The following is a 71,535-nucleotide window of genomic DNA, read 5'->3' on the forward strand; positions in this document are numbered from 1 at the left end:
ACATGTAAATCCCACAAGAAATAAGCCTTCACATGAATTCCATTTGCATTGTTGTCTTGTACTTGAACTAGATTGTTTATACAACAACACATCATTTTGGCTTTCATTAAGTACCTGTGAGATACCCTATTACCTATTCACACTTAGCAAACAGGTTAGTCATTTAATCATGTTGTCATTCAATCAACCAAAACCCACTAAAGGGCTAGATGCACTTTCAATCTCTCCCTTTTTTGGTGATTGATGACAACTTGATTAAAGCTTACAAAATGATATAAACATTTAAACTTTTGGGTTCAATGATTTATGAGAGGCTCCCCCTTAATATGTGCTTATGATTAGAATTCACAAAATGACCTCAAATGTCAATTGCACATACTAAAACAAATAGGAGACTCCCCCTAAATCATTGCATCTGTGAGGTGCATGTGTGTGACAAAGAGAAACCGTGATGCATATGACAAGATATATCATACAAGACTAAATATAAGGCATCACATCAAATATTTTCATTCTAGCATGCATAGTCCTTATAAAAATAAATATGGCACATGTAATTCACACATAGCACTCATTACAAATTTTTTTAAGTCCAGAAACTACTGATATATAGAGATAAAGATCATGTCTCAAGAGATACATAGATAAAGCATAAGTCTCATCTCTCACAAGATATAATCAATGAAGCTCAAAAACAAACTACAGTCTGCAGTACATATCTTCAGGTACAAAGATAGGCAAATGAAACTATCCTGAAGCTTTAATCAGTCTCTCTCCCCCTTTGTCATCTATCACCTCAAAGGTCCAACAATGACATACTAAGGACAAAGGGGCTACAAGCTGTCACTAATCTCTGGCATCACTCAACACCATCATCATCATCATCATCTCTCCCAGCATCCTCATCATCTGAGCGTGCAACACCGGCTGGACGAGAACCACCTGCACCAGACGGGTCATAGCCACCAGACCTGTAGAAGCCACCACCACCTATCAGGTCACTCCACCAATCTGTAGCATAGTCATCGGCAGTGCTGGGACGTGGCTGAGAGTGAGTAGGCACACGAGCCTAAAGTGGTAGAGTGTCAGGGTGCTCAGGTGCCTGCTGTTGCTGCTGTCGCTGTATGAACTCAACATACTCTGTATCATATCTGGCCTGCTGCTGCTCCTCAGTCTCCTACTCACTGGCTGCCTCATCTGATAGAGGAGACCTAGGAGGATCAAGCTCAAGATTAGAAGCAATTTGCTTCAAAGTCCGAGTGTCCTTCCTCCTAGCCTCCCTCTCCTTTTGCTGCCTAGTCTGGATGTCACGGCACATCCCAAATATGGAGCTGAAAAGCCTGCGGATAGGCGAAGGAGGACTGCCACGGCGTGAAGTAGAACGTGAAGGAGCACGTGGTGAAGGTGAAGCTCCTGTTGGTGCACTACTCCTAGGTGCATCTGCCTTTGGTGCTGTGGCTGCTCCTCCTGGTCCTGCTGGAGGTAACCCTATCTTAGGCAGATCTACAATAATCTTTAGGGCCTTGTGAATCTTATCATACTCGAAAGTGTGCCCTGTCACCTGCTCAATCATATGCATGATATAAGGAGCAAAACCACAGCCCTTGAGGGGCCTCTCTCCAACACTCCTGATCTCGGACCAAATAAAATCAAACACGCTGAAGGGCCGAGCATCAGGTGCCATCCTGTGGAGTAGGTTCCTGGAATAATCTGCAATGTTGCCCTTGTCTCCACCCTTGCAGTCAATAGTCTTCCTGAACATCCTGTCCAGGTACTTGTAGGTAGGGTGAAGACCTAGAACCTTCCCCACAGCACCTCTCTCACCACCAGGAGGATACATATATGCGAGCTGCTTAGGAGGTAACACCTGCTCGGTGTGGATCCTATACCTCTGGAGATCATTCTCTGAGAAGCCAAGGTGGGCGGCAAAACATCATAGTCAACACTATACCACTGGCCCTCAAGCATCCAGTGCATCCGCCGCTCATCCTCCTCAACAAACAGAGTAGCATAGAACTGAGCTACTACCTCTGTGTTCCAGTCATGCTGGAACTCCATGATCTCATAAACCCCAGTGCGCTGGCAAATGGCAATGGCATGATCAACTGAGGCCTTCTGCAACTCTGTAATGTACTGCTAGTCAATCCACTGAGACCTAGCAATCACAGGGTTCCTGGTGAGAATCACACTGGAGTAGAAGTCCAGGTGAAAAGCTGTCTGGAAGCGGTGATCGTACTGAACCTTAGGTAAGCCTCTCGGATCAACCCTTCGCTCATCTCTAGCTCTCCTGGTCATACCCTTTCCTCTGTAATCAACTCTGGGAACATAGGAGGGCACATTGGGCAGACATGTCTCAAGAAGACCATAATGCATTCCCTGACCAGGCTGGTGCTGAACTGGAGGAACTGACTCCTCCTCAATCTCCTGCTCCTCATCTGAGCTGTCACCATCTGATCCTCTATCAGGCTCTTCCTCTTTCTTTCATCTCTAGACTCCACTCTGAACTCATCAGTGTCTGTGTCCGAAGAAGAGCTCCCAGACCCCTCTGCATACTGAGCTACTGCACTAGAGGCAGCCCTGGTGGACCTCCTACTGGTCGGCTAAAATCCAGGATGCATATCCTGTCTCGCCTTCTTGTACTTCTCAAGTGCTAGATCATGCCTGTGCTTGGACCTCGGCTCCTGTCGTCCACTCATGGCTGCTGTCCTGTATCCAAAGATTTCCAAAGAATTTTAGATACATGCCCATAGCTTATTCTTGAATTGTAATTAGACATAGATTCTTTTATCCAAGGTTTTACAATCACCTCGACACACCATTGTCACAAGGTTTGCAAAACATAGATACAGAAGAACCTGTGCCTAATATACAATTCTATGATGGCATTGAATCAAAGGAAGCAGAGAGGCCGCTCTGCTGGGTCATACCGGACACGTCCGGTAGCATACCGGACACGTCCGGTACGGGCGACCAGCAACCCTAACTAGGGTTCCTTGATTCAAACCAACACAGATTAATACCAAACTTTGGGCATTGCTTCTCCATCACCAATGCAGCATATTGACCGAAGGAATTTTCAAATCATGTATTGTCCATGTAGATCAGACGAGGTCCGTGATTAGGGTACCTTGAGAGGAGAGAAGAGAGAGCGATGTGAAATCCAAATCCACAGGCCTTCAATCCTTGATCCAAGTCTTCTCCAATGCAATCTCCCTCTCTCTCTTTTCCTTGGTGAAATCCTTGGTCACCCTAGGTGAGAAGAAGGGCGTCGGCTGGTTGGTTTGGAGGAGGCAAGTCTGTTTGGGCCAAAGGGGTATGCTCTGTTTTTATAGTCTCGCTCATACCGGACACGTCCGGTAGCATACCAGACACGTCCGGTATTCGTGGGCTGGCCCAAATAATTCCAAAATGTGTTCTCACTCTTCCAAACCCTTTCTCTGTTGTTGCTCAGTCCAAAAAGGTGTATGATCTTGATCCAAACCGAGTACTATCACTTTTCTTATTGAATGCCATCAATTTATTTTCTCTTTTCCAAATATATGGCATAATCAATAATTTGCTTGCTTGAGAGAGATAAAGTGAGACAAAGTAGATTGTGGACTTAAGAAAACCATGTCATGTGTGATTAGCCGATCAAACAATCAAGGAGAGCTATAATCACCATATGACAGGGCTAGGTCGCAAAGACCAAGATTCAAATAGTTTTACAAATTCACACCACCTACACATGCTAGTTATGGGTTTTGAAGAACATCTCTCCTATGTCACACAAATGCACATTCTAACATGTAAAGGGCCTTAGATGCACTTACAATACATGTATGTAAAAACATACCTTTGCCTTGAGCCCACAAGAATACCACTAAGAAGATACATGGCATGATAATCTTTATGTTGACCTTGATTGCCAAGTAATCATGCTTGATACAAATTCAATTTTTCATCCAAAGGACTACAAAGAGTGCTAGATAAATTTGTTAGTCCACAATGGTGCAAAATAGAAATTTAGCTCCCCCTAAATAAGTGCTTCAAGTATTTTGAATGACTTTCAACAAGCACTTTTATTCTGATAAGAAATTGAGAGCCAATTTTCATTTTGACCATAAACCAAATAAGATTGCCATATTAAAAGTGAGTTTAAGAGATGCTCACAATCCACTTAGATTTGATAAAACACAAGCTTCTGAGTATGTTAGGGATATATGAAAAATGTATGGGTCGAATACTCAGTTGCAACACAATTAGTGTTCTGGTCCATGCAATACCGGACACGTCCGGTAGATATACCGGACACGTCCGGAATACACAGAACAGAAGCACTGACTTTCTGTCCCTGGCCATACCGGACATGTCCGATAGTAATACCGGACACGTCCGACAGGTTCAGGATAGAACCAATTAATTCACTGCTTGTAATTTTAGCTCTAATATTTATTGTAAACTTACATCTCAACAAATGAATTGCTTTACCAGAGAGCCGTTAAAAGCATCATATGGCAAAGTAGAATTCCTTTTAATTGAATCTTATTAGCCACTTTCATTATTTCACAAATGTACCTATTTGTGAACTATAGAACACGAAACAAACAAAGTGGCTATCCTACAAGGTTTAGGTACTTGTTACCAATGGTGAGGATGAAATATATGATATGTTCATTGAATTATCTTCGGGTCAACCATATAAGGGATTATGATAAGAATTGGTTGATAGATTGAGTGAATATAGTCAAATTGCTTGCTCAACCACCCCGAAGCTTTCATCTCACCACCAAGTACCTATATTATCAACCTAAGCACATTTTGGTACCCAACTCTTGTTGGGTCCTTTTGGATTAGTCAACAAGTGTTTAGGCACCCAAATGGCCTTAGTACTAATTTGTGGTGAACACATCACCTTGCTAGTGCTAATTCCATTTGTGGTCTTCCTAAGCATATTATCATAAATAAATGTGTTCGGCTTAGGGATGTTACCATTTGGGCAATCATAGCTTAGATGCCCCTTTCTTCCACAAGCATAGCATATGCGACCTTTGTTTGCCCTATGCTTGTTTTGCTTGTATGGACATCCATCAACCTTGTGGCCCATCTCATTGCACCCATAGCATCTTCTAGTTGCAACTTGGGCTTCCTTTCTTGCTTCTTTGTTCATTGGGTATTTCTTGGTAGGATGCCCCAATTTCTTGCTCATGAGACAAGCACTTTGTCCATGACTCTTCACTTGCTTGGCCTCCTTAGTAGAAGCCTTTTGATTGGCGACTTCAACCTTGTCGGCCCAACTCTTGTGTGGACACATAGCCCACTCATGTCCATACAATCCACAACTATAGCACATCCTTTTTCCATGTTTCTTGCTCTTGGTTGTGTTGGCCTTGCTTGAGATGTGATTCTTTTGTTGGGCTTTGGAGGAAGCAAGGTTTGAACCCTTCTCAAGCTTCTTCACCATGTTATCACGGTTATCTTGAGAAGGTTGTGCTTTCTCCTTACCCTTCAACCGAATCACATCTTTCTTTAATCTTTGCACTTCTTCTTTGAGCTCTATGTTTTCTATAAGATTTAGCTCAATCGAAGATTGGCTTGCTTGAGGAGCACATTCATTAGTACAAGAAATATTTAATTGAGATGGTGTACTAGTGAGTGGATGTGTGAGAGGTTGACAAAATTTTACCGATGTAATCACAACCTCATGAGCCACCTCAAGCATAATGCTTGATTCTACTACTTCCTCATGAGAGCATTTTAGATGAACATAATTTGCTTGTAGCTCATTATACTTGCTTGATAGTTCATCTAGCCTTGCCTTGAGCTCGAAGTTTTCCTTCTCTAGTTATGAAACACTAGAAGAGAAGTTAGTAACTAAAGCATGCTCAATTGACAATTTTTCATACCTCTCATTTATTGCCTTTAGCTCTTGCAATTTGGAGATGAGAAACTTTTCTTGATTTTGAAGCGATTGCTCTTGCTTCTCAATCTCTTCTTCAAGCTCATCATTCTTTTCAACTATCTTCATGATGATGAACTTGTCTTTATGGTTGAGATGATCAAGGTTGTAGTTGTCTTCAACTTCAACATCACTCTTATCTTGATCATCTACTTGTGCTTTCTCATTTTCTTGATCTTTCTTGGTATTCTTCTTCTTGCTTTTCTTGGCCATGAGACACAAGTGATGAGTATCATGAGATACTGAGGTTGACTAATCACTTGGTCGCCATCGGGCTTGAGCATCATTGCAAACAGCAGCTTGCTAGTCTGCTGCCTCGGCCATACCGGACACGTCCGGTAGGCATACCGGACACGTCCGGTATGTGTAGGCAGACAGCTGGTCATGCGCTGCTTGTACTTCTTGCTCTGGCTCGGCGCTCTTGAGGTCTTGTGAGGCTTCTTCACTATATGATGACACAATGGACATACTTTCCATTGACTTGATCTCAAGTGCATCATCACATTTGGATTTTCCATACAAATCAAAAAGTCTAGTCCAAATGAGATGAGCACTCTCCGGAGGTGGTTGTCCATTGAAGATTGCCTCATCTTGAACCTCTACACTCAATGTACTCAAAATAATATTAATAGCTTGAGCATTGAGTTGCACGCATATCTCTTCCTCTTTTGATAAATTTTTGTAGTTGCTCCAATCAACTATAGAAAGAGGTATGCTTGCATCCACAATATGCTCAACAAGAGGACTAATATCTCTAAAAGCATTGAGTACATGTATTGACCAAGGTAGAAAGTTTGAACCATCATTTTGGAGAAGCACCGCCTCCAACTTGATAGGCGTCGACATCCTTTTCTCACGGCGGTGAAGCTTTAAGTGAGAACCTTGCTCTGATACCAATTGAAAGGACCTAGGATGCCGCCTAGAGGGGGGTGAATAGGCGTTTCTGAAAAATAACACCTTTAAATGCGGAAACAATTAGAAAGGAGAGTTTCCAAAATGGAAACTCCAAATTAAGAGTACTACCACCCCTCACAAGTTAGCCACAAAGTAAACAAGGTATAAAGAATATATCTAGAAGCTACAACCCTACAACACCAAGTTAGAACAGAGAATAAATATTTTCAGTGCAGGCAGGAAATACCGGACGTGTCCGGTATGAATACCGGACGTGTCTGGTATACACGATTTCTGCAAATTGGCCCCAAACTTGCTCCTTTCGATTTCTATCTTCAAACCAAACTGCAGGCACCTAATGGAGATGACAATATATACAGAGAACCTGCAGAACAGCTAGAGCAACACAAATATCAAATGAAATGCGAATTTAGACATGATATTTGTTTTACCGAAGTTCGGACTCGTTCGAGTCCTACTCTCCGTTGAGGGGGCTGCGGGCGACCCAGCGAAGGTCAGCCCTAGAGGGTACCACGAAGGTCACTCTAGCTGGAGTCTTTTCCAACTCTTTTTCCTCCTTCCACTAATTTGATTCCGAGGCGGCGGAATCGACCGTTACAAACTTTCTAAGGCACACCACAATCTCTCGGGTGCTCTCCGGCGATGCCTAACCATCTAGGACCGAAGAGTCCAAGAGTAACAAATGCGGATCACGAGATTGACAATATGCACAAGTGCTCAAGTGGTGGCTTGCTCTCTTTTTCAAATTCTCTCTCAACCCACAAATTGATTTTGCAATTTGGATCACACACTCACTAAGAGAGGGTTTAGAAGAGTTAGCAAGGCTAAAAAACATGTGTCTATCTCAGCAGAATCAGCAGCCTCCAAAGGTAGAGGCTTGGGGGTATTTATAGCCCCCTTGAAAAACTAGCCGTTTTATAGCCGTTGCAATAACGGACACGTCCGGTATGCATACCGGACACGTCCGGTATGACTCACACTGCGCCAACGGTAACTAAGTTACAGTGATGTTGTGAGGCGTCGGAACTCCCGAAGAATGTTGAGACTTCCGACCGTCGGAACTCCCGACTCAAGTCGGAACCCCCGACCCTCAGCAATTTTGAAAGACATGTAACTGAGTTAAAGTTAGTGAGGTGTCGGAACTCCCGACGTATGTCGGAACTCCCGACCGTCGGAACTCCCGACCGTCGGAACTCCCGACCGTCGGAACTCCCGACCCTCAAGGCTTTTGAAAACTAGTCGTTGGCTTCTGGTCATCCATACCGGACACGTCCGGTATGACTAGGACAGTGAAACCTCCAAGTCTGTTGAAGTGCGAGACGTCGGAACTCCCGACCCATGCCGGGACTCCCGACCATCGGAACTCCCGACCTACGTCGGAACTCCCGACGAACCACCCCCGAGAACAACAATTTTACAGCTGCTGGACAAATACCGGACACGTCCGGTATTGCCAGACCAGCAACAAAACAGTTAGCACTTTTGTCGCTCAAATAATCAAACCTTACATGGGTTGGCTTGAGCACTTATGAAACATTATCTATCAACATGATGCATCCCTCTTAATAGTACGGCATACCTATTAAACTCAAGATCAAAGGAAAAATGAATTTATACCACTTGAGTTGATTTCTTTTGAATTGATGTCGTCCCTTCCAATCTTCATCAAGTAAGGGTGCTAACAAGTTGATGTTGATCTTTTCACTTGAGCATAGCCATCTTGAGCATGTGACTTGATTCCATTCATCAAATTTGAATAACCCCAAATGTATCAAGTCACTTCCATCAAATACTTCATTATAGATTTGATTCTTCACATCAATATGACCATCTTAGCTTGATTAGTACCTCAACTAAATGCAAGTACTTTCTTCTTCACCCTAGCTAGGTTCTTCGGCCGCTAAGCCGTCGCTTGCCCTTCACCCTTGCTTAGTACCTCGAAGCCTTTCCTTGCTATCTTCACCATCTCAAGCCATCAAGTCACATCTTGTGTTGAATCATCCATTCATATGTATTGTTATCTTTTTCATTTTAATTTAGCAAGCTTCAAATATGAGACCATTCCATATGCAATCCCTCATGTCTCATTAACTAATAATTATGAGCTTGCTTTCACATAGTACATGTAAATCCCACAAGAAATAAGCCTTCACATGAATTCCATTTGCATTGTTGTCTTGTGCTTGAACTAGATTGTTTATACAACAACACATCATTTTGGCTTTCATTAAGTACCTATGAGATACCCTATTACCTGTTCACACTTAGCAAACGGGTTAGTCCTTTAATCACGTTGTCATTCAATCAACCAAAACCCACTAAAGGGCTAGATGCACTTTCACTAAGCTCACAAGATTGTTATGTCAATGTAAATGGCTAAGAGAGTGAGCTTGAGCCGACCATGGGGCTTAAATAGAATCCCCCACAAAATAGAGCCGTTGTACCCCTTCACTGGGCACAACACGGGGTGACCGGATGCTCCGGTCATATCGACCGAACGCTAGACCTCAGCGTCCGATCACGCGATGCGTGCCATGTGTCCCCTCTCTTCAAAAGTTGATCACCCGATCTCAACGGTCAAGTGACGACCGGACGCTGCAGCTCAAAGTGACCAGACCCTGAACCCTAGCGTTCGGTCGTTTCCAGTAAGCATCCAGAGATGACTTTTCATGACCGGACGCGTCTGGTCATGCTTGACCAGACACACCTAGCGTCCGGTCACACGGCGACTCTTATGTGCACGACCATGTCAGTGTGACCGGACGTAGCCAACCAGCGTCCGGTTATTTCAGCGCCAGCGTTCGGTCGATGACCGATGCTGCGCTTCTTTAGCTACTACTGACCGGACGCGCCGGTCCTATAGAGACCAGCATCCGGTCACTTACAATGACCTCCGTCTTTTCTGTCTAGGGCACCGGTGGCATCGTCGGACTGTCCGCACTCTATGGGCGGACACTCTGTCGGTGAAGTTCCTAACCCTTGCTCAAATGTGCCAACCACCAAGTGTATCACCTTGTGCATATGTGTTAGCATATTTTCACAAATATTTTCAAGGGTGTTAGTACTCCACTAGACCCTAAATGCATATGCAATGAGTTAGAGCATCTAGTGACACTTTGATAACCGCATTTCGATATGAGTTTCACCCCTCTTAATAGTACGACTATCAAACCTAAATGTGATCACACTCTCTAAGTGTTTTGATCACCAAAACAAAATAGCTCCTACTATTTATACCTTTGCCTTGAGCCTTTTGTTTTTCTCCTTTTTTCTTTTCAAGTCCAAGCACTTGATCATCACCATGGCATCACCATCATCATGTCATGACCTTCATTTGCTTCACCACTTGGAATGTGCTACCTATGTCATAATCACTTGATAAACTAGGTTAGCACTTAGGGTTTTATCAATTCACCAAAACCAAACTAGAGCTTTCAGCAAGGAAGGAGGCAAGGGAGGAGGCAAGAGTACAGATGTAGGTCTTGAACGAGCATGTTATTGCATTATGTGACAGTGAGTGCTTGAAAGCCTTTTTTCGTTGCCTAATTTTAAATGTAATATAATCGCGCTGCTAACTGATTGTATTTTATATATAAAGGGATTGGATGCAGCGAGGAACATACCATAGAGGTAGCTCATGCAAGGTATAAGGAAAAGAAGTTAGATGAGCACAGATCACGAGCTGGTCACATCGTTTAATCACCGATTGTGTTGTCTGATAAGGGAGACGAGGATGAGAACGATACTGGCAGATTGAGTGAGCTCATCGCTCTAGCAGAGGCGGGCTTATAGGCGGAGGAGGTTGAGAACGACATTGGTAGACTGAGCGAGCTCATCGCTCTAGCAGAGGTGGGATTGCAGGCGGAGGAGGCTAAGGACGACACTGGCAGACTGAGCGAGCTCATCGCTCTAGCAGAGGCGGGCTTGCAGGTAGAGGAGGATGATGACACGTTCTTCACTCAGGCCGCAGATGAAGTAGAGGCCGCTTACTATAGGCGACAAGCAAGTCAGAGCAATGCAGGTGAGCCTAGCCATATCAATAGGGTTGTGGTAGAGGACTCATACTCGGATGATGAGTTGCTTACTCAGTATGTTTCAGACTGAGGATTTAAAAGTGCATTTGCCCCCTATGTGGGTTTTTGTGTATTGGTGACATCCAAATTAGGGACTAATATGGTCTTAATGAGAGATGTCGCAGCTATTACTCAGTATGCGCTCTCCAAAGGTTTTATTTTTGTTTTTAAGTTTAGGATCCGCTGCACTATAAAAGAGGGATGCAAACTTAGTTGGTCTGAGGAAGATAGAGTGCTCAAGCATAGAAATAAAGTCAAAAGAGAGATACTCTAGCACTCCATGGGCACATAGATTATTTTTAGTGATTGTTGGTGTTGGAAGTCATGACTCATGCCAAAAGTCCTGACGCCCAGTCACTTAGCCTGTGCATTGATAGTGGACGTCGGAAGTCTCGACGTGAGTCGGAACTCCCAATAGTCGGAAGTCCAGACCCAAGTTGGGAGTCTCGACCCAAGTCTATACGATACGATTGGACTATACACGTTCTAATGAATTTACATTTAATCTGTGTACTAGATTTGTGCTTTTTCAACACACAAAACACATAAAATAGCATGTGAGAACATGTACCGAACTAGGGTACAGAGTTCCTTCGACTAAACCTAACATGCCTTAGATAATTAAATCAAACAACAAGCACATAGATGTGCCATGTGAATAAGATAAAGTCGTCCTAGTAGTGTGGCCACATAGCAAATTGTATTGCACCTTCTCCAAAGTAGCCTCCCATTATTGGTGGTGGTGGCGACGGGGGTGACGACGGAGGCCCCTTGTTCTTGTGATTAGGGCAGGTGCAATATGGATCATTGCAGAGTGCCTCTTGTGAATCGACACCATTGTTGTTGTCGTCCTGTCCGTCGTCCTTGTAACCGCTACTAACTTTCCTTTCTAGATCGAAGATATGGTCCTGCAGGTAGTAGATGTACTCCACATATGGATAAATAGGTCGAGGATTGACCTATCTAGTGAACCCATAGTTTTCTTCGGTCAAGGAAGACTACAATAAGTATGTCATGTAAGTTGTATAGAAGAGAAACATATTGAAGAAACAAATAGTAATAGCAATTACCCATACTCGTGGGCATTTGAAGAAACGACGACCTCCATCTATTCCCTCAGTGAACATCTACACTAGGCAATCATCACCATGCATGCATTTTGGCCACTCTTCTTTCCTTTCATCATATCCTCTCAGTGGTGCCTCTTTGGTGAAATTGCTTTTGCTCTCAATTAGGAACCTCTCATAAAGAGCTTTCTCAAAGAAATCGGGACCAAGAGGACCCTCCCACCTAATGGTAGTTCCCTTCCCCTTTCCTCTCCCTCTGGATGACCCTCTAGACTATAGGGACTGTGACGCCTAAGAGGGGGGGGGGGTAAATTAGGCAACTTAAAAATTCTAACTCTAAACTATGGCCTCTTTTCCTAGCCCTAGCAAAACCTATGCAATAAATAAACTATTTAGATGTGCAACTATGGTTTTGCTAGTGTGTTGCTATCTCTACCGCAAACATAGTAAAGTAATCAATATAAATGCGGAAGCTAAAGAGTAAGGTAGAGATATGCAAACTCCCATCGATGACTCTGGTATTTTTACTGAGGTATCGAGAAGCGCGCAAGCTTCCCCCTAGTCCTCGTTGGAGCCCCTCGCAAGCAATCCCTCGCAAGGGCCAAGCTCCCGATCAGGTAACTCCGTGGATAGCCTCGGGCCTTCCCCACGCACAAGTGGGTCTCCGACGTGCCTTCTAGCAAGCCTCTCCTGGATGCTCCCCGCCGTCTTCACTATCAAGCTTCCGGCCGAAACGCCGCGGGTCTTGTTCCCTCCGGTATATGGTGGCGACCACACCACAAGCGCGGTTGATGTGATCTCGTAAGACTTCAAGCCCCTCCGATGTACAACAACGGTGCTCGCAAGCACCAAGTGGTAAGAGTTATGCAAACCTCACTAAACACTAGGTCTAAACCTAGAGCAAGCGTATAAGCGGTGGTCTAATCAACCTAAGCACTTCGCAAAGCACCTACGCTAATTATCTAATGAATCACTAAGCACTATGCAAATGGAGATCACTAAAATGGTGTATCAACACCCTTGGTATGTTTTCTCAGCTCCACTCTCCTCAAATGGCCGGTTGGGGGTTGTATTTATAAGCCTCACTGAGAAAGAAGCCGTTGGGGTCGAACTCCCGCGAAACTGCTACTGACCGGATGCTGAATCGTCCTGACTGGACGCGTTCGGTCATCCCGACCATTGAGTCGGCAATATACTGATCAGACACTGGCCAGCGTCCGGTCGCCTGCCACTGGACGCGTCCGGTCACAGATTTGCTGCTCTAGAACCTCTCTATACTTGATCGGACGCTGCTATCCTGTGTCCGGTCGGTTTCATCGCCCGCGTCTAGTCATCCCGGCTGCCGAGCCACCGATCCAGCATCCGGTCATCCCAACTGCCGAGCCACCAGTGTCTGGTCCAGCGTCTGGTCGCCTCTGCCAGCTTGTTTCTTCACGATCTTGCGTACGGCTTGGTTCCTATCTTCATGCTTGGACTTTGCTTGATCTCTTGGGTCTTCTCTTGTGCTCCTAAGGTCTTGCTTGAGGTGTTGATCATCGGATCATCATGTTGCCTTCGTCCAAGTTACGTCTTGCACCCTATTGAACTACAAAATAAACACTTGCAAATTCATTAGTCCAATTTAGTTGTGTTGGTCATCAAGCACCAAAATTCAAAGTAAATGGGCCAAGGGTCCATTTTTTTACACAGACATTGGTACTGCAACGAAAGAAAATGCTAAGGAGTGCTCTTCTTCCTTGTTGTGTGTGTGAATGAGAGGAAGTGAGGGGTTATTTATAGGTTGAGATGAGGAATAGAGGCCTCTCAATGTGCCATGTCAGCAACCGTGTGCCTCTTCACCTCAGCCCTTGGATCAAACAGTCATAAGATGGATACTGGAGATAGAGTGGAGTTGTGCTTCCTTGCATGCTAGTACTATGTCTGTGAAGTGATAAATCGTTGCTGTCCTTGTAACTGAAAAGTCTATTTTCATTGTCTGAAAACCTAGATTCATTCATTGTTACTTGATAAGCCTCGATTCATATGCAAAGCGTCTGTATGATATGATTGGACTATACACATTCTAATTAATTTACATTTAATCTGTGTACTATATTTGTGCCTTTTTAGCAGTGTAGTATGATTAATGATTCACAGAAAAAAAATCTCAAGAGTTTTCCTTGTTTCAGGAGCATCCATAGTTATAAATAGAGACATCGTTATATAATCCAAACATTTAACCATCCAAAGAGCACAATGCTACCACAATGAACATCATAATCAACATAACATGTTCTGCATAGTCCAAATAGTCCACAATGTCTATACAGTCTCAAATAGTTATAGGAAAGTAAATACAAAATCCATAATAGTGCATACTAACATCTACCACAACTCTCACTGTCTCCTAGTCTTACCCTTACCATTGTGACTAAGAGCACTCGAACCTAGAGTGCAAGGGTCATGTGGATGGCGTCACCTAGTGCCTAGAGGCTATGTAGGCTGAGTCGAGGGAGCATCATGGAGCTAAGAGGGGCTAAGCTCCTCGTGCCTCTGGTCCACGTCATTGTTGTCCTTGTCATCCTCGTCCTCATCCCCATCTCCTGTAGCTGCTTGGCTAGAGGAACCTAAGCCTCCTCTGCCTACGGAAGGAACGTACACGTCTTGTGTCGTGTCTATCCTACAACCACAACGAGCAGCTGCACGGCGTAGCCGATGTGACAGCCTCTGTTGTACAAAATTATGTTAACTGAAAGAATCTACCATATTAATAATATGTTTAAAAGAATATTTTGAATCTTACATCTAGGAAGCTAAGCATGTAGTCGTCCCTGACTCTCGGCTGAATGTGCTCAATTTCTTCAATGGAGCATTTGAGTGTATTACCCTGCAACAAAGTTCTCAGTAATAAGACTTCTGAACAGATAGCAATAGGTTTCATTTTCTTTTGTACAAGAATCTAACGTATTATAAGGATGATACGACTCGAAGGTGGCACTAACTAAAATAGATAACTCTAACGCCTAATGTATTGGTATACAACTTAACGTAGAAAAATAAGACAATTGACTTACCACTCTGTCTAAGATCGGTCCTGCCTCCACCTACCTTCCTGCACGAGTAGATTGGTCGTATGCCGTGTCTTTATCGTCGGAGGACTCGATGTCGGCGTAGTCATCTTCTGTCCACTGTACCCTCAGCCTACAACTTGTCGCACATTGGTACTAAGCTTGGTACCGCTTGAACTCACGGTTCATGTGCGGCTCGTTGTTCTCGTCCACGTTGTCGTGCATCTCCTCCCATTACTCAATGTAGGACTGGTGGTGCTTCTTCTAGTAAAAAATCTTTCTGTTCTTCTAACGATCCAACCTGCACGTATGTCATCGTTACTTGAATCCATGTATATGTCACCATATTAATAGAAATGGACCATCATGAGACATTTGAAATAGCAAACCACTTACTTGTGTAAGTCAACGCTAGTCGAGAATGGAGCCATAGGCCAAAGCTGTCTCACTCCAAATTGGCGTGCAACTCTATCTGGCAGGTGGAACTCGACAGCATAGAAGCAAATTAGAGGGCACCTCATCCTATAGAAGTTGTCATCGAACCCACAAACGTTGCTCAACTGAAAAGGAAGTGCCCCCTCTCCATTGTACGGCTCCCACTCCACCTGCAACATATCCAAACAAGATGTTAGATGGTATACTAATCCATTTCAAATCAGCATGGGAAATAAAAATTACTTACACTAGACACCATCAGCGTGTCTAGCTTGTTTGTGAACTCAATGTACGCACGCTCTAACCTCATGTACGAAACCCTGACCTGGTCCCAAAGGTACGCCCACGTCGGCTGCCGACTTGGAGGCTGACCTTGGAATCACTCACGACGAGCCAGAACCTCTGGACGACCAACTGGAAGATGAGCCCACATCCATAGCTAGAGTAGGTACACGCATCCACCAAGTGACGTGTTGGACAAAGTCCGATGACACCCCTCGCATAGCTATCGGTATAGAAAACCCAAGACCATAGAGCCCCAGCTGTAGTGACCCGCCTGGTCCCAGTCACTAAGGTAGTGGACCCACATCTAGGACGTAGTGCCACATGTGGCGTCAGAGAAGAGAACGTAGGCAAACAAATGTAGGATCCATGCCCTGCAGTAGTACCCAACTGTCTCCTCATCTGCCTCCTTGAGGCACTGTGCGAACTCTTGCCAGAGCCAGGAGATGAGAACTCTAGAAGTGTGAGCCCCTTGCTCGCCAAGCTCACGCCTAAGGAAGGCCTCCACTCGTGCTCACTAGCCTTCTGACCTGCACTGCCCGGTGACTAGGTTGCCGTGAATCCTCAGGCCTAGCATCTTTTGATAGTTCTGGAGCATGACTGTCATCTCCCTGGAAGGTAGGTGGAAGCTGTGAGTCTCCGGCCGCCACCTATATTTTAGACAAAGCAAGATTACATGTCAAAAAGGCAAGCGCATGAACAAATGGCCATGAATAGAGGCAATGATTTAATATAATACCTATCAACCAACACAGTTATGGCCACTGAGTTGAACTTGGGCAACCCACGACGAACATGAAAAGAGATGGCATCTAGGCCAGCTCTTTGCAGGAAAGGAGTGTACCTGTCGTCGTACCGCATGTTCAAGAACCCATTGTGGTTCTAGGATGAAGGAGCGGAAGGTTCTACATGGAATAAAACATAGTCTCCTGTTACTTCACGAACACATGTACGCTCACCAAAATTTGAACAAAACATATAGATTATTACCTGCCCCAATGTTATGAGATGTCCTCGGTGGGTCGCCTCGTATGTCGGGTCGAGCAGGTGGAATTGCGCCATCCTACAAAAAAAGTCAATGAATTAGAAATTGAATATGCAATGAAACATGAACTTAGAAATGTATAAGTAATTGACACAATTACATGCATAATTAATTAAATGAATACGATAAATATTAAATAATATAATCAACCAATAATCGCACCTCACTAATCTGCCAATGTCCAACTTCATGAATTATGGCCAAGTCTACCACACTTGTCGCACTCGTACTGCTCGGGGTCAGTAACAAATGGGGTTCCTCTCCCACGCCTCGTTCTTCCGGGTATCTGATCCATAACTATCCTGTGTCTCGTCCTCTTCCTTGATCCACGCTTGTTTCAATAGTAAGCTGGATCCGCAATGTACTTTGGCCCATCATATGGAGGCCACTCTCTAGGGTCCTAGAAAGGCATGAAGCGAGGCTCCATGTGTGCACAAGCGTGTCGACACTAAACTCATGAGGTATCCTGCTCTCGATATTATAGTTACGATGCCTAGCTGCTGCCACCAAATAAGAACATAGAAAGTGGTACTGCCTTGGTTTACCACAAGTGCATTTAAAATCTTGAAGGACAACCACATGCATCCTCGACTCTCGGACCTCACCATCGGACGTTGTATCGCCCCTATGCTGGACCTGATAAGTCCCTGTGGTGTGGTCAAAGCATGTAACCTCATGTATACCAGCCCTTTCTTTTGCCTTCTCTAGGTGTGCCTTCGGTTTCAGAGCCCATATCTCTCCATCACTCTGTAACTTCAATGCATAGGCGTGTCTATCGTTGAACCAGGCAACAAGCTTATAGAAGGTGAATTCAACAATTGCATTCACGGGCATACCACGTATCCCCAATAGCAACTTATTGAATGACTCCGCCATGTTGCTGCATTGAAACCCGTACCTCCATACTCCAGCGTCGTGAGCTCTCGTTCATTTCTCCAAATTCCTCATCAAACCATGAGCCATTGTCTACCTTCTATATTTGATATGGTTTTAACTTGCTCCAACTTTTTCTGAAAGTACTTGTCCTCAAGCTGTCGAGCAGCCTCCTAGAACAGATCAAAGTTACCCTTCACACTATCCTTCCGGAGTAGATTCTCGGCAAGGTGCCGAGTACACCAACGATGGTGCAAAGGTGCATACCCTTCTATCTACTCTCGCACAGCATTAAGTATGCCCTAGTGCCTATCAGATATGACATCAACCTTCCTGCTAGGCCCAACCACATGTATCCAGACTAGCCTCAAGAATCATCCCCAACTGTCATTGTTCTCCTTAACCAAAGCAAATGCCAAAGGAACCAACTTATTATTTGCGTCACAGGATATGGCTATAAGAAGTGTGCCCTGATATTTACTAATAAAGAACGTACCATAAATGGAGAAGACGGGACGACAGTGCCTAAAGGCCTCGACACACTGAGGAAAGCACCAGAAAGCATGGAAGAATATCTGCCTCCTATCCTTCCATGCATTTAGTTTTTAGATGTACTCATAATGCATGTCTAGATTCACCACTTTGATTATATTAAAAAGTACTGGCAGCTACTCGTACCCATCCTCCTAGTCCCCATATATCATCTTCCACGCTCGCTGCTTAGCCCTCCAAGCTTTACCATAAGTTATCACATGACCTCCATACAACGCCTCAACGGTCCTGATAATTGTCCTCACCTTCATGTTGGGTTCTCCCTATAATATTCCCATCAACTACTTAGCAATGAGGGTAGATGTCAACTGCCGCTGCCTCAGTGTCAGCTCATGGTCAGCACAATTGTGTGGCCCAACAACTTTTATGATCTTTCACTTTCCAGTGACCATTTGCTTCCTTACACAAATCCTCCATGGGTAGCGTTCCTTGTCACACACAACTATTTAACAGCACTCTACATATGAATGCAAGACCTTGTAAGGTCTCTTTCATATCACTACAAACGCCTACAACCATCTCTTCAATGCAGGGAGGTCATTGAACACCCTTCCATTCTTAATTACCATATTAGGGCCGGCCTCAGGAGCTTCTAGGAGCTTATCATCATGTCCTTCTGCACATGCCTGATCGGAATGAGTAAGATCGCTGAACTCATGAACTCTTGGATCACGGCGGCCGGGAAAGATACGCCTCAGCATCTCAACATCAATCTCTGTCAGCTCTCCAATAGGGCGATCATCATCAGAATCAAGAGCCCTTGCCATCTCATATGGCTCCGAATCATACATAATTTCAACACTATTGGAGCCATGAAATCCATCTCTAAAGTGCACTTGCGCAGCAACAGGGGGCACATCCACATTCTTCGGAATATATCCTACAACATAAGTAGAGAAATAAGGAAAGAATGAAAGATGTAAGGAAGGGGTAAGCTCCCAATAAACATATGGTTAAGATACTTACTCAGATGATTCTGTGTCAAAGGGATCTCATGAGGAGGATCTGCCACAACAACATGAGTCTGACAAGCATCTTCAACTACCGCATTAGGGCAGATTGAGCATCGGGAACCGTAGGTGCAACCTCCACATCCATATCAGGTTTTGGGATGTGAAGGTCGATGTGTGCCTACTGACCCATTGGTGGGAAAAACCCATGAGAGACGGGATCAACTAACACCCGACGCACAACCACGTCCATACATTGTAGCTGGCTCTTCATAGCTGATCTTACATAGTTCTCTCACTGATCCGCACACCCAATTGGGATCATTCGCTTGAGGATGTTGGGAGAAGAACCTAGGTGTAGTACACCCTCAACTGCAATGCCATCATCTCCAAGGCAATGCAGCTCCTCCCAAGCCCTTGCAACCATCTCACTAAATGAAGGCCTATCATTGAATATCATAGGCACGCTTTGCATGCAACAAACTCAATATATCCATAGCGATCGTATTCAACAGTGCCTCTATGATATATAGTCACTAGGTTGTCCATCTAGGTTAAACACATAATGAAACACATGTCCTTTAGTTCAAATTAGACGATAGATAGAACCTAACGACTACTTTCAAACTACAAACTAAGTAAATAAGATCATAACTACATACATAGATACTGTGTGCTAACTAAATAGCTAGGTCCTTTTTAGTTAACTATATATGTAACTATCTATCTAAGAAGCTATCTAACTATATCTATGTACTTATGTATCTATGTTTCTATCTATCTACATATATATCTCACTAGATCACTAACTAAATCAACTACCTGAGTCATCACATTAACTAGTAAATAACAAATGCCAAAACTACTACACTGCAATCAAAGTTAACTAAGTACGCACATTGTAAATTCATAATTTTTACCTTGTTCGACGACGGAGTCATGGATGTCGACGGAGTCACAGCGGACGTCGGGTGTGGGTCAGGTCGACGAGCCGGGCCAGCGGTGGCACGACCGGCCGCTGTAGGTGTCGGGCCCGACGGGGGCGCGACCGACAACGGCGATGGCGGGCGACGGGCGCGAGATGGCTGGCGCTCCACGCGGCAAGGCTAGCTTGGCGGGGCCGCGCCCTAGGTCGGCTGTTGGCGGGCGGCATGGCCACGGGTCACGGACACCGGCGTGGCGGGCCGCGTGGCCAGGTGGGTGTGGGTGGCACGTCGGGCAGAGGTGAGGGCCGCGATGCGGGTGTAGGGGGACAGGCGAGGGGACCGGGCGCGGCGCGGCGAGGGGCGGCGCGGGGGCGTTTGGCGCGGGACGCGGGCGGTGGTCTGGTCCTTGGGCGCGCCGGCGTGGTGGCGAGGCGCGGGCGTCGTCCTGGCATGGGAGGTTGCGGGCACGGGGCCCTGGGCGCGTAGTGCGCGTGCGTGGGCACGTGAGGCAATGGCATAGTTTTCTAAAACTCAATCGCGTCGGCTAACCGATACAATGCGGAATTAAAACTATCAGTCTAGCCAAGACTTATACCCCACTATATATGTTCACTAGCACCTTGCAAAGATAACAATTATGCACAAAGGTGCCGAGCTAGCTAGAGCTCTCCTAACCAATTCTAGGAGCAAGGTCACACAAACCTATGCCACAGTACTTTAAGAGCAACAAGGGAGCTCCTACACATGCTAGTAAGCAAAAGCACAAAGCCAACTAAGCTCACTAGCAAAGCTCAATAACAAGGCAACCAATGCCTAATTAGAGAGCGCAAATACTTAGCTACAAAAACTAAGCAATGTGACTAACAAGGTTACTAAAACCAAATTAGCCACTCAAGGAAGCTACTTCTATGCTACACAAGCTAGAAGGTAACTAGTGAGCTACACAAGCTAACCTATACAAGAGCAACTACACAAGCACAATGTATGTGAAAGTAATTTCAAGCTTGTGTAAGGGGGTTGCAAACCAACGGGAAGAACAAAGTTGACACGATGATTTTTCTCCCGAGGTTCACGTGTTTGCCAACACGCTAGTCCCCGTTGAGACAAGCTTCAAGGTTGCCGCCGGTCCTCTTGCTAGTGGTGACTCACAAGTCACACTCTCCCACGTGGAGTGCTTACCATAAGCTCTAGCACTTGACCCGACCGGACCACTTGTCGCCCTTCGCGTCTCGCTTTACTAGAGTTGCTCTTCGCGGCTCCCGTGGGGCGAGCACAAGTACCCCTCACAAGCTCTTCTCCGGAGCCCCGCACAAGCTTCTTGCGGGCTTCGACGGAGACCACCACCAAGCCGTCTAGGAGGTGGCAACCTCAAGAGTAACAAGCACCACCGGCTTGTAACTCGATCACCTAGTGCCACTCGATGCAATCTCACGACGCAATCGCACTAGAATCGCTCACTCACACAATCGAATGATCGCTATCAAATATGTGTGTGATGGAGGGCTCCCAAGCACTCACAAGCATGGACACTAAGTCCCTTGAGGTGCTCCACACTAGCCATGGCCGAGGGCCACTTCTATTTATAACTCCAAGGGCTAAACTAGCCGTTACCCCTTCACTGGACAACGGTCGGGCCGACCGGACGCTCCGGTCGTGTTGACCGGACGCTGGACCTCAGCGTCCGGTCGCCCGCAGACGACCACGTGTCCCGATTCCAACGGTCACTTGACCTGACCGGACGCAGCAGCTTCAACTGACCGGACGCTGGACCTTAGCATCCGATCGTTTCCAGTAAGCTCCCGAGCATGACCGGACGCGTCCGGTCGAACGCGATTGGACGCAGCACCAGCGTCCGGTCACTCTCCAGCTACTGCTACACTCCACGTCAGCGCGACCGGACGCAGGCAGTCAGCATCCGGTGTAATCAGATCCAGCGTCCGGTCACCGACGCCAGCATCTTCGCGACCAACTCGTTCTCACTTCTAACTTCTTCACCCTTGCTCCAAAGTGCTAACCACCAAGAGTTTGCATCCGGCGCAATAGAAAATAGACATTCCATTTTCCCGAAAGCGCCGAATCCCGCCGAGCAAGCTCGGCGGGAGGGAGAGAGGGACTCAAAACCCATCTCACCCCTGCAAACACCACCTCCTTTGTAAATGTGCCAACACCACCAAGTGTACACCATCATGTGTATGTGTGTTAGCATTTTCACAATCATTTCCCAAAGGATGTTAGCCACTCAACTTGCCACGCCACTCGATCCTAGCGACAATGCAAAGTTAGATCACTCGAGTGGCATTAGATGACCGATATGCAAACAAGTTTGCCCCTCTTGATAGTACGGCCATCTATCCTAAACCCGGTCATAAATTTCTCTACACACCTATGACCGGTGAAATGAAATGCCCTAGGTTATACCTTTGCCTTGCGCATTCCATTCTATCTCCTTCAATGTCGATGCAATATATGCACCAACACGATCAACAATGATATGATCCACTTCATATCATCACATAATCATATTGGTTCATCGATCTTGACTCTACTTGCTCTTCACCGTTGCCTCGTCCATGGGCCAGAGGCTCAGCTTCACCGCCAGGTCCAAAGGGGCCTCCGCTGCAACCGGAAGGATGTCTTGATCTCTCACCTTGATCCTGACCAAGGCGTCCATGGCAACAAAGGTGAGCTTGCACATTTCCAAGCCGGCGCAGGCGTTGCTTCAGGACACCTGGTATCTCGTAACACAATTAACCTGGGAGAGGGCACGGCGGCCGGGGAGTGGGCGGGCGGTGGCGGCGGTGCTCTGCTCAGGTGAGGGAGATGCGAGAGAGAGGGGGAGAGGAAGAGAGACAGATTTGGGGCCATACGTAAGGAAGGCTCGGCACCAGTCACCCTGGCGCCAAGCTCGGCGCCGTATATCTTGGCGCGACGGCAAGATCTACGCGCCGAGCTTGGCTCTAGGGTGACTGACGCCGAGCTTCCTGCCATATCACGTCACGTTGGCTTCGAGCCCCAGAGCTGGCGTCGAGACGTGTTAGCTCGGCGCCAACAACGATGGCGCCGAGCTAAGGGTCCAGATTTTGAAATCTTTTCTCTAGAAACATATTTATGATTTTTTTAAAAGAGCTAAAAAATAAAAAAATTGGCCCAGTTGCCCCTTTTGCGGTTCGGTTTGTTGGCTGGGTTGCGTTTTCCCCATAACGCCCTCGGTGTCCACGTTGTTCGTCTTCGGTCGCTGCTCCAACCAAACCTCCCTCTCCCTATGGTAGTGTTCGGCTGGTATGAACCTCTTCCTATGACAGTATTTGGCTGGTATGAATTTTTACTGTTTAGGTTAAAAATAGCTCCGATTAAAAAAAAAAGCCGAACGAACCGGCTCCTAGCTCTCAGCCGAACACTACCATATTAGTCCTGGTCCTAGCAACCACCGTCCGCGTCTCCCCCCGTTCCGTTCCGTTCCGCCCCGTATACTCCTCCCTCCCCTCCTCTCTCTCCTTCTATCTCCCTTCCCACTCCCCTCCCCCGCGGCCGGCGGCCGGCTGAGCCCTCGCCTGCCGGGCACCACCGCCGGTGGGGCCCACTGCCCTACGCTCCCATTGCTGGCCTGGCCCTCCCTCCCCACCGCCTCTGTCCGGCGTTGCGCGGGAAACCAACCAACCAACCCCCCAACGAGAGAGAGGAACAAGGCGGCGGCCGCCGCCGCCTCCTCGCGCCTCGGATCCCCGGCCTCCTCTCCCGCGCGCCGGGGGAGGGGGACCTCCGGAGGGGAATGTGGGTCCCGTGCCGCCGGGAATTTCTCTAGAGGCTTCTCCGACCCACCGCCCAGCGACGCGACATGGTGAGCCCTCTCTCCCTCCCGTAGATCTGCGCCAATTTCCTCCGCCGCCGGCCGGCTCCTCCACTCGCGCGCTTTTTCTTCTCGTCGCCGCGGCAATTAACCACCACCACCACTAGTAGTCTGGTTACTGTTTGATTCCTCGTCTCCTGTCTTCCTCTGTTTTCGCCTGTTTTTCCGCCAAAAACCAAATCAAATTAAATTCTCTTATATCTAGATTTCACTAGTTAATTAACGGCCCAACCAGTGGATTTCGCCCCCAGCTGCAACAATTCGGCGAGAAACGTTCCTGGGTAGACGTGAATTAGCGTCCGTGAATTGCTGCCCGTACGTGCGCGGTGCCGGCAGCAAGTCCTTTTCCTCCGGTGAATTCCTGCTCCGTCAATGCCGGAAAAATAGGGAGTCCTTTTTTTTTCCATGTTTCATCCATGGAAAACTCGTCAAATCCGGCCTAGGAATTAGGATCACATCAGATTTACACGACCCGGGTGAACCAGTCAACTCGAACCTTCCTAGTTTTTACCCTACCCCTCATTGGCCGCCACCACCTGTCGTAACATGGAATTTTCTTTGGCCTCTCCCCTCTCACATACGGCTATCGGTTTCCGTCTCGTTTTCGTTTTGGGTTGTGCGGGTAGTATATGAAGGTTGCAGATACTCCTGCCGAATCACCACTGGTACAAGTCACGTTACGGGGCGTTGCCCGATTCCTGCCGTGTGGACGTGTTTGTGCGCCACCTCCCACCGCCCTTTTTCCACAAATTTCTTCAACTCCACCATGGTCATCACGCATGTGCGTAATTGCCCACTTTGACCGCGTCTGCGGTCTGCTTGGAAGATTTGTCTTCTCTTCTTATCTTCTCTTTTTTTTCTTCTTTCGCGGAGGGCCTACACGCCGGTTTTTTTTATGTGTTCTCATTATGCTCAAATCGCTTGTTCAGTTGTTCTAGTTCTGACAAAAGTTAAGCTAATGACTTAATCATGTTTTATTTGTTACTACTATCATTATTAAGCATCTCGCACTGTTATGGATAATTGGTTGACTATACAAACTAGGGCGCATGGCTGCAAAAAATCATATTGCAAAACTGATTGTGACTATGGCCGTGGTAGGGAAACAACCCCTAGAATATGAATGTGCGGTGTTTGATTTCAGTACCTACAGCTTTCTTGACTTGGTTGCCGAGTTGCTCCTCCTTTGGTACCACATGAGACCAATTTGTGGTATCCAAACAATTGGTGCTGATTCAGTCTGCTGTCTCTGTTGGTCAATGTCTACTTGCAATACTGAACTGCAGTAAATGATAGTTTTGTTCTACTCCAAAATTGACGCGTTTACCTATGCCTCAGGTGGAGGGTAGGAGCTATCTCCCTGCAGAGGTCAGGAATGGCCTCGAGACCCTGAAGCGGAGGAGGCTCGAGAGAATGCGTTTGAGTGCTCAGAACGAAGCGGGCGACAATCCTGCGGTGGCTGCAAGAAGCGGTGGTGATGCCTTGTGGAGCCCCGCTAACTGCGGGGTCAGATTGCATTCCAACAACAGTACAGGTTTACCTGGAAATGTCCAGAACAAGGATCCTTTTGCAAAGCGCAAGGTGGAGAAGTTCGATATGTCCAACCTTGAGTGGATAGACAAGATACCAGAGTGCCCTGTGTATTGTCCCACCAAGGAGGAATTTGAGGATCCCATTGCTTATATACAGAAGATTTCACCTGAGGCTGCTAAATATGGTACAGTTTCTTTTAGCATAATACGTTTTATGATAATAATGTCTCCCACTCATTGATTCAATGGACTTGCTGGACATTTTGAATAACTATGACTGTGTTACTTCTGTTTCAGGTATTTGTAAAATCGTCTCTCCTGTAAGTGCGTCTGTTCCTGCCGGTGTTGTGCTGACGAAGGAACAGCCCAGTTTTAAGTTCATGACTAGAGTTCAGCCCCTTCGTCTTGCTGAATGGGCTGAGGATGATACGGTCACTTTCTTCATGAGTGGAAGGTATGCCCACTGTTTGTCTATTTTCATTATTGCTTTAGCTCATGTTCCAAACTTCATGATGATTGGCATGACTCTGCAGAAAGTACACCTTCCGGGACTATGAGAAAATGGCGAACAAAGTGTTCTCCAAGAAATATTCCAGCTCTAGTTGTCTCCCAGCTAGGTATGTGGAGGAGGAGTTCTGGCGTGAAATTGCTTTTGGCAAAATGGATTTCGTAGAATATGCTTGTGATGTTGATGGGAGTGCCTTCTCTTCTTCTCCTCATGATCAACTTGGGAAAAGCAACTGGAACCTCAAGGTGAACTTTCTTTCTTTGATCTTCCATGCATGTGTGGTTGTGTGTTGTATTTGCTACATGGTCCTTATTGATGTTCTTTTGCATGCCTGTAGAATTTTTCACGGCTCCCCAGTTCTATTTTAAGACTTCTTCAGACACCAATTCCAGTAAGTAATATAATTCTATTAGTTCTGTACATTCTTTACCACATCACATGTCATGATTGTTAACAATTCTGGTCTGAAAACAGGGAGTGACAGATCCAATGCTTTATATTGGGATGCTCTTCAGCATGTTTGCGTGGCACGTGGAAGACCATTATTTGTACAGGTAAAAATCTTTGAGTCTTGTGAGATTGATTAGCTACTTGTCTTTTAAAGGCCGCAGATGCTGATTTTGATCATTTGACCAGCATCAATTACCATCACTGTGGGGCATTTAAGACATGGTATGGGATACCAGGCGATGCGGCTCCTGGGTTTGAAAGGGTTGCTAGCCAGTACGTATATAACAAGGATATTGGTGATGGAGAGGATGCAGCATTTGATGTCCTACTGGGGAAGACAACAATGTTCCCTCCAAATGTCTTGCTAGATCACAATGTTCCTGTCTATAAAGCTGTACAAAGACCTGGAGAGTTTGTTATTACTTTTCCACGTTCTTACCACGCAGGCTTCAGTCATGGTATGCCTTGTGTTTTTCTTTCAGTTTTTGGTTTACTGCATTATGTATCTATATATACAACAACAACAACAAAGCCTTCAATTGTGGAGAAGCTGTTAATTTTGCTATTGGCGATTGGTTTCCTCTTGGTTCTCTTGCTAGCAGTTAGAAAATTGTTTCAATACTGGGAATTATGTATCTATATATATCCTAAGAAATTTGTGAATTACCCAGGCTTCAATTGTGGAGAAGCTGTTAATTTTGCTATTGGCGATTGGTTTCCTCTTGGTACTCTTGCTAGCAAGCGCTACGCACTTCTGAACAGAACTCCATTGCTTGCACATGAGGAGCTACTTTGTCGTTCTGCTGTGCTTCTCTCCCAAAAGCTGTTGAACTGTGATCCAAGATCCCTGGACAAGTTGGAACATCCAAATTCCCAGTATTATTGTGTGAAATCCTGCTTTGTGCGTTTGATACGATTCCAGCGACGTGCACGTGGCCTACTTGCTAAAATGGGTTCTCAAATATGCTATAAGCCAAAGACATTTCCAAATCTGTCCTGTAGTATGTGCCGGCGTGATTGCTATATCACACACGTGTTGTGTGGATGTAACATTGATCCTGTCTGCCTACATCATGGTAATTGTGCTAATGTTGCTGTTCCTGTAGCTTTATTTAATTTTATTGGCTAATTGTTTCTTTTAATTCGGGGGTACAGAACAAGAAGTGCGGAGCTGCCCTTGCAAGTCCAATCGTGTTGTCTATGTTAGAGAGGACATACTGGAGCTAGAGGCTCTATCAAGAAAATTTGAGCAGGATGTCTGCTTGTCTAAGGAAAGAAGTTGCATTGGCTCATGTAAGGAGGCTGAGATCTCTGATACTAATGTTGAACGAGTCCCAAATCTTGGGATTACTCTGGATTTTGGTAATAGTAAAGCTGGTAGCTCAGGCTTTATGGCTGTTGATGGGGGAAACAGTTCTGCTGCAGTATCAATTTTGACATCTGCGCATCATAAGGCACCCAAGCATTCAGAAGCAAGGGTGGGTTTACTAACCCTGTATTGAAACATTTTTCTAACTGCTATCCTCAGCTAAATAAATCTTGCTTCTTAGGTCCATGCAACACAAACTAACCAGATTTATTCCACTGCCAAGCAGGCAATAAATACATCAATGACCAAAGGAACTTACACTGTGGATGAGAGTTCATCCAGCATGGATGATGCTTGTAATGAACACAGTTCATGTAATGCTTCGGCCATGGAATGCAGTGATAATTCCGATTCTGAATCTGAAATTTTCCGAGTCAAGCGCAGGTCCACCTCGTTTGACAAACCTACTTCTGAAACAAAGACGTCAACCTTGTCTGAACAGCAGGTATGTTATGTTTTGATCATGTATTGGCAGAGAGGAAACCAAATTATTTCAATTTATTTCAGTGGCCACTTTTTTTGACTTTACCATGTAGAGTTGCAGTATTTCAAGGTAGTTTATAGGTTAATTGGGAGAAGTATGTGCAATATAAGCATGATGGTGAAGTTGATGTGTCTTACAGTCACAAATGTTTTCAGACATGTCCAGTTTTTAGATAGTACATATAGTCTCTCTGCCACATCTTATATCCTTTAGTTGGGTTTCCAGCTCTAGTTATTCAACACGTAAGTTCTTTAAATCACAAAGTGAGTAACCCAAGATAAGTTTGGAACTTACTTTTCATAATATAAGACTTGCTGTCATCAGGTTCTGAGGCGGCTGAAGAAGGTACATCCTGAAGTACAGCAGGTCAGTAAGCATCCAGAAGAATATGATAATGGTTCAGTTCACTCTGCCCGTATGAGCCAGAAGAGCTCAAATCCTGCCTCTTCTGATGATGAAAGAGAGGACAAGCTTCCCATTTCTTGGAGGATAAAGCGGCGGCAGTTGGAAACCCAGCACAATGTTACAAGCCCTGGTGCGGGACCAGAGTATCCGGCTTCCAGTGTTGGTTCTCGAGAAGAGTCTGCGGAAAGAACCAGAGATGCTGCAGCAGAGTTCCGTCCAAAACGAGTGAAAATCCGGCTACCTTCTAGTGCCAGCAGGCAGATTGAGCAGCAGGGCAGTTCGGGGCAGAGATTTGCGAGGGAGGACAAGTTGTCGCTTGGTTTTCCACGTACATTTTAGGGAATCACAGGTGCTAACCTCTACTGAGCAGATGAATTCTTTGTTTTGGTGCATTATTAACTACAAAACGAGGTGACTGGAAGAGAGGAGGGGAGGGATCAGGTGGTGATTGTGGCAAAGCTGATTTGATTAGCACAGGGGCAGCAGACTGACTTTAGAATTGGCAGCAAAGGAAGTGGCTGGCTAATCGATTCTTTTGTGCAGCAGGGCCTCCAATTTGAGGCCTCTGGGGGCACGCTTAGAAGACACACACGTGATAATATTCTTGTTGCTGGAGGTTCCGTGTCACTGCCGGTGGCACTTTGATGCCTGGCCATCAGTGACAGAAAATTAAAGAGAACCTCGCTACTTTGATTTCTCTGCAAGTGTTTAGAGCATGTAGCTAGCTCAGCTGTATATCGATCTCACTTTTGCCTACGGCCTTTCCTTTTTTTTTTCTTTTGTAATTTCCTGTAAACAGGCTTAGCTGCTACACTATGGCTAACTCTATTCTTTTGTTGGTTTAGCCTGGCGCTGGTTAACGTTTAATTCAATCGCGATTCATTTCCTTTTCGGATGGTTGGTAAATGGTATATGTTATGGTGGTGTTGCTCTCAACTGTGGGTGGAATGTTCTGTTGGCATGATACTGATTTCTGTCGATTGGAACAACTCGGACTTTACAAAAGAGTGGAATGAAACTATTAATGACAAGTCGGATTTTAGAAAAGAGTGGAAAGAAACTATTAATGGCCTGTTTGAATATAAGAGCTAATTGCCCTAAATAGGAGGAACTTTCTAGTGCATCCAAACAGGAGAGTCTTAGTGGGCTAAATTTTCTATTCTTTCCGGTGCCACGTCAGGCTGGCGAAGTCGCTAGCGCCACTGCCGACGCCCTGAGTGAATGAGTGATGAGGCACAGGACTGGGACATCGAGGTTTATCCGCCAGTTATAGACCTGTTCGGCTGTTATTAAAACTAGCTGATAAGCCAACCAAAGCTTAGATTATACTGAGCAGCTGATAAGCCGGCTAATAAAGCAAAACTCACTCGAGTGGACCGGCACGTGTCATCTTCATTCTCTGTTACCTTCTATGACGTTGTCGCCTCTACTGTGCTTGTCGCCCACTAGTGACCACTTTCCATCCTCCGCCGTTGTGGTCGGTGGACGGTGGCGCACTGGCGCCGCTCTCACCGTTCCGACCCGCCTGCCAAACCAAGTGACAACAGCCATCGACAGCGATGAGATTGGGTTTGGACTCGAGGATGTCGCGACAGGAAGACAACTAAGCTTTGGGCCTAAATACAAGGCCCAACCCAACACACGCACGCACTTTGGCAGGCAGCAGAGGCAGACGCTGGAGCTCTTCACTTCTTCAGGGTTCCACTTCCCTGTCCAATAATGAGGATAGGGCCAGCGGCAGCAGCAAACATGGCTGCTTGCTCCTCCGTTCCCTGCTCCTTCCCCACCAAGCCAGACCCTCACCGCCGGGGCCGCAACACCCTCCCAAGCTCTCATCTCCCTCGGCTCCCTGGTACCCAGTTTCGTCGGTTTCGATCACTCTCGGCCGCCGCCGCGCCGTCGGCGAGTCGCCTCCGCCCACGAGCCTCCGTGTCCGCGTCGGCCGCCCCGTCCAAGGACTACGAGGCAAGTACTAGTAGTTTCTTATCGGGGATTGCTTAGCTACCTGGTGCTCATGCCCGTAAGTACTCTGCCTGCAATCTGACGCACCAGATTATGTCACCTCGCTTACTCTCCGTTGCTCATTTAATTCGTCGTGTACCAACACTAGTGTCTGCAAAAGCTTGAGCACCGCTTTCTTCCCATTACCGTTGTTTACTGGAGTAGTTGACTCTGCATAATATTATGTGCTGTCAACGAGTGTTACAACTAATCCAGCTCTTGATAGAATGGTAATGTAGTAATTCCTACGGGTTTAGCTGTCCACGACCGAAACAAAATTACGCATACTGATTGGGCAATCGTGATTACTAGAAGCGATCAAAAGACAACGGGGAATGCTAGTGCAATCATTATCGTTAGCAGCATGGAAGTTAACCATGCTCTCCTATGGTTGATTACTCCGTGTTTCTGAAACAGGTTCAGAGCAAACTCCCATCCCATACTGCTTTACTGTTCCTCTCCATGCGCATATCAGTAAGTTTAAACCACAGGGAAAACAAGTGCCGAATACAATCAAATCAGATAGAAGAATAATGATAATCATATTTGTTGTTTAATTTGCTATGAATAACTTACTACTGTTAATTCATGACAAAAAAAAAATCACCTTGTATTGTCTGTATAGTTCACTGATGGAAACGGAGAGGTTGAGCTGAGACTGGACATCCAAAAGCTTGGGATAGAGAGTTCGAGAGATGTTTTTGTTGACGTCAATGATACATCTCTACTGATCAGAGCCAAGTCTGACGGGACACTGAGGACTTTGATGAATGTCCAAACACTGTTTGATAGGATTAAGTCTTCCGAGACCATATGGTATGCATCGATCATCTAGTATCGCACTCTTACTTGCGAGGACGTATTTATTTGCTCACTCTACGTCACAGGTTCATCGATGAGGACCAATTGGTGGTGAATCTGAAGAAAGTAGAGCAAGAGTTGAAATGGCCTGATATAGATGAATCCTGGGAATCCCTTACATCTGGGATCACCCAGTTATTGACAGGGATCAGTGTCCACATTGTTGGTGATTCCACAGACATTAATGAGGCAGTTGCTAAAGAGATAGCTGAGGGCATTGGGTGAGTGCTTCTTATTCCTTTCTTTCATTCGATTGCTTTCCAGTTAGATACCATGCTGTGCAGATTGCATTCTAGGCTGAATATTTTCAGAACATGCAAAGTATGAATTGGCAAACTTTATGTCGGATAATCTACTCATGAATCTGTCTCCATAATTCATGGCGTTGCAGGTACCTTCCGGTTTGCACAAGTGAGCTGTTAGAGAGCGCCACTCAAAAATCGATTGATACATGTATGATTTTCTGCCTAATGGCATTTTATTGATAACATGATGTGATATCTGGGCTATCATATTTGACTAAAATCCAGCGTCGATCTAGTCATATACGGTCAACATTATTGTCACTGAATAACACGACGCTGCACTTGTAGGGGTGGCTTCCGAAGGAGCGGACACGGTAGCTGAAGCAGAATCAGTTGTCTTGGAAAGCCTTAGCAGGTTGGTTTTTTTTTTCACCCGAGCCTGCTTACTGTAGCCATAGCCCATAGCTGCTGATTCTGATACAAGATATGTATCCGTTGCAGCCATGTCCGCACTGTAGTTGCAACTCTGGGGGGCAAGCAAGGAGCAGCCAGCAGATTCGACCGATGGCAGTACCTTCATTCTGGGTTCACGGTTTGGCTATCGGTGTCCAACGCAAGTGGTAAGAGACTCTCAAACCATTTCCCCACATTGGTCTGGAGATTTCACCGCATTACCTTACCTTGAGAGGCTGTTCGTGTGTGGTGTTATCCAACAAACAGACGAAGCTGCTGCGAGAGAAGAAGCCCGAAAAAGCGTGAGCAGTGGAAGCGTTTCTTACGCGAAGGCGGACGTGGTGGTGAAGCTTGGCGGGTGGGACCCGGAGTACACGCGAGCTGTTGCGCAGGGCTGCCTCGTCGCCCTCAAGCAGCTAACCTTAGCAGACAAGAAGCTGGCAGGTATGTATGCATTCACCAGATGATCGCTGGGCTGCGAAAGATCAGCAGTTACCTTCCACGAGCATGAGCTTGCTAATAACATCAAGATGCAGGCCCACATTGTGCAGTACTGATGCCATGCTTGTTTGTGTTGTGTTATTTGATGGGGGAACGAACAGGGAAGAAGAGCCTCTACATCAGGCTAGGTTGCAGAGGCGATTGGCCCAACATCGAGCCTCCAGGCTGGGACCCTGAATCCGACGCCCCACCAACCAACATCTGAACCATCCTCTGCCTCCGCGCAGTTGTATTCCAAGAGCAGCTCCAGTGTACTCCTCGAATCGAACCGAGGGAAAGGAACGTTCGATTTAATCGAACCGTGCACAATGATAACAAGAATTCTCTGCATCACCGTTTTAGTTAGCCCGGACTCTGTTCTTGGGTGTAATTTAATAAATATAAGAGAGGGACTTGTAATCTGTTGGCTGATGCATAAAATGAACTCGACGGACTAACTCTTAGCGGCTACCACGGGTGCAGAATACACAAACGACAGGCAGCGAGAGACAAACTCAAAAACATAGTATATCATATTATTCTATATATAAATAAGCCCAACATTAATTAACAATGCTCAACTCTGCTATCTTAGAAAGGCAAACTGGAAGAGGTAAAAGGAGCCCTTTTCACTGACGAACCATTCCAATGGTTCAAAAAGCTCGTCGGCTGCATGCATAGTTTAATTTGAAATGAAAAAACACCAGATACAATTTCCTCGCCAACATAGACTCCTACGACACAGAAACAACAAACAGCAGCCGCCATACAAAGACTGACGCAAAAGGCTTCATAGTTGATGCTTCCCACAGGGCTTTATGTCAACAAGTCGTCTGGTTCCTCCCTTCTGCATTCCTCTCCTCGCCACCATCTTCGCTGCTGATGCGTCCAGTGCCTCAGGCCTCTCCACTGGAGGTAACTGCAGCCAAAAAGACACAAAAACAAAAGGATTTCCTCAGAAAACAGTTGAAAAAAACAGGTTATCAAACCACTGCTGTTCTGATGCTCTTGAAAAGTAGCTTGTTCACAGCAAAAGACAGCCTTCAGAAGTTTGGTGCGTGGCGGACTGGCGGTCCATCCCGGAACCCCACCAGCTGACACACCTTACGGCTAAAAGGATTTCAGGCTTTCAGAAAGAATCCAAGAGAACTGTATCAGCAAGGTACAAGTAGAACAATTCACACCTTATCTTGGAGACGCATTATCGTCGATATTAGCACTCTATCACCAACTACATGCCTCAGCTTCTTTACAAGTTCACCTCGGCTTATTTTCTTGATCTGGCAAATAAACAATCATACAAATACAAGTGATTTTGGATACAACAGAAGGGAAGGTGACTTCAGTCAAAGGAGAGAGAAAAAAATGTATCAGACCTTAAACTCTTCATAGCAACTAATAACCATGTCCATATTCTCAGGAGACACTTTAGTAGAGATCGCTGCAAACAACATGGAGAAAGGCATCCAAGGTGAGCTTGGAGCCTTTTCCATCGAATCTCCTAGCATGGGGGCTGCACATCCACCTCCCAATGCTGGAGGTGCCTCCAGGTTCATCTCCTGTTTTATGTATATAAAAGGAAGTTGTTAAGTGGTGCTTTAACCAACTCCAACATGACTAAAATAGCATGGTTTCACAGGGAAACTTATCATATTTGGAGGTTTCTATCATAGATAACGAATATAATCAGCTCCAAGTTATAATCTCAATAACGCAATCACAAGTCAATTATTGAGTCAAATCACAAAATCTGAATTACTGCACTCTTGCTGCTCCAACAGTGGAACTCGTCTGTATATCAAGTTAGCAACAGGAGTTGACTCTAGTGTTACAGTACTATCTTGTTAATACTCCATGTAAAGCATCTTACCTCTGAAATACAGTCGGGTGAACTAGAATTCAACACCAGTGACAGATCAGATGAATTCTGACAGTCTTCTTGCGTAACGAAGGAATCTGACACAGAAAATGCTTACCAGTAAGGCAATTTGGGTTGCCACAGATCAAGAAACAAATAGACTAAACTGAAGACACGGTAGCTGCGATTAGTTACCTTTGGTTTTAGAAGGCAATTTGACGATGACTACAAACTCAGAATAGATGTGCCTATTCATATTCATATCCCACACAATGTAATGTTGTGGGTTTTTAAGGTCATCTACTCCACTATCAAAATAGTCACTACTAGGTCGGTGCTGATTAGATCCAGGGTGAACTATTTCTACGTTCCCCATTATAACACGGCACAACATCATATGGACAATGCCATTTTCATCAACATCAGAGTATTTCACACTGCAGAAAGTAATACAAATATTGAATTTGGCAATGGTTAGGGAAAGGAAAATGAACTTGGTGAGGAACAAGAATAATAAAATGAAACAATAATTAGTTGCTGTCATCGATCTAAAAGCGTCTGAATAGCATGTCAGTAAAGAGAAAGTAATGAACTCAGGAGTGTGCAAACATCTGAGACATAGATGAAAACATAACGGAACTTGGAAAATGTGAACAGCTAAGAAACATAGATGAGATACGAGAGTTAGGTGCCAGCAACGATTTGGAAAGGGGGAAGGGGAAATCCTGACATAAATGGAACAATTGATATATCAAGAACATTACCAGGCATCAGAACGATTTGCTGGTGTAAGGAGCGTGCCCTCTCCATAGGCTGCACACTTAATGGGCGGCTTATGAACTTGTAAAACACCATTCAGCATCATTTCATGCACAGTGCTTTTGGAGCAAGGAAGCCATGCATAACGGACATTTGCGTTTCCACGATGACATCCAGTAACCTGTACTTGCTTTTGGTGAATATGGTAACGGACTTGTTTGTGGTCATCCAATAATGGAGTCCTGAAGATTCCAATAATGTCCTTGGATTCAATAACTGAACCCATCCCCTGCAGCAACAGCTTCTCCACGGCTTCAATAGTGCGCTGAGCACGTGATACCTCACCCGGATTAGCTTGGTGTGGTAGTAGGTTACAGACTGTAGGCAACAAAGTGCATGGCTCATTTTCTCCAATAGCTTCTCCCATATCACAGTAATTTTTTATGATGGAATTCTTTTCAGCCCTAGCTCTCTTAGGGCTGGAAACATCTTCAGTACTTGAATCAAAGTTTGAGCTTTCTGCAGAACTTTCTGATGTTCCAAGCTGGTTATTCATTTCTCGTGTCCCATTTGGCTCAACACTAATGTACTCAGGATTTCCGTTGCCAAAATCTTTCTTGATAAATAATTTCTGATCTTGCATAAATGATTCCGGGAAGTAGCGCTTTCCATTTTCATCGATCCAAGCAATAGGCCTCTGAAGACCTGTCTTTGTGTCTATGAATGTCATATGGGCAAAATCCAGCAAAAATAGATGGTTCTGATATCCTGTTTCTGTGACCGACTTTTTTGCCCTGAAGTCGGCTTGGGCCAATTTGACAATCTTTTCTGGAATGTCTTTCCAGACAGCACCTTTGCGAAGCAAAATACGCTTAGGTGGTGCACTACTCATGAAGTTCTTATAGCTCTGCAAAACCTGCTTGTTGAAGTGGCACACGATCTTTGCCTTGCGGTCTTGATCAACATGAAACCTAACAGCAGAATCATTGACAGGGTGCTGATGCAATTCAGAAGTGCGGAAGACGTCAGCATTATATGCAGCGGGGCTCTCCCGCTTTCTCTTGAGACTATTTATGTTCCTTCCACATTTACCCAATGCCTTTCCGTTCATCGTAGCCATTATTGCTAGCAGAAATGAACACGAACCAGAGACTAATTCTTCCAACCAAGCTAAACCCGAACAAGTCTACTATTTACACTAATCTAGTAGAGAAGCTTCTGAAGACGCTCAACCTCATAACGGATGGGCATAAAACCAAAAAGAGTCGGATAAGAAACGAGAAACGACAGAATGATCCTGCAAAGGGAAAATCGACAGAAATCAGTAAGATATATTGTTGCTGCATTTTAAATATATACAACAGAACAATATTGGATTACAGCAGGACACTCAGAAAAGGATTAACTATGGTATCGATTTTGCCGTGAGAACCTAGAGAAACCAATCTTAATGCTGTCACCAGCTGTCATATTAAGCATGGCCAAACAGATTATAAAAGTGCACATTTCTTTTGTCGTGGCGCAATAATGTCTTTCCATGCAAAATAAGTCAACCAATTGCCAACGATGCCTAGGTTGTGCTGCAAGCATATAGACAGGCAGAGAAGCTTTTACTTCATATTTGGTATTATTAGTCATGACGGTCTGCGGCTGGAGAGGGAACATGATACTTGTACTAACATACAGATAACATGGTTATGAAATAATCTATTGAGTGATGAATTGAAACACCAAATATTCTCTTCCATGCACAAATTAGTAGTTAATCATGAATTTAACTGAACATGGAGCAAGAAAACTTGTACTATCTTTAGACCATATCCCTCGCATATCACATGGCAGTGCAGTAAACGACTCAAGTAAACATCAGAATAAGGTGCATAGGGTAAAATTCAGCGGAATTCTGACAAAATCCACTCACTTTCCCCATGGAAAGTGTTCCACACGTATCACACGAAAGGATTTCAGATACTTTAACAAGTAATCATAATAAAACAGAACTGCAGTCGGAGGAATAAAAAATTGAAATTTTGAAAAGTCAACGATACATATAAGCCCTTGTTTAGTTCCAAAATATTTTTCCAAAAAGTACTACGGTACCCATTACATCGAATCTTGCGCTCACATCGACTTGTGATACGTGTATGGAGTATTAAATGTAGACGAAAAAAAACTAATTGCACAGTTTAATTGGAAATTACGAGCCAACGTTTTGAGCCTAATTAGTCCATGAGCCTAATTAGTCCATGATTGAACACTAATTATCAAATAAAAACGAAAGTGCTACGGTAGCCCAAATTCCAAAATCCAGCCAACTAAACACGCGCTAAGAATCAACTTGGTGATCTCAAATCTGCTTTAGCCCCAACAATTCACATCTTCTTCATAGCACATATAATTGACATCCAACATATCCAACATGAGAGGACTACAGAAACGAAAAAAAAGTTTCCAGATCGAAAATACACATAAGGTGGATCCTCTTCGCCGAGGAATCAGACAGTCAGAAAAAGCACATCCGCCGATCGACGATGCTTACCTAGGGTTAGTAGTGGGAGCGTTAGCAGGGGCGACGGCGGACGAAGAAGAATTTAATTGCTTCATCTCTTTGTATCCGATCCCTTTTGCTCCCCCTAGGAGTCCCCTACCGACCCCACTTTATCCCCGGGCAATGGCCGGAGGTGGGGGTTCTCGCCGGAGCTTCTTCTTCTGCTTCTGCTGCTTCCCTCGCCGGTGATATTGGATTGGTTAGAGGTGGGAGCAGCACAGATCGACCGACGACGGCGGCGGCGCAGGGCGAAGGTGGGAGGAAGACAGGAAGTATGCGGCGGTAGAAGAATTATTGGACACGGAGCGGAAGAGATGAGGACGAGGTCCACGCACGCGCCACGGCTTTGGCGTGACCCCACTTGGGTTATTATTATTCCGGTCTATCCCCACCCACCGCCCTACGTCCTCAATCGCTCACCGACGCATGGGCCCGGACCCACCTGGGCGCGGGTACGCGTTGCGCTAAACTTGGATGTCAAGCTGCCCTCCCCTTTCCTTGTGCCGTAACCAAAATGCCAGACGCCGTGATGCCGACGTGCCTGCATCGGACGGTTCGCACATCCGGTCAACGGTCTCTGTCCCGACACCAGCCGCATCACGACCGCCCAGACATTGCAGATTTTTATTTTTGTTGAATTATTATAAATTCTACTAGTTTGCGTGCGTTACTCGGGAAAGGCGACGTGATGATGCCGGATTCTGATTTTTTTTTTCTAACGTTCAGATTTGCCTTGGCAGCCTATCGGTGGTTTCAGTTTTTTTTTAATAAAGTCTATATAATTCATGGTACAATACAATTTGCTGGCTGGTGTGCCCGTATGTATAATTTTGGTGAATTGCACTTGCACGTCGTGTTTCACGAATCTATGGAGAAACCTGGCTCACGCCACCGGGGATTTGTTGGCTGATCTAAACAATCGTCCTCGTTTTTGCTTATAAGGCTAATTTTTTTTAACTAATAAATATTATTTTTTTCTCACAACAAATTAGTTAATAGTACTTTTAGTCATGACTTATTAGCCAAGCGAATATAACAAATATATATACTTGCCTTTTTCTACACGTGGTTTCCTACTCCATGGCTAGGCACTACACCGCACTATGAGAAAACCAAACATCATTTCCATCAGCATCGTGTTGCAATTTCATTCTAAAGCGCCGCCTAGTAAACTTTCGTAAGTGCTAGCTTATCTTCTACTAGCTACAAATACTTGCGCGGAGAATGACCTTCTGAACAGACCTCTGAGTCAGTACGGCTGACTACGGGAGCTGAGCGGCCTGTTCGTTTCGGCTCAAACGATCGTGGATTATTTACTGCTGGCTGATTTGGTTGGTTTGGTGTGAGAGAAAAATACTGTTCTAGCTTATAATCCATAATCGTATATGATCGTATAAGTCCAGCCGAACATGCTGGAGATCTTTATGCAGCCAGGTATTGGGTACTGCTTTACCTAACTATCGTTGATATGGGGGATTGCTTGAAGTCTTCAAGTCTTGTCGAAAAACAATGGAGATACGAAGATAGAACGTTCGGATTAATTCCAAAAGTGAGACAAGTGTCATGTCTACCCAATACTAGTAGCGATACTATAGTTATACATCTTCAAACAAGACATACAAACTAAAATAGGCGTTGTCACCTAATATTAAGACTAGCCTCGGTGATATCTCATATCCTACTTTTCAAGATTCCTTCGTGATCTAATATTAAGACTAGCTTCATGACACGCTGAAAAGTCCTAATAGTTAGCGGGGATGAACAGTCTAATAAAAACTTCTATAAACCACTCGAGCAAGTGTTAGTAATTAATTCGAAGCTTTTTGCACTAACTTCAGTCAAGGGTTACAAGCCTCCTATCCAATCAATTTTAGTTGACTAGGTAACGTGCTCGTACGTTGTTATGGGATAACTAACAATTTATACTAAAAACACACGGTCGCACGATAAGATAACAATACTGTTAAATTAAATACCAACGTTAAAGTGATATTTAATCCAAAAAGCAAAGTTTATGAATTTAACACAATCACAGAGTGCGCGGCGTCGTAGGCTCACAAACTCTAGAGCTTCTAGAGATTGGGTCGAATCCAACCTAGAGCCTCGGAATCTTGCATCTTTTTTGGACGGGCTTCACTTCGGATGTGCCGGTAGCAATATCAACGATCTCCGGTCGATGGACCAAGGCGATGGATCCTCATACAATGGCTCAGACATGTAGATTTTGTTCTTCTTGTACTTAGATACACTTGTTCCACTGAAGCTTTCATTGAAATATTTAGACATGAACAATGTCTGATCACCGATGTCTCTCACCCTGGACCACTCCGACGTACGGTCGTGGAGGTTACATTTATAGATCGCGCTGTTGTAGGTGAAGCTCTATATCTTATGGAACATGCTCACTATGGCACCCACAATGTGCAGCTCACCGTTTGATTCCAGGTAGCTGCGGTGGCAGAGCTCTGTAGGTGGCGACAGCGATGGCAGCAGCGTCGCGGTTTGATATGAACCCGCTAGGGTTTATGGACGATCTTTCGATGAGAGGCGTGAGATCACTCGATTTGGTGGATGGAGATGACGTTCACGGCTCGACTACAGCCTTCCAAGACCGCGCCTTAGCAACCGATACACCACCTCCAAAAGCCGTCACGATCTTGTGGAGCGCGACAACCAGCCACTAGGGCTCCCGTCCTGCAAGCAATCGAAGAACTAGCAAGAACAAGGAAACAAGCACTGAATTTGCAAGATGGAATTGAAAACCTCAAACTGAATCTTATTTTGAGTGGGGTTCCGAAGACAAGGAGACGGGCGGCTGGATCAACACGCGCGCCTACAAGCAAGTAGCAAAGGCTAAACTTGATCTAAACAAAACCCAAGTGTTCCTGGTGGCGGCTAAGGGGTATATGACGTGTGGAGGACGACCACAAGAGAGTTTGGGTCGTGCTCCAACCCTAGGACGCGTCCCTACTGGACTCTAAACGATACAAGCCCATTGGGCTAACTTAAGGTGGCGCAGCACCCTGGACAGAATAGACCTCTCGGTGATTTTTGGGCTGTTGACGCCGTTTATGAGCAGGTATGAGTATGAGGTCAGATCCGTATGAAAGTAGACTTTATTAGCTTTCCAACAAGTCCAGAATCACCCCAATCCGACTCCGTATGTAACCATGGCGACCGTCGCAAGTTGGAGGTGTGCTGCAGTCCAAATCCAGCCTACGCGAGTCCTTTTCCCTTTCGGTCTTCTCCTTGATTCCTAATCAAAACAAGAGTGCACGTGTCTCCAAGATCTAAATAGGATGGACAAGAGCTCAAGAAGGAACTCACTTGATGATTAAGTGTTCGAGCACGAGCACGGGTAATAGGACCAGCAGGTGTCGGCGTGGACGGCGTGGATGTATGATCGGTGTTGATGTCCTCATCATCCTCCCTTTCTTGAATTTGAGTCGTCCTCGACTCAAGCTCATCTTCCTCACCCAAATAAGGCTTCAAATCTGCAATGTTAAATGTGGGACTAACCCCAAAATCTGCAGGAAGATCAAGCTTATATGCATTCTCATTTATTCGTTGCATCACTTTAAAAGGACCATCCGCTCTAGGCATCAATTTAGATTTTCTTAATTCAGGAAACCTATCCTTTCGCAAATGCAACCAAACCAAATCTCCAGGTTCAAGAATCAATTCCCTTCTACCTTTATCTCCAGCAAATTTGTACTTAACATTCATGCGCTCTATGTTTTCTTTAGTGGTTTCATGTAGTTTTAGCATCAATTTAGCACGTTGCTTAGCATCAAAATTCAACTTTTCAGAACTTGGCAATGGCATTAAATCAATAGGAGCACGTGGTAACAAGCCATAAACAATCTCAAAGGGACACATCTTCGTAGTAGAATGCAGCGAACGATTATAAGCAAACTCAATATGAGGCAAACAATCTTCCCACATCTTAATATTCTTCTTTAAAACAGTCCTTAACATAGTAGACAAAGTTCTATTCACAACTTCAGTTTGACCATCAGTTTGGGGGTGACAAGTGGTGGAAAATAAAAGCTTAGTCCCCAATTTAGCCCATAAAGTTCTTCAAAAATGGCTAAGAAATTTAGCATCACGATCAGAAACAATTATATTTGGCACACCATGCAAGCGAACAACTTCTCGAAAGAACAAATCAGCAATATTTGTAGCATCATCAGTTTTATGACATGGTATGAAATGTGCCATTTTAGAGAATCGATCCACAACCACAAAAACACTATCTCGCCCTTTCCTAGTCCGTGGCAATCCCAACACAAAATCCATAGAAATATCCTCCCAAGGAGCACTAGGAACAGGAAGAGGCATATACAAACCATATGGATTCAACCGGGACTTAGCCTTTTGACATGTTGTGCAGCGAGCAACAAATCTCTCCATGTCTCATCGTATCTTTGGCCAAAAGAAATGACCAGCAAGAATGTCCTCCGTCTTCTTCGCTCCAAAATGCCCCATCAAGCCACCTCCATGCGCTTCCTGCAGCAACAACAAGCGAACGGAGCTAGCTGGAATGCATAGCTTGTTAGCTCTAAACACAAACCCATCATTGAGGATGAATTTGTTCCACGTTTTCCCATCTTTACAATGCAGCAGCACTTCTTTAAAATCAGCATCATGAGCATATCGGTCTTTAATTGTTTCTAACCCAAAGATCTTGTAATCAAGTTGATTCAGCAAAGTATATCTCCTAGACAATGCATCTGCAATGATATTATCCTTCCCTTTCTTGTGTTTGATAACATAAGGAAAAGATTCAATAAATTCAACCCATTTTGCATGTCTACGATTCAGTTTTCCTTGACTACGAATATGCTTCAAAGATTCATGATCAGAATGTATAACAAATTCTTTGGGCCACAAATAATGCTGCCATGTTTCTAATGTCCGCACTAGAGCATATAATTCCTTATCATATGTAGAATAATTAAGAATAGGCCCGCTCAATTTCTCACTAAAGTATGCAACAGGTTTTCCTTCTTGTAACAAAACACCACCCAATCCAATTCCACTCGCATCATATTCAAGCTCAAAAGTCTTATTAAAATCAGGGAGTTGGAGTAGAGGTGCATGTGTTAACTTATCTTTCAGCACATGAAAGGCGTGCTCTTGTGCTTTGCCCCAAGAAAAGGGCACTCCCTTCTTTGTAAGCTCATTCAATGGTGCAGCAATGGTGCTGAAGTCCTTCACAAAACGGCGATAGAAACCAGCAAGTCCTAGGAAACTCCGCACTTGTGTGACCGTCATGGGTACAGGCCATCCTTGTATAGCTTCCACCTTGGCTTTATCAACCTCAATTCCCTGTGGAGTGACAACATAGCCAAGAAACGATACTCGATCGGTGCAGAAAGTGCACTTCTCAAGGTTACCAAACAAACGTGCATCACATAGAGCATTGAAAACAGCACGTAAGTGATCAAGGTGTTCATCCATGGATTTGCTATAAATCAGTATATCATCAAAGTAGACGACAACAAATTTCCCAATGAAAGCACGCAAAACCTCGTTCATTAATCTCATGAAAGTACTAGGTGCATTAGTTAACCCAAAAGGCATGACTAACCACTCATATAGACCGAACTTGGTTTTGAAAGCAGTTTTCCATTCATCTCCCAATTTCATACGAATCTGGTGGTACCCACTACGCAAATCAACCTTTAAAAACACAACAGCACCACTCAATTCATCAAGCATATCATCTAGTCGTGGAATAGGGTGTCGATATCGAATGGTGATATTATTAATAGCCCTACAATCAACACACATGCGCCATGTTCCATCTTTCTTAGGCACTAAAATCACTGGAATAGCACAAGGACTAAGAGACTCACGCACATAACCTTTGTCTAGTAGTTCTTGCACTTGTCGCTGAATTTCCTTCGTTTCCTCCGGATTGGTCCTGTATGGCGCACGGTTTGGCAAAGATGCTCCAGGGATAAGATCAATTTGGTGCTCAATCCCTCGTATTGGTGGCAGCCCCGCTGGTATCTCAATGGGGAACACATCAGAATACTCCTGCAAAATGTTAGCAACAGCAGGGGGCAAAGAACGTTGCATATCCTCAAATGAAATGAAAGCATCCTTGCATACCAAAGCATAAGCAACAGAGGTGGATGCATTGAACTCATTAGTATCAGATTTTGTAGCAAGCATACAACGTCCTTTCAATTTTATCTCATCTTTGTCATCAACAACAGATTTGTCACTCTCGCTCTTTGCTTTTGTAGCCTTAGTAACATCAGATTTCATAATAGCTTCAGGAGACATAGGATGCAACACAATTTTTCGATCATGGTATAGAAACGAATATTGATTTGATCTACCATGATGCATCGAATCTCTATCAAATTGCCATGGTCTACCTAGCAGAATATTACAAGCTTGCATAGGCACAACATCACATTCAACAATATCTTTGTATGATCCGATGGCAAAATCGATTCGCACCAGTCTCGTTACCTTTGCCTTACCACTGTTGTTCAACCATTGGATGTAGTAGGGATGGGGGTGTGGTTTGGTGGTGAGGGCGAGCTTCTGTACCATGTCGCTACTTGCCAAATTGTTGCAGCTACCTCCATCAATGATCATGCGGCACGAACGCTCCTTGATGACACAGTGTTGATGTCCTCATCATGGTTGGAGTAGCGCCGACGGCGTTGCTGCTGTAGACAGAGATTTCTCTAGTGCAGTCGATCGCCAAGAACTTGTCTTGGCAGTGGACGATGGACCCCACGGAGAACTCCAGTTTGTTGTCGAGCAGCGTCCATGCGCTGTCGACTCCAACCCGACAGAAACGCGACCTCCATGGAGCACCCAAGCATGGCCATGGCCACGCACTCGTGGCTGGCGGCACCGAGAGCATGATCTCATGGAAGAACACGTCCCTCATATCTTCTAGCTTGATGGCTCTGCCTACGGCATCCGCGTCCTCGTAGCTGTTGGTGGGATGGAGGACCCACCGGTTGTGGACCCTAGACACGCATTCTGACGAGGACGCTGTCGTGACGTGTTCGCCTGCTGGTGGGAGCTCAGCACGGGGGGCAAAGGCACCGACGAATGGATTCAGCAGCGTCATGGACGCCGCCTCATCCATGAGCGCTAGCCACCCACATGAGGAGCCACACGCCACCTTGTCGTGCACGTCGGGCAGCGTCTTGGACAAGACCTTCTTCTCTGGAACGCAGTAGAAGCCGACACAGTCCGAGTTGGGGTCGAACGGGAGCAACAGGAGCGGCCCAAAGGTCACGAACAGGACGGCGGCGCGCCATGGGGAGCAAGCGGATCGGAAGGACGCCGTGTCGTGGCCTGACGTGAGACGCTGCCTGATGGACTTGAGGAGATCCTCTGGCAGGCTGGATCTCCAGTCAGGGAGAGGTAGGGACCTTCTCTTGGGATTGGGAGGCTGAGCCATGGAAGACAGATAACATCAACTATGGTTCACGCAAGAAACAACAAGCGAGGGTGATGGAACACATGAGCGTGAAACCAAATGAAAGAAGGAAAAAGCTATCCCTTTTGCAAATGCAAAGAGGGGAAGTAATTAAATGTAGACAGATTTGGCAAGGTTCTCAGAAATGCAAAGATGTTCCTTTTGTCTTAATTCTCTTTCCTTTTGTGTTAATTCTTTTTTCTTTTGCTCGTTCCAATGTATGCTAGTGCATGCAAACATGCAATGTGTATATGGATAGCACAATAATTTTCTACTTCCTATTTTGCTATGATTCCTCTATCATATGACAAGCAATATTCAATCAAGAAGATGTCGTGGGATCATAGGCGTGGGTAGACAGATGAACTAAAACAAATGTCATACCAAAAAATGTCCATACATTGTTCTTTTTAGTTGTAGGAGATTACAATCTCTAGGCACACAATGCCTAAGTCTCTACTCCACTAAGCTAGTGAGCTAGCCAACACTAATTACTTCTATCAAGAACTAGCTAGCGAACTAATCCTACACTACACAAGAGAAAGCTATACTACACTATCAAAATCGCAAGCTTTGCCGAGTGCCAAGAACTTTACCGAGTATTTTATATCGGGCACTCGGCAAAGGATGTCTTTGCCGAGTGCCCAAACTTCAACACTTGACAAAGACACGACCCTCGGCAAAGCTACTCTTTGCCGAGTGCTCAGGCTTGACACTCGGCAAAGACGTCTCTTTGTCGAGTGCCAATAGGTAACACTCGGCAAAGACGTCCTCTTTGCCGAGTGTCAACGTCTGACACTTGGCAAATTTTGGCCCGCCGTTAATCCAGCTTGCCGCTGTCAGCTCTTTGCCGAGTGTACAAATGCAACACTCGGCAAAGAGGCTCTTTGCCAAGTGTCAATAATAGACACTTGGCAAAGTATAATTTTTTTGGCTCCTACACTTCAAAAATTTTCACCTCTCCACACACCACATGTGGTACTCCATGCTTAAGTTTGGTGTATTTTTGAATTTATTTGCTATATTTAACTAATTAATTGCATTTCAAGCAATTTTTTGAATTAAGTTAAATTTGAACTACAAGTGATTCAAATATTTGGAAAAAATGAGTATAAAATTGATATTCATGTTATTCAACCTAGTTTGAGGCCTTACCTATAAGATTATAAGGGTTTTCGAACATCTTATTTCGGAAACACGACCCCAAGCGTGTGGTTGAATGGTTTTTAAATTCTATAAAAACCAAAAGAAGTCCGAAAATCATAAAATTTGATAAGATGTCATGATATCTTATGTGGAGGCTGTAGTAAAAATTTGAGAAGGTGTCGCATAAGTTGTCACGTACATTGCTTATAAACCGAAACATCTCCGAAGAAGTTTCATGATCGTTGAGTATGATCTGGTAAGATTTGGAATGAAAGTAACGGTCGAGTTGTGGTTTGACTCTGAAACTTTTTATATAGCCAATAGACATCAAAGATCATGTCGTGTTAAATTTTAGTGATTTTTTGGATCCATTTGATAATTATTAATTTGTAATTGCAATTATATAAATGGAATTTGAGCTATAACTACATGAAATCATGGTTTATTTTTCGCTGAAGCATCAAATTTGCATTGTTGAGTGAATTTGACAAGGTATTTTCAAAGTGTATTGGAACAAATTTGGAAAAAACAGGTAAAGGAAAAGGGAAAGGAAATAGAAAAGTTCTTTTTTAAAAATACCTTTGTCGAGTGTCCTAGGGTTACCACTCGGCAAAGTATAGTCTTTGCCGAGTGCTTTATCGGTTTGACTCTCAGCAAAGATTTTTAATGTTTTTTTTAAATCCCGGCTTTGCCGAGTGTCGGATCGCGGACACTCGGCAAAGGCTTGACCCAATACTTAACTGCCACGGCCGAGACTCACTCACGCACACCCGCTCACCGCCCCTGCCAGCGCCGCCCCCCGCCCTACCTGTCATCCTCACGCCGCCGCGCCTTCTCCCGCGGTGCCCCGCTCGTGCCCGCGGTGCCCCGCTCGTGCCCGCCCGCCGTGCTCGCGGCCGGCGGCCGCAGCCCCAAAGCCGCCTCCACCAGCAAAGTTTGGCCTGCCGGCCGCCCCCATCACCGCCCTGCACGCCACCCCACTCGCAACGCCGCGCCTGCGCGTCGCCCCACGCACGCCCGCCTGCCCACGCCGGCCGCTCCCGCCGGTGGCCCGCCGCCTGGACTCGTCTCGCCCACGACCGATCTCCTCCATCCGCTCGCCACACCGCAACCTGGAGAGAAGACTGTGCTCGGTCAAGCACCACCTAGGGTCCAGCGTCCTCGCGACCATCTCCGGCACGGCGTCCACCCTCTGCAACCCCGGTGTCCCTACGACCATCTCCGGCACGGCGTCCACCCTCTGCAGCCCTAGTGTCCCAGCGACCGTCGCTGCTGTCCTTCTTCGCCACTCGCCACTTTGGCCGGCGACGAGCACCACCAGGACACTAGGTATTCCCTCCCCTTGGTCCTCCCTTCTAGACAACAAATCTTGGTCAATTTTTTTTCTTCAAAACACTTAATCGACTAGACAACCAGAGCAAGTGTTGAAGAAAAATTGTAAGGGTAATTGTGTGCAAATATTTCCTTCTATCATTTATGCAATGTTATAGATGATGGGTTGTTGTTACAATATGTTGATTTGAGGTTACAACTTATTTTACTGATGATGGGCTTAATGTAACAACCCAAAAATCCATACACTAAAAATACCAACTACAAATTTTTTTTTCTTAAAACTCCCATGTGTTGATGAGTGTCATGTATAAAAACCCAACCCAAGAGATGCATTAGGTCTAACCCCAACCTAAGTCATCACACAAGCATGGCATGCCATAGTTAATCATGTTTATTTAAATACTAACAAATGAAACATAGCATATGTTGTTAACTCACATGGTGATTTGGATTTTCATTTGCTTTATGTAATGCCTGAAAACTCCTTTAAAGAAACACACCATAAAGTAATCATGATTCAAACCAAAGGATAAATGTTTAAAAAGAAAACTATTTCCATTTGTGTATAACAAAACTACACCTATTTTTGCTATACAAAATAGCTAAATAAATTCCTAATATATATAAAAATGATATGGGCATCATATCTAAAAGGTACACCAATTTGGAATTCAAATTTCAAACCAAATTTGAATTCAAAACAAAGAAGAAGAAAAAGAAAACAAAAAAGGAAAAAAGAAAAGAAGAGGAAAACTCTCGGCCCGCCTACGTGTAGCAGCCCAGCAAGCAGCCCCGCCTGCGCGTGCAGCAGCAGGCTGGCCCAACTCGCGCGGCAGCCTAGCGCGCGTCACCCACGCCCACGTGCCTCCCCGCTTTCCCTTGCTGCCGCTGCCACTTGGCCCCGCATGTCAGCCACCCCCGTCCACAGTGTCGTCTTCCTCCACGCCGCTCAGGCCTCCGACCAAGCCCCGACAGCCCTAGCAGGAGTGGGCTAGGGGGTCATGCCCGAGGCATGGCCCTGTCTCCTTGGCGCCACGCCCACGCAACCACGCGCGGGCCGTTGGATGCAAGCATGCGCCTCCGATCGCACTTGATCCCCATCCACCGTTCACCGGGCTCCGCCGTTCCCCGATCGGCTATAAAGCCCCGGCCCCTGGTGCCCTGAGTTCTCTCAACACCCTGTCGCCACTTTGTGGCCATCCCATGCACACCTGAGCCAGAGAAGGGCGAGGAAGAAAGAAGGGAGAGGGAGGAAGAAGAAGGAGGCGCTATCGGAGCACCTCCGAAGCCGCCGGAGTAGGAGCCGACGCCACGATCGCCTACAGCAGCGCTGCATGGCTTCTGGAGCTACACGGCCTCGAACCACCACTGCATCACCACCCTATCTTCCACGACACCAATGGTGAGCCCCCTCCTGGTCTCTCCCTGCTCGCCACCGGACCTCACCATGTCGGCCATGGCGCTCCACACCGAGAGCGCGTAGGCTAGGGCCGTCTCCGGCCTCTAGGTACACATGCACCCATGCGCACACCCGTGACCACGCCATGACCACCCCACCGGAGCCCCATAGTGCACCCGCGTGCCTCGCTGTCATCACCATGCCGCTGTGGCCGCCGAGGAGCCCCTACCGGCCACATGGAAACCCGAAGTCCTGCCTTGAGCCCTGGATGCCCTCGCCGCGTCCCCATGGATCTGTAGAAGCTTACATGCCCCACCGAAATGCCTCTCTGAGGCTGTAGCCACCACACCGATGCTGTCATTGTGCTTGAGCTGCCGATCACCGTGGCCAAGGCCCTAGGAAGCCTTGGCCACCACTTTGACCCCACCGTCGCAGTCGCCATGGCGTGGGGGAGCTTTTCCCCTCCTCAATTGGACACCAGCGCTACTAAGGGAGCTCGCTGGTGAACTCACCACCGGTGGAAGCATGGTGGGAGAGGAGGCAGGGGAATTCCCCTCGCTGGCCACACGCGCATGCGCCCGGCGCACGTGGACCACACATAGAGAGAAGAAGGGTAGACACGGTTCATGGAGAGGAGAAGCAGTCCACCATAGACCGGCACATGCGTCCACCGTGGACCGCAAGCCGTAGACCACAGCCCAGTGGAGGCCCAGAATTGTGACGTGGCTGCGTCACAGCATGCCACGTGTCCGGGTCAGCCCAGCCTAGACCAACCCGACCTGAGCCCACCAGAGCCCATTTAAGACCCAGTCCGAGTTGACCGTTGATCGGTCAACATTGACCGTTGACCTAGCCTCACATGTCAGTGGCACAGACACTCTAGACCCACATGTCATATGATGACATCATGCTGACATCACGCGGGACCCACACGTCAGAAGCCAACACAGACGGGGTGACGTCAGGCTGACGTCAGCAGCCCCTGGTCCCACACGTCGGTGACCCTGACCGTTGACCGTTGACCGTTGACCATTGACTCACCCATTGACTGATGTTGACTTTGACCGGACCCACATGTCAGTGACCTAAGAGTCCCTAGACCCACCTGTCAGGACTGATGACGTTGCTAACGTCAGATGGACCCTACCTGTCAGCTCGGAACCGAGACGATGACATCATGCTGATGTTAGCATGCCACGTGGACCAGTCACAGTGTGACACGTGTCAGCCCAGAATTAATTCGATCTTTTCCATTTTCAGAAATGATTTAAACTTCGAAAATTCATAACTAATTCATATGACCTCGGAAAAATACGAAACTAGGACCAAAATTCATCTAAAATCGAGCTTTACGCAATGAACCCATGTTTGAGTGCATTTGGCTCTTTTGAATTTTCATTGCTTCTTTATGCTATTCCATAGACGTCACTAACGTGACTATAATACGATCATTGCAGACTCAGAGGAGAACCAGACGGATGAGGATCGTGAGTACCGTGAGGAGTACGGAGATGACTACACTGAAGGTGCCACATCCCAACCAATCTCGTAGCACCTATTATGCATGGCTAATATAGAACTGCTATTGCTTTACTTTACTGTTATAATCATACTATGATAGGACTTGCATGGTAGTATGCTTATTTGATGGCCTTTACCTTGACACAACCATATCCCTGCATACCCTGCTAATAGGCTAGACACATGCTTACTACTATAATTCATTGCTTACACTTCTACTATGCTTATACTACATTAAGGCGTGGTGGAAAATGGTGTTATCTGGAGTATGGGGAGAGTGCTGCGTGTGTGAGTTGGGTGTGTGGAGGGTGAGGGTTGTGTTGACCAAGTTGGAGTATACGACGAGCCTGGGGCAAGTCTTGCCATGGGGTACTACCTGGGCACCCCTGGAATGGATATCTGTGGTGGGTAAATGGTATATGAGGTGGTCCTAGGTGTGAACCTGTGATGGGAGGAGCCTGGGGTGGAGGTGCTATGGTGGCACGGCAAATGGAAACCCTGATGAAGACATTCTAGCTTGGTCATTCCTAAGGACTTACTAGTACTCAGATTCACCGGGAAGCCTTACGTACCACTCGCCCTATATGGTGCGGGATGGCCGGACTACTTGGTAGGATATTGCCACTACTGCTAGGTTGATAGCGGATAGTGTCAGGAGGTATGGGGCATGGAGGATTACCCCCACACCCTTCTGAGACTTCATGGAGACCTTGTGGACCCAGCTCATGACTCACAGTTTTTGCCACCCTAGACTAGACTTGGGGTGTACCAGGGCTGAATGGTAGAGTGGCATTATCCTAGGCTAGCAAGCGGCCGGAATCAGCCCAGTTGATGACAGTCAACGAGGAAGGCAGATCTTGTGGTTATGTAAAACCTCTGCAGAGTGTATGGTTGATTGATCGATACATATGCCGACTTGTCGGCTATGGACCTTTCCTGGATTTCACTTAAACTAGATAGTGAGATGAGTCCTTCTCTTCTTCCCCCATGAGAGAGTGTCAGTCATAGCCAGGGGCTACGGGCCTTGAGACAGTGCTGAGAGGGAGTTGGCCTATCGACTGAGCGATGGTATGGTGTTGGTGGAGATGGTGGTATATCGATCCCTAGATCGAAACCTAGCTCTAGAAAGGGAATGGGGTGGAATGTGTGTGGGAATGGTGTTAAAACTTGACCAACTATTATTATATACTTGATATGTTATTGCATAGGAAACCCAGCCTTATAGGTTCCTTCTGATTATATCCAACTTGCATCTAATTTCCACAAAGCAATGCTCATAGGGTGGGAGTGGCCAGTATAAATCGTACTGATAAATTTTGGCACACAGGTTCTGCTGAGGAGTATAGCTCCGAGGAGTTTGATGGTTGAGGGGTTCGTGCCTATGCTCGAGTTTGGTGATCTTATCTTCAAGCTGTTCTGAATGAATGCTACTTTTGATTCCACCAATGCGGCGATGTAATAAATTATGTAATTCCACATTATTTGTACTCTGATATTATCATTGTATGGATGTGGTATTCAACTAGGATTTGGGTAATATGATCTACAATGGTCATATTACACTTTGACTCTATGGATTTCCCTTCGTAGAAAATCAGGTCGTTTCAGTTGGTATCAGAGCTATACTTGACCATAGGACGAAACCCTTAGAAATGGACAATAGAATAGGATGTGAACATCCCTTCTTTCGATTATATACCGACCCTGCATTTACTTTTATGCAAGGCTTATCTATTATTGACCTGCTAACACCTGTTCCTTAAAACATGCAGATGGCAACGAACGTCGACTGGCCACCTCTAGGACCGCTACCTCTAGACCACGCCAAGCTCACCTTCGACCTATGTGAGCTCGGGGGTTTTGCACAAACCCTCTACCGAGTTCTCGTCATGTTAGGTGTCCCCGACGAGCTTGTCAAGGTCACCTGCACCGGGAAGCCAGCTCAAGAAGGAGGAATCGAAGGACCAATTGTCGCCTCAGTCGAGTTCCTAGCTAGCACTACCTTACCTTCTATCCTAGCTTTCACCGAGTTGACTATAGAGGACACAGTCGAGGAGGGACTGCAAGCTATCTCACACAAGGCACTTCGTAGAGTGATGAGGGACCACTATGAGCACCTGAAGATGATAGAGTTTCGTCTACTTCCCTATTCCCTCGACCCTAGCCTTACCCCTAGTGAGTAGAGCTTCGCAGCCAGCAGAGTTATCCTTGCCGAGGAGGACAGATGCCTTCGTGTCTTAGCTATCCACCTACTAGAGCAGGACAGGTATGTGACCCAACTGGAGCAAAGGAGACGTCAGGACCAAGCCCTTCTATGGGAGTACTAGGAGCGAGACTCGCAGGGAGCACAGGAGTGAGCTAGTCTACTTGAGATAGTCACCAAGCTATAGGACGAGCTCAACCGTCATGAAGAAGTCCACAGAACTGAGGTCGCTGACTTATAGGACAAAGCTACTGACCTAGGCAATAGGAACTGCTACCTCAATAACAAGGTCTTGGAGTTGCAGAGAGAGTTGGATGACAAGAAGGCCGAGTTTAACCGCAGAGGAGACAGAGAGAGATCCAAGGGGATTGATATGCTGAAGATCCAATCTCAGAACAAGACCATGACTCAAGAGCTAGAGGAGTTTAGGAAGAAGGTTGTTCACAACCAGGGTCACCTGATTGAGGCACTCAGGTAGACCGAATACCTATAGGACAAGTATGAGAGGACATGGTAGGCTTGGCAGAAGTCTGATAGGAAGCGCCTCAGGGAGATGAAGGGTATGTGGGATTAGCTGCCCAAGGAGGTTTGCAGCAAGACAGCCTAGGATAGAGGAGTTCAAGTTAGCCTCGACTTGCCTCAACCTAGACGCCTACCCTACTCTACCTAGAGCCAAGCCTACTAAGGAGCTCGCCGAGGCCTTGAAGTACGTATCCCGACTTTACAAGTCTAACGAGGAGATCGAGATTGAGAACAGTCGTATCCCAGCTGTGGTGTACGAGTTAGAGTAGATGACTCTGCATGGTCAGGAGTCATGTTAGTAGCTTCCATAAGTTGTACCCCATGATGTGCCCCTTATGAGATGTATTATGAGACATTATGCGTAGTACAATTCTCGCACGTTTTCAAGTGTAGCTACTGGAGATGATGCTATGTAATAAAACCCATGTAATGAATGTTTTGGATCTTATTGCATCTTATGGATCTTATTGCTTCTTTGTAATGAGTGATGAATAGAGTAAATGTTTCTTTAAATCATCAAAAATAAAGTAATCATACTAAATTATAAGCACTTATGGCACAAGCACTTAAATTCCTATAATCTGTGTTGCAGATGCCGAACCGCCGATCTAATCGTCTAATGAACCATGGACGTGCGCCCACCCCTGAACCAGTTGAACCAAATGGGGGGCGTGGTGGCAACAACCGTGGCTGTGGCCGTGGCCATAGAAGTGGGGGGGATACCCTTCAACCTAGAGAATACCCCGCCGCTAGAGGAGAACATTCCACCACCACCACCACTGAACCTGGCAGAAGTGATGGCACAACAGACTCAACTTCTTGCAGCTCTGGTTAATAGAGCAAACCGTCACCAGGGAGGTCAGCAGAATGACTTCCAAAGGAAGCTAGAAGGATTCCTGAAGCTAAGGCCACCTACCTATGATGGCATCGACCCTGACCCGCTTGTAGCCGATGACTAGCTCAAGGAGATGGAGAAGAAGCTTGACCTCACTACTTTCACCAACGATGAGTGTGTTGGAGCAGCCGCACACTAGCTCATAGGTGCAGCATGCGCCTAGTGGGATAGTTTTAGTGATTCCCATGAGGACCCTGCCAACATCTCGTGGGATGAGTTCGCCGAAGCATTCACCAAGTATCACATTCCCAAGGGTATCATGGATGCAAAAGCTGAGGAGTTCTGCAACATCAAGATGGGAAAAGACAGGGTGACTGAGTACACTACTCATTTCACCAATCTTCTTCGCTATGCACCTTCCTATGTTGTGAACTCTGAGAAGGAGAAGCTGTACTATTACCGCAAGGGACTTAACCCACACATCAAGCTGAAGTTTGGTGGTATTGAGAGTAACACATTGCATGCTCTGGTGGATCGCTGCATCCAGATCAAGAAAGATCGTGCTAAAGCTGGAGAGGAGTATAGGGAGAGGAAGCATAAGTCTAAGGAGTCCTTCCGTGGCCGTGATCGCAAGAGGTTCCATAGAGATGCGCCACCCAGGGAATGCTCTCGCCACAATAGGGATGACAACCCTGTATCAAGTAGGGGTAGTGGAGGCTACACCACCAAATACTCCCACCCTGCTCAGGATCGTTACACCCGGGACTGTTATGCTTAGGACCGCAACACTCAGGACCATTTCCACTGTCCCCACTCAGCGAATGAACGCCCAGCACAGAACTGCTCCGCACCAAGCACTAGAAACTGGAAGGCACCCACGCCAACCCCTACAGGCGGTACACCTTTCACCTGCTTTGCTTGTGGCCAACCAGGCCACAAAGCCGCTGAGTGCCCATAGAATTCAGCTGCTCAGAAGTCTTAGTTCAAGGGATCTGCTACTCGTGGATGTCTCAACCATCTGGACGCCGAGGAAGCACAGGCTACCCTTGACATTGTGTATGGTATGTTTTTAGTTAATGGCAACACTGCATCAATTCTATTTGACTCTGGAGCAACTTATTCTTACATATCATCCATGTTTGCATGAGAGCATGACATGCCTATAACCCCACGTGGAAAGCCTATTATCACCAGCTCACCTTTAGGAGACCTAAAATGCACCCACACCTGTAAGGGAGTGAGTCTTACCATTGAGGGTCTTATCTTTAAAGCCGACCTAACCCTGCTACCTTCCACTAACCTAGATGTCATCTTAGGTATGGATTGATTAACCAATCACCAAGGTATCATATCATGTTCACCTAGATATGTCCAAGTGACCCACCCATCCGGCCAAGTCATTAGATGTGAACCCTAGTCCGGAAAGTCTACCTCTATCCTGTGTGCCCTTAAAGCCAATTCAGAATCATAGAAAGAGGAGAAGACAGTTCATGATGTGCCTATGGTCAGAGACTATCCCGATGTATTCCCTAAAGAATTACCGGGTATGCCACTAGATCGTGATGTAGAGTTCATCATTGATCTCTTACCAGGAACATGACCCATTGCCAAGAGACCTTATCGCATGTTAGTTGATGAACTGGTCGAGCTCAAGAAATAGCTTGATGAGCTCATCTCGAAGAGATATATCAGACCCAGTGCTTCACCCTAGGGATCCCCTATTCTGTTTGTTAAGAAGAAGGATGGCTCAATAAGAATGTGCATTGATTACCAAAACTTGAACACAGTAACCATCAAGAACAAGTACCCCCTACCAAGGATTGATGATCTGCTTGATTAGCTTCGAGGTGCCAAGTATTTCTCCAAGATCGATCTCAGATCCGGCTATCATCAGATGAAGATTCGAGAGAGTGACATCCCGAAGACAGCTTTTGTGACTAGGTATGGGCAGTTTGAGTTCACCGTGGTGTCCTTTGGACTCACAAATGCTCCCGCATACTTCATGAACTTGATGAATAAGGTTTTCATGGATGAACTAGATAAGTTTGTGGTAGTATTTATTGATGACATCCTTGTCTATTTATCCACCACTGAAGAACACGAACATCATCTGAGAACGGTGCTTGAGAAACTAGCCCAACATCAGCTCTACGCAAAGTTCAACAAATGCAAATTTTGGCTATAGGAAGTTGCCTTCTTAGGCCATGTACTATCAGCTGAAGGTGTCATAGTTGACCCGGCCAAGATTGAAGCTGTGAAAGAATGGGATCAACCTCGTATTGTGATAGAAGTCAGAAGCTTCTTGGGATTGGCTGGATATTATCGCCGATTCATTGAGAACTTCTCCAAGATAGCCCGTCCAATGACCAACCTTCTGAAGAAGACTAAGGAGTTTGAATGGATGCCCACGTGCGAACAAAGCTTCTAGGAATTGAAATAAAAGCTTACCACAACCCATGTGCTAGCATTGCCTGATATCAGTAAAGATTTCGTAGTCTATTATGATGCATCTCGTCAAGGACTTGGTTGTGTACTGATGCAACATGGGAGAAAGAGTCTGACCTCCGGCTATGATATCCTTACCTCTTCGAAGAGTACGTTACGCTTTAATCTCGGGGATGAGATTCTGTTAAGGGGGTAGGACTATAACAACCCAAAAATCCATACACTAAAAATACCAACTACAAAATTTTTTTCTTAAAACTCCCATGTGTTGATGAGTGTCATGTATAGAAACCCAACCCAAGAGATGCATTAGGTCTAACCCCAACCTAAGTCATCACACAAGCATGGCATGCCATAGTTAATCATGTTTATTTAAATACTAACAAATGAAACATAGCATATGTTGTTAACTCACATGGTGATTTGGATTTTCATTTGCTTTATGTAATGCCTGAAAACTCCTTTAAAGAAACACACCATAAAGTAATCATGATTCAAACCAAAGGATAAATGTTTAAAAAGAAAACTATTTCCATTTGTGTATAACAAAACTACACCTATTTTTGCTATACAAAATAGCTAAATAAATTCCTAATATATATAAAAATGATATGGGCATCATATCTAAAAGGTACACCAATTTGGAATTCAAATTTCAAACCAAATTTGAATTCAAAACAAAGAAGAAGAAAAAGAAAACAAAAAAGGAAAAAAGAAAAGAAGAGGAAAACTCTCGGCCCGCCTACGTGTAGCAGCCCAGCAAGCAGCCCCGCCTGCGCGCATAGCAGCAGGCTGGCCCAACTCGCGCGGCAGCCTAGCGCGCGTCACCCATGCCCGTGTGCCTCCCCGCTTTCCCTTGCTGCCGCTGCCACTTGGCCCCGCATGTCAGCCACCCCCGTCCACAGTGTCGTCTTCCTCCACGCCGCTCAGGCCTCCGACCAAGCCCCGACAGCCCTAGCAGGAGTGGGCCAGGGGGTCATGCCCGAGGCATGGCCCTGTCTCCTTGGCGCCACGCCCACGCAACCACGCGCGGGCCGTTGGATGCAAGCATGCGCCTCCGATCGCACTTGATCCCCATCCACCGTTCACCGGGCTCCGCCGTTCCCCGATCGGCTATAAAGCCCCGGCCCCTGGTGCCCTGAGTTCTCTCAACACCCTGTCGCCACTTTGTGGCCATCCCATGCACACCTGAGCCAGAGAAGGGCGAGGAAGAAAGAAGGGAGAGGGAGGAAGAAGAAGGAGGCGCTATCGGAGCACCTCCGAAGCCGCCGGAGTAGGAGCCGACGCCACGATCGCCTACAGCAGCGCTGCATGGCTTCTGGAGCTACACGGCCTCGAACCACCACTGCATCACCACCCTATCTTCCACGACACCAATGGTGAGCCCCCTCCTGGTCCCTCCCGGCTCGCCACCGGACCTCACCATGTCGGCCATGGCGCTCCACACCGAGAGCGCGTAGGCTAGGGCCGTCTCCGGCCTCTAGGTACACATGCACCCATGCGCACACCCGTGACCACGCCATGACCACCCCACCGGAGCCCCATAGTGCACCCGCGTGCCTCGCTGTCATCACCATGCCGCTGTGGCCGCCGAGGAGCCCCTACCGGCCACATGGAAACCCGAAGTCCTGCCTTGAGCCCTGGATGCCCTCGCCGCGTCCCCACGGATCTGTAGAAGCTTACATGCCCCACCGAAATGCCTCTCCGAGGCTGTAGCCACCACACCGATGCTGTCATTGTGCTTGAGCTGCCGATCACTGTGGCCAAGGCCCTAGGAAGCCTTGGCCGCCACTTTGACCCCACCGTCACAGTCGCCATGGCGTGGGGGAGCTTTTCCCCTCCTCAATTGGACACCAGCGCTACTAAGGGAGCTCGCTGGTGAACTCACCACCGGTGGAAGCATGGTGGGAGAGGAGGTAGGGGAATTCCCCTCGCCGGCCACACGCGCATGCGCCCGGCGCACGTGGACCACACATAGAGAGAAGAAGGGTAGACACGGTTCATGGAGAGGAGAAGCAGTCCACCATAGACCGGCGCATGCGTCCACCGTGGACCGCAAGCCGTAGACCACAGCCCAGTGGAGGCCCAGAATTGTGACGTGGCTGCGTCACAGCATGCCACGTGTCCGGGTCAGCCCAGCCTAGACCAACCCGACCTGAGCCCACCAGAGCCCATTTAAGACCCAGTCCGAGTTGACCGTTGATCGGTCAACATTGACCGTTGACCTAGCCTCACATGTCAGTGGCACAGACACTCTAGACCCACATGTCATATGATGATGTCATGCTGACGTCACGCGGGACCCACACGTCAGAAGCCAACACAGACGGGGTGACGTCAGGCTGACGTCAGCAGCCCCTGGTCCCACACGTCGGTGACCCTGACCGTTGACCGTTGACCGTTGACCATTGACTCACCCGTTGACTGATGTTGACTTTGACCGGACCCACATGTCAGTGACCTAAGAGTCCCTAGACCCACCTGTCAGGACTGATGACGTTGCTAACGTCAGATGGACCCTACCTGTCAGCTCGGAACCGAGACGATGACATCATGCTGATGTTAGCATGCCACGTGGACCAGTCACAGTGTGACACGTGTCAGCCCAGAATTAATTCGATCTTTTCCATTTTCAGAAATGATTTAAACTTCGAAAATTCATAACTAATTCATATGACCTCGGAAAAATACGAAACTAGGACCAAAATTCATCTAAAATCGAGCTTTACGCAATGAACCCATGTTTGAGTGCATTTGGATCTTTTGAATTTTCATTGCTTCTTTGTGCTATTCCATAGACGTCACTAACGTGACTATAATACGATCATTGCAGACTCAGAGGAGAACCAGACGGATGAGGATCGTGAGTACTGTGAGGAGTACGGAGATGACTACACTGAAGGTGCCACATCCCAACCAATCTCGTAGCACCTATTATGCATGGCTAATATAGAACTGCTATTGCTTTACTTTACTGTTATAATCATACTATGATAGGACTTGCATGGTAGTATGCTTATTTGATGGCCTTTACCTTGACACAACCATATCCCTGCATACCCTGCTAATAGGCTAGACACATGCTTACTACTATAATTCATTGCTTACACTTCTACTATGCTTATACTACATTAAGGCGTGGTGGAAAATGGTGTTATCTGGAGTATGGGGAGAGTGCTGCGTGTGTGAGTTGGGTGTGTGGAGGGTGAGGGTTGTGTTGACCAAGTTGGAGTATACGACGAGCCTGGGGCAAGTCTTGCCATGGGGTACTACCTGGGCACCCCTGGAATGGATATCTGTGGTGGGTAAATGGTATATGAGGTGGTCCTAGGTGTGAACCTGTGATGGGAGGAGCCTGGGGTGGAGGTGCTATGGTGGCACGGCAAATGGAAACCCTGATGAAGACATTCTAGCTTGGTCATTCCTAAGGACTTACTAGTACTCAGATTCACCGGGAAGCCTTACGTACCACTCGCCCTATATGGTGCGGGACGGCCGGACTACTTGGTAGGATATTACCACTACTGCTAGGTTGATAGCGGATAGTGTCAGGAGGTATGGGGCATGGAGGATTACCCCCACACCCTTCTGAGACTTCATGGAGACCTTGTGGACCCAGCTCATGACTCACAGTTTTTGCCACCCTAGACTAGACTTGGGGTGTACCAGGGCTGAATGGTAGAGTGGCATTATCCTAGGCTAGCAAGCGGCCGGAATCAGCCCAGTTGATGACAGTCAACGAGGAAGGCAGATCTTGTGGTTATGTAAAACCTCTGCAGAGTGTATGGTTGATTGATCGATACATATGCCGACTTGTCGGCTATGGACCTTTCCTGGATTTCACTTAAACTAGATAGTGAGATGAGTCCTTCTCTTCTTCCCCCATGAGAGAGTGTCAGTCATAGCCAGGGGCTACGGGCCTTGAGACAGTGCTGAGAGGGAGTTGGCCTATCGACTGAGCGATGGTATGGTGTTGGTGGAGATGGTGGTATATCGATCCCTGGATCGAAACCTGGCTCTAGAAAGGGAATGGGGTGGAATGTGTGTGGGAATGGTGTTAAAACTTGACCAACTATTATTATATACTTGATATGTTATTGCATAGGAAACCCAGCCTTATAGGTTCCTTCTGATTATATCCAACTTGCATCTAATTTCCACAAAGCAATGCTCATAGGGTGGGAGTGGCCAGTATAAATCGTACTGATAAATTTTGGCACACAGGTTCTGCTGAGGAGTATAGCTCCGAGGAGTTTGACGGTTGAGGGGTTCGTGCCTATGCTCGAGTTTGGCGATCTTATCTTCAAGCTGTTCTGAATGAATGCTACTTTTGATTCCACCAATGCGGCGATGTAATAAATTATGTAATTCCACACTATTTGTACTCTGATATTATCATTGTATGGATGTGGTATTCAACTAGGATTTGGGTAATATGATCTACAATGGTCATATTACACTTTGACTCTATGGATTTCCCTTCGTAGAAAATCAGGTCGTTTCAGTTGGTATCAGAGCTATACTTGACCATAGGACGAAACCCTTAGAAATGGACAATAGAATAGGATGTGAACATCCCTTCTTTCGATTATATACCGACCCTGCATTTACTTTTATGCAAGGCTTATCTATTATTGACCTGCTAACACCTGTTCCTTAAAACATGCAGATGGCAACGAACGTCGACTGGCCACCTCTAGGACCGCTACCTCTAGACCACGCCAAGCTCACCTTCGACCTATGTGAGCTCGGGGGTTTTGCACAAACCCTCTACCGAGTTCTCGTCATGTTAGGTGTCCCCGACGAGCTTGTCAAGGTCACCTGCACCGGGAAGCCAGCTCAAGAAGGAGGAATCGAAGGACCAATTGTCGCCTCAGTCGAGTTCCTAGCTAGCACTACCTTACCTTCTATCCTAGCTTTCACCGAGTTGACTATAGAGGACACAGTCGAGGAGGGACTGCAAGCTATCTCACACAAGGCACTTCGTAGAGTGATGAGGGACCACTATGAGCACCTGAAGATGACAGAGTTTCGTCTACTTCCCTATTCCCTCGACCCTAGCCTTACCCCTAGTGAGTAGAGCTTCGCAGCCAGCAGAGTTATCCTTGCCGAGGAGGACAGATGCCTTCGTGTCTTAGCTATCCACCTACTAGAGCAGGACAGGTATGTGACCCAACTGGAGCAAAGGAGACGTCAGGACCAAGCCCTTCTATGGGAGTACTAGGAGCGAGACTCGCAGGGAGCACAGGAGTGAGCTAGTCTACTTGAGACAGTCACCAAGCTATAGGACGAGCTCAACCGTCATGAAGAAGTCCACAGAACTGAGGTCGCTGACTTATAGGACAAAGCTACTGACCTAGGCAATAGGAACTGCTACCTCAATAACAAGGTCTTGGAGTTGCAGAGAGAGTTGGATGACAAGAAGGCCGAGTTTAACCGCAGAGGAGACAGAGAGAGATCCAAGGGGATTGATATGCTGAAGATCCAATCTCAGAACAAGACCATGACTCAAGAGCTAGAGGAGTTTAGGAAGAAGGTTGTTCACAACCAGGGTCACCTGATTGAGGCACTCAGGTAGACCGAGTACCTATAGGACAAGTGTGAGAGGACATGGTAGGCTTGGCAGAAGTCTGATAGGAAGCGCCTCAGGGAGATGAAGGGTATGTGGGATTAGCTGCCCAAGGAGGTTTGCAGCAAGATAGCCTAGGATAGAGGAGTTCAAGTTAGCCTCGACTTGCCTCAACCTAGACGCCTACCCTACTCTACCTGGAGCCAAGCCTACTAAGGAGCTCGCCGAGGCCTTGAAGTACGTATCCCGACTTTACAAGTCTAACGAGGAGATCGAGATTGAGAACAGTCGTATCCCAGCTGTGGTGTACGAGTTAGAGTAGATGACTCTGCATGGTCAGGAGTCATGTTAGTAGCTTCCATAAGTTGTACCCCATGATGTGCCCCTTATGAGATGTATTATGAGACATTATGCGTAGTACAATTCTCGCACGTTTTTAAGTGTAGCTACTGGAGATGATGCTATGTAATAAAACCCATGTAATGAATGTTTTGGATCTTATTGCATCTTATGGATCTTATTGCTTCTTTGTAATGAGTGATGAATAGAGTAAATGTTTCTTTAAATCATCAAAAATAAAGTAATCATACTAAATTATAAGCACTTATGGCACAAGCACTTAAATTCCTATAATCTGTGTTGCAGATGCCGAACCGCCGATCTAATCGTCTAATGAACCATGGACGTGCGCCCACCCCTGAACCAGTTGAACCAAATGGGGGGCGTGGTGGCAACAACCGTGGCTGTGGCCGTGGCCATAGAAGTGGGGGGGATACCCTTCAACCTAGAGAATACCCCGCCGCTAGAGGAGAACATTCCGCCACCACCACCACTGAACCTGGCAGAAGTGATGGCACAACAGACTCAACTTCTTGCAGCTCTGGTTAATAGAGCAAACCGTCACCAGGGAGGTCAGCAGAATGACTTCCAAAGGAAGCTAGAAGGATTCCTGAAGCTAAGGCCACCTACCTATGATGGCACCGACCCTGACCCGCTTGTAGCCGATGACTAGCTCAAGGAGATGGAGAAGAAGCTTGACCTCACTACTTTCACCAACGATGAGTGTGTTGGAGCAGCCGCACACCAGCTCATAGGTGCAGCATGCGCCTAGTGGGATAGTTTTAGTGATTCCCATGAGGACCCTACCAACATCTCGTGGGATGAGTTCGCCGAAGCATTCACCAAGTATCACATTCCCAAGGGTATCATGGATGCAAAAGCAGAGGAGTTCTGCAACATCAAGATGGGAAAAGACAGGGTGACTGAGTACACTACTCATTTCACCAATCTTCTTCGCTATGCACCTTCCTATGTTGTGAACTCTGAGAAGGAGAAGCTGTACTATTACCGCAAGGGACTTAACCCGCACATCAAGCTGAAGTTTGGTGGTATTGAGAGTAACACATTGCGTGCTCTGGTGGATCGCTGCATCCAGATCAAGAAAGATCATGCTAAAGCTGGAGAGGAGTATAGGGAGAGGAAGCGTAAGTCTAAGGAGTCCTTCCGTGGCCGTGATCGCAAGAGGTTCCATAGAGATGCGCCACCCAGGGAATGCTCTCGCCACAATAGGGATGACAACCCTGTATCAAGTAGGGGTAGTGGAGGCTACACCACCAAATACTCCCACCCTGCTCAGGATCGTTACACCCGGGACTGTTATGCTCAGGACCGCAACACTCAGGACCGTTTCCACTGTCCCCACTCAGCGAATGAACGCCCAGCACAGAACTGCTCCGCACCAAGCACTAGAAACTGGAAGGCACCCACGCCAACCCCTACAGGCAGTACACCTTTCACCTGCTTTGCTTGTGGCCAACCAGGCCACAAAGCCGCTGAGTGCCCATAGAATTTAGCTGCTCAGAAGTCTCAGTTCAAGGGATCTGCTACTCGTGGATGTCTCAACCATCTGGACGCCGAGGAAGCACAGGCTACCCCTGACATTGTGTATGGTATGTTTTTAGTTAATGGCAACACTGCATCAATTCTATTTGACTCTGGAGCAACTTGTTCTTACATATCATCCATGTTTGCATGAGAGCATGACATGCCTATAACCCCATGTGGAAAGCCTATTATCACCAGCTCACCTTTAGGAGACCTAAAATGCACCCACACCTGTAAGGGAGTGAGTCTTACCATTGAGGGTCTTATCTTTAAAGCCGACCTAACCCTGCTACCTTCCACTAACCTAGATGTCATCTTAGGTATGGATTGATTAACCAATCACCAAGGTATCATATCATGTTCACCTAGATATGTCCAAGTGACCCACCCATCCGTCCAAGTCATTAGATGTGAACCCTAGTCCAGAAAGTCTACCTCTATCCTGTGTGCCCTTAAAGCCAATTCAGAATCATAGAAAGAGGAGAAGACAGTTCATGATGTGCCTATGGTCAGAGACTATCCCGATGTATTCCCTAAAGAATTACCGGGTATGCCACTAGATCGTGATGTAGAGTTCATCATTGATCTCTTACCAGGAACATGACCCATTGCCAAGAGACCTTATCGCATGTTAGTTGATGAACTGGTCGAGCTCAAGAAATAGCTTGATGAGCTCATCTCGAAGAGATATATCAGACCCAGTGCTTCACCCTAGGGATCCCCTATTCTGTTTGTTAAGAAGAAGGATGGCTCAATAAGAATGTGCATTGATTACCGGAACTTGAACACAGTAACCATCAAGAACAAGTACCCCCTACCAAGGATTGATGATCTGCTTGATTAGCTTCGAGGTGCCAAGTATTTCTCCAAGATCGATCTCAGATCCGGCTATCATCAGATGAAGATTCGAGAGAGTGACATCCCGAAGACAGCTTTTGTGACTAGGTATGGGCAGTTTGAGTTCACCGTGGTGTCCTTTGGACTCACAAATGCTCCCGCATACTTCATGAACATGATGAATAAGGTTTTCATGGATGAACTGGATAAGTTTGTGGTAGTATTTATTGATGACATCCTTGTCTATTTATCCACCACTGAAGAACACGAACATCATCTGAGAATGGTGCTTGAGAAACTAGCCCAACATCAGCTCTACGCAAAGTTCAACAAATGCAAATTTTGGCTATAGGAAGTTGCCTTCTTAGGCCATGTACTATCAGCTGAAGGTGTCATAGTTGACCCGGCCAAGATTGAAGCTGTGAAAGAATGGGATCAACCTCGTATTGTGATAGAAGTCAGAAGCTTCTTGGGATTGGCTGGATATTATCGCCGATTCATTGAGAACTTCTCCAAGATAGCCCGTCCAATGACCAACCTTCTGAAGAAGACTAAGGAGTTTGAATGGATGCCCACATGCGAACAAAGCTTCTAGGAATTGAAATAAAAGCTTACCACAACCCATGTGCTAGCATTGCCTAATATCAGTAAAGATTTCGTAGTCTATTATGATGCATCTCGTCAAGGACTTGGTTGTGTACTGATGCAACATGGGAGAAAGAGTCTGACCTCCAGCTATGATATCCTTACCTCTTCGAAGAGTACGTTACGCTTTAATCTCGGGGATGAGATTCTGTTAAGGGGGTAGGACTGTAACAACCCAAAAATCCATACACTAAAAATACCAACTACAAAATTTTTTTCTTAAAACTCCCATGTGTTGATGAGTGTCATGTATAGAAACCCAACCCAAGAGATGCATTAGGTCTAACCCCAACCTAAGTCATCACACAAGCATGGCATGCCATAGTTAATCATGTTTATTTAAATACTAACAAATGAAACATAGCATATGTTGTTAACTCACATGGTGATTTGGATTTTCATTTACTTTATGTAATGCCTGAAAACTCCTTTAAAGAAACACACCATAAAGTAATCATGATTCAAACCAAAGGATAAATGTTTAAAAAGAAAACTATTTCCATTTGTGTATAACAAAACTACACCTATTTTTGCTATACAAAATAGCTAAATAAATTCCTAATATATATAAAAATGATATGGGCATCATATCTAAAAGGTACACCAATTTGGAATTCAAATTTCAAACCAAATTTGAATTCAAAACAAAGAAGAAGAAAAAGAAAACAGAAAAAGGAAAAAAGAAAAGAAGAGGAAGCCTCTCGGCCCGCCTGCGTGTAGCAGCCCAGCAAGCAGCCCCGCCTGCGCACGTAGTAGCAGGCTGGCCCAACTCGCGTGGCAGCCTAGCAAGCAGCCTAGCGCGTGTCACCCACGCCCACGCGCCTCCCCACTTTCCCTTGCTGCCACTGCCACTTGGCCCTGCATGTCAGCCACCCCCGTCCACAGTGTCGTCTTCCTCCACGCTGCTCACGCCTCCAACCAAGCCCCGACAGCCCTGGTAGGAGCGGGCCAGGGGGTCACGCCCGGGGCATGGCCCTGTCTCCTTGACATCATGCCCACGCAACCACATGCGGGCCATTGGATGCAAGCACGCGCCTCCGATCGCACTTGATCCCCATCCGCCATTCACCGGGCTCCGCCGTTCCCCAATCGGCTATAAAGCCCTAGCCCCTGGTGCCCTGAGTTCTCTCAATGCCTTGCCGCCACTTTGTGGACATCCCGTGCACACCCAAGCCAGAGAAGGGTGAGGAAGAAGGAAGGGAGAGGGAGGAAGAAGAAGGAGGCGCTATCGGAGCACCTCTGAAGCCGCCGGAGCAGGAGCCTACACCACGATCGCCTACAGCAGCGCTGCATGGCTTTCGGAGCTACACGGCCTCGAACCACCACTGCATCACCACCCTATCTTCCACGACACCAATGGTGAGCCCCCTCCTAGTCTCTCCCTGCTTGCCGCTGGACCTCACCGTGTCGGCCATGGCGCTCCACACCGGGAGCGCGTAGGCCAGGGCCGTCTCTGGCCTCTAGGTACACATGCACCCACGCACACACCCGTGACCACGCCGTGACCACCCCATCGGAGCCCCGTAGTGCACCCATGTGCCTCGTCGTCATCACCATGCCGCCGTGGCCACCGGGGAGCCCCTACCGGCCACATGGAAACCCGAAGCCCCGCCTTGAGCCTTGGACGCCCTCGCCGCGTCCCCACGGATCCGTAGAAGCTTACACGCCCCACCGAAATGCCTCTCCGAGGCCATAGCCACCACACCACCGCCGCTGTCATGCTCGAGCCACCGATCACCGTGGCCAAGGCCCTAGGAAGCCTTGGCCGCCACTTTGACCCCACCATCGCAGTCGCCATGGCGTGGGGGAGCTTTTCCCCTCCTCAATTGGACACCAGCGCTACTAAGGGAGCTTGCCGGTGAACTCACCTCCAACGGAAGCATGGCAGGAGAGGAGGCAGGGGAATTCCCCTCTCCAGCCACACGCGCATGCGCCGGTGCACGTGGACCACACAGAGAGAGAAGAAGGGTAGACGCGGTTCATGGAGAGGAGAAGCAGTCCACCATAGACCGGCGCATGCGTCCACCGTGGACCGCAAGCCGTAGACCACAGCCTAGTGGAGGCCCAGAATTGTGATGTGGCTGCGTCACAGCATGCCACGTGTCCGGGTGTGCCTGGCCTAGACCGGCCCAACCCGAGCCCACTAGAGCCCATTTGAGACCCAGTCCGAGTTGACCATTGTGGGGGTATTAACCCCTATACCCTTACGGCTAAGCTTGGGCCAGCCTAGATTGGTGAGTCCGGTCCACCAAAAGACGACACGTGGCCCGACCAACCTGTTCGGAGTCCCGCGCAAGGAGTCAAGGCAAATTTGGCGATCAGGCAAGATTCTGGTCGGTTAGAATAGGAATCCTTATCCGAACACATATGGCAATTGTAACTGGCTAGGATTAGTTTCCAGATCTGTAACCCTACCCCCCCGGACTATATAAGGTAGGCAGGGGACCCCTCTAAAAAACATCTCTCATTGACATACAACAATATAAATCAGTCGCAGGACGTAGGTATTATGCCTTTTTGGTAGCCGAACCTGGATAAAACCTCATGTCTGTCTTGCGTCACCGTCTTATTTGTGGCTTGCGCATATGTCTGCCAACAATCTACTACCTTGGGCATACCCCTAGGTAGACTGCCGACCATATTTTGTCGACAGTGGCGCGCTAGGTAGGGGGTGTGCATACTGCTCTCCAAGCAAATAAGATGGTCATCACCTCCGGCTCCATGGTTACACCGAACGGCCTCACATTCACCATTGGCCAGATCACCTAGACCACTGGCTCCAACGACTTCATTGCCATGACCCTAGAGGAGGCATGGATTCAGTCTACGCCAACCACTACTTCCCCTGCATCGGCTACGGCTCCGACCATGGCAGACACGGCTCCGACCACGGCGGATACGGCTCCGACCACGACGGATATGGCTCCGACCACAATGGATCTGGCTCTGACCACGATACATCTAGTTCTGACCACGCCTGTATCATCTTCAGCCACGCCGACAACTCATCACCCGCTTCCTCGCTATAAAGGGAAGCAAATCGATAACACCGACCTGCTCGACTCCATCGATCGGGTTGGCACCAAACTCGCTGAAGCCCTAGCTCTGGTAAGTATGATTCAAAGTCAACCTAATGAGCAGGTAACCACTCCCCACAATAGATCTACCCGACTAGCTCAGACCAGTCGTCCTACATGACTTGGTACAGATCTCGTGGTCACATCTACTCCTGAAGGGTGCTCCGCTCGTCGCCGGCCAGCCTTCGTGATGGGTCTCTGGCTCTCTGAGTACGAAGCCTTGATGGAGAACCACTAGGTCTAGCCCAACGGCCTACAAAACACTGCCTCTAGCTACGCATACAACCTACAACGCCGCTTGGATCTGTGTTTTATGCACCGACCTCGGCCGAAGCCACGCAACTTCATCAACATGATCCAGATTGAAGATTATCGAAAAGGATCCGTCCACATAGTCCAAGAGGGCGACTCCAGCTCCTCGTCTGGCATCGCATCTAATGCATCTATCCACATCGAGCTTCAGCATCATGAAGATGAAGGCGTCAAGTATGATCTGGATATCCTAGACCACGCCCCAGGGTACTCGCAATTCCCATCTTTCCTGCCAAGACGAGGGGATTTGATCCATGTTGTCAGCAACGACAAACCGCCAGCAGTTGGCGAAATAGAACAAGAAAGGACTGCACGCGAAGCACGCAATATTGACCGGTTTAATCACCGACAAATCAAAGCCAAAGCAGACCAGGAGGCATGACACATAAGAGTCTAGCCACGTGACCTCAATGATGCTTTTGATAGGGTGGGGGACAAACAGGTCTTTAGGACTCCAAGCGCCAACGTAGCCATCGCCATGGCGACAATGCAACGGCTACCCAACACCCTGGAAACCCAAGTAGTTCGTGATGAAATACAAGCCTATCTGACGGCTGCTATGGCCTAGACCGTAGAGATTGTAAACCAAGCCTGGGCTCCATCCGTCTCAGTCGAGTCAAGCCACAGTCGCCAGCACCCAAGTCGCTCACAGCCACTCAACCAACGTGGCTCGTGCAACAACGACCCATCAGACAACCATCAAGGCAGAAACGGTGGCCATGATGGTGGCCAGGATGACAACCGCCGTCGGGACGACAACCGCCACGACGTCCGAGACGATAACTGCCAAGACAACCGCGACAATTGCTGTGATAACCACGGTCACAGGGCTAATCCAGATGGCAATCGAGATCACCGCGATGGCAACAATGATCTCCATCATTACCTCAGTGGACGCAATCTGCGTGCTCGCATCAACTAGAGAGCCGATGATCGAGCATCCCATGAAAGTTATCGCCGTATGGAATATGACACTGCCCACGGCCCATCGGGTTTGAAGCAGTTTACTCCACACCTTCGCCAAGTCATATGGCCCAAGAATTTCAAGCTCGAGAAACTTTAGAAGTACGACGGCAAGGAAAACCCCAAACTATGGGTCATGCTCTACGAGACTACATGCAGATCAGCCATGGCTGACGAGCACGTCATGTCTAACTATTTCCCAGTCGCTATTGGCCATGTGGGTCACCAATGGCTAGTCAGCTTGCCGGCGAACTACTTCGACTCTTGGCAGGAGCTCAAGCAAGCCTTCATCGACAACTTCATTGCTACTTGTGAACAACCAGGCAACAAATACGATCTACAATGGATTCGAGATTGAAAAGATGAGCCACTACGCGAGTATGTCCGGCGTTTCTCGGATATGCGCATAAAGGTCCCATCAATCTCCGACAATGAGGCAATCGAGGCTTTCATCACTGGCCTCCGCTTCCACGATGCCTTAAGGGATAAGCTCCTCTGCAAGAGACCTAAATCGGTCACAGCGCTCCTGGCCACCGCTAAGAAATATGCGGACACCGACGACGCTAAGAAGATAATTATTGAAGAAGCAGCAAGGGTTCCACGCTCCGACCACCCCCTACACCATGACGACTACTATGGCAACCGTGGTCGGAACGACAATTTTGACCACCGCAACCAGCGCAACGACTCCCGCGACCACCACGACTAACGTAATCAGCGGCGTAACCGCCGTGACGATTACAGGAGCAAGCGTGCTCGGGAGGATGACGGCGAGGTCAACACCGTTAAAAAGGGTGGCAGACGTCGTAACTATGAAGACAACTATGCCAAAGCATTGAAAGGGCCCTGCCAGCTCCATCCTAAGTCAAACCATACCATGGAGAATTGCTGTGTCCTCAAGTCTATCTACAAGCGTCAACAGGCTTCGGATATGTCCGACAAGCCCAATGACATAGGGGAACAGCGCAACGAGGATAATGACGACGACGATGCAGACCCTTGTCACAAGTACGTCAAGCAAACCAATCATGTGCACACCATCATCGGAGGCAAAGTGTCCATTGAGACCAAACAAGAATGCAAGCTGCTCGCCCACGCTTGCTTGAATGTGGCCAACACCGACAATCTCCTCACTGATCCGTGGCTCCCTCCATGGTCTCACCGTGAAATCTCCTTCAGTAGAAAGGACCAATGGGCCGTAATACCTAAGCTAGGGTGTTTTCCCCTGGTCCTCGATCCTTGTATTAACAAGGTTTAGTTCGATAGAGTACTGATCGACGGCGACAGCTCCATCGATATACTGTTCAAGAATAGTCTGTCTGCCCTGAAGATAGCTCTGGCAGACCTCAAGCCGTACGAGGCATAGTTCTGGGGTGTTCTCCCCGGACAGAGCTCTACACCTCTTGGGAAGATCACGCTACTTGTGTAGTTTGGGACCCCGGACCACTTTCGCACCGACTACGTCAATTTTGTGGTCGCT

General features: G+C 46.8%; 4 protein-coding genes across 7 annotated transcripts; 2 read left to right on the forward strand and 2 right to left on the reverse strand.

Annotated features, from left to right (window-relative positions):
- Positions 1 to 23,748: 23,748 nt before the first annotated feature.
- LOC136539442 (lysine-specific demethylase JMJ706-like) lies at positions 23,749 to 29,618 on the forward strand. 3 transcript variants are annotated; one of them, XR_010779673.1, is made up of 12 exons: positions 23,749 to 24,731; positions 25,289 to 25,667; positions 25,780 to 25,936; positions 26,016 to 26,235; positions 26,328 to 26,381; positions 26,465 to 26,544; positions 26,627 to 26,898; positions 27,112 to 27,516; positions 27,596 to 27,918; positions 28,036 to 28,254; positions 28,346 to 28,535; positions 28,618 to 28,756. XR_010779673.1 is itself a non-coding variant. In XM_066531404.1 (11 exons), the coding sequence occupies exons 1-11, from the start codon at positions 24,717 to 24,719 to the stop codon at positions 29,035 to 29,037; spliced, it is 2,544 nt and encodes an 847-aa protein (XP_066387501.1). In that variant the 5' UTR covers positions 23,749 to 24,716; the 3' UTR covers positions 29,038 to 29,618. The 3 variants fall into 3 exon arrangements, 2 of the variants coding, with proteins under 2 accessions (XP_066387501.1, XP_066387508.1); XM_066531404.1 differs by lacking the exon at positions 28,346 to 28,535 and having other exon boundaries at positions 28,618 to 29,618; XM_066531411.1 differs by lacking the exon at positions 28,346 to 28,535 and having other exon boundaries at positions 23,749 to 23,941; positions 28,618 to 29,618.
- Positions 29,619 to 30,355: 737 nt separating this feature from the next.
- Positions 30,356 to 33,160, forward strand: LOC136539469 (probable inactive shikimate kinase like 2, chloroplastic). The gene is made up of 8 exons (XM_066531432.1): positions 30,356 to 30,663; positions 31,325 to 31,515; positions 31,587 to 31,781; positions 31,952 to 32,013; positions 32,154 to 32,220; positions 32,307 to 32,425; positions 32,526 to 32,702; positions 32,861 to 33,160. Exons 1-8 carry the CDS (start codon positions 30,418 to 30,420, stop codon positions 32,962 to 32,964), a joined length of 1,161 nt encoding a protein of 386 aa, XP_066387529.1. The 5' UTR covers positions 30,356 to 30,417; the 3' UTR covers positions 32,965 to 33,160.
- Positions 33,161 to 33,250: 90 nt separating this feature from the next.
- On the reverse strand, positions 33,251 to 38,215 carry LOC136539459 (inactive poly [ADP-ribose] polymerase RCD1-like). 2 transcript variants are annotated; one of them, XM_066531419.1, is made up of 7 exons: positions 37,895 to 38,212; positions 35,361 to 36,652; positions 34,792 to 35,033; positions 34,609 to 34,694; positions 34,115 to 34,297; positions 33,923 to 34,018; positions 33,251 to 33,657 (listed from the first exon to the last, which is right to left on the reverse strand). In XM_066531419.1, exons 2-7 carry the CDS (start codon positions 36,473 to 36,475, stop codon positions 33,529 to 33,531), a joined length of 1,851 nt encoding a protein of 616 aa, XP_066387516.1. In that variant the 5' UTR covers positions 36,476 to 36,652; positions 37,895 to 38,212; the 3' UTR covers positions 33,251 to 33,528. The 2 variants fall into 2 exon arrangements, with proteins under 2 accessions (XP_066387516.1, XP_066387522.1); XM_066531425.1 differs by lacking the exon at positions 33,251 to 33,657 and adding an exon at positions 33,664 to 33,848 and having other exon boundaries at positions 37,895 to 38,215.
- A 6,295-nt stretch (positions 38,216 to 44,510) lies between these two features.
- LOC136462095 (F-box protein At2g26160-like) lies at positions 44,511 to 45,344 on the reverse strand. The gene has a single exon (XM_066461356.1). The coding sequence runs from the start codon at positions 45,342 to 45,344 to the stop codon at positions 44,511 to 44,513; it is 834 nt and encodes a 277-aa protein (XP_066317453.1).
- Between the last annotated feature and the right edge of the window lie 26,191 nt (positions 45,345 to 71,535).

This window comes from Miscanthus floridulus, chromosome 1, assembly GCF_019320115.1.
Source record: "Miscanthus floridulus cultivar M001 chromosome 1, ASM1932011v1, whole genome shotgun sequence".
Taxonomy (NCBI): Eukaryota; Viridiplantae; Streptophyta; class Magnoliopsida; order Poales; family Poaceae; genus Miscanthus; species Miscanthus floridulus.

Coding starts and splice junctions, on each gene's coding strand:
- LOC136539442 (XM_066531404.1), top strand. Junction 26,545..26,626: donor GAAGACCATTATTTGTACAG/GTAAAAATCTTT, acceptor TCATTTGACCAG/CATCAATTACCATCACTGTG. Junction 27,517..27,595: donor TCCTGTCTGCCTACATCATG/GTAATTGTGCTA, acceptor TCGGGGGTACAG/AACAAGAAGTGCGGAGCTGC.
- LOC136539469 (XM_066531432.1), top strand. CDS start 30,418: ATGAGGATAGGGCCAGCGGCAGCAGCAAACATGGCTGCTTGCTCCTCC. Junction 32,221..32,306: donor GTCTTGGAAAGCCTTAGCAG/GTTGGTTTTTTT, acceptor TATCCGTTGCAG/CCATGTCCGCACTGTAGTTG. Junction 32,703..32,860: donor AGCAGACAAGAAGCTGGCAG/GTATGTATGCAT, acceptor GGGAACGAACAG/GGAAGAAGAGCCTCTACATC.
- LOC136539459 (XM_066531419.1), bottom strand. CDS start 36,475: ATGGCTACGATGAACGGAAAGGCATTGGGTAAATGTGGAAGGAACATA. Junction 34,695..34,791: donor ATTGCCTTCTAAAACCAAAG/GTAACTAATCGC, acceptor TTTCTGTGTCAG/ATTCCTTCGTTACGCAAGAA. Junction 34,019..34,114: donor GTTGCTATGAAGAGTTTAAG/GTCTGATACATT, acceptor TTTATTTGCCAG/ATCAAGAAAATAAGCCGAGG.
- LOC136462095 (XM_066461356.1), bottom strand. CDS start 45,344: ATGGCTCAGCCTCCCAATCCCAAGAGAAGGTCCCTACCTCTCCCTGAC.